Source organism: Colossoma macropomum, unplaced genomic scaffold (genome assembly GCF_904425465.1).
Source record: "Colossoma macropomum unplaced genomic scaffold, Colossoma_macropomum, whole genome shotgun sequence".
Lineage (NCBI taxonomy): Eukaryota > Metazoa > Chordata > Actinopteri > Characiformes > Serrasalmidae > Colossoma > Colossoma macropomum.
In genome coordinates, this window is record NW_023494808.1 from 1,295,503 (window position 1) to 1,365,189 (window position 69,687).

The 69,687-nt window shown below is 41.6% G+C and overlaps 7 protein-coding genes across 9 annotated transcripts; 6 read left to right on the forward strand and 1 right to left on the reverse strand.

Moving 5' to 3' along the window:
* Positions 1 to 4,375: 4,375 nt before the first annotated feature.
* LOC118797690 (zinc finger protein 850-like) lies at positions 4,376 to 22,779 on the reverse strand. Its single transcript, XM_036556965.1, has 8 exons — positions 22,327 to 22,779; positions 20,364 to 20,934; positions 18,294 to 19,183; positions 14,416 to 14,557; positions 12,299 to 12,531; positions 10,782 to 11,172; positions 9,269 to 9,658; positions 4,376 to 5,749 (listed from the first exon to the last, which is right to left on the reverse strand). Exons 1-8 carry the CDS (start codon positions 22,561 to 22,563, stop codon positions 4,857 to 4,859), a joined length of 3,747 nt encoding a protein of 1,248 aa, XP_036412858.1. The 5' UTR covers positions 22,564 to 22,779; the 3' UTR covers positions 4,376 to 4,856.
* Positions 22,780 to 24,614: 1,835 nt separating this feature from the next.
* On the forward strand, positions 24,615 to 28,946 carry LOC118798410 (gastrula zinc finger protein XlCGF57.1-like). Its single transcript, XM_036557849.1, has 3 exons — positions 24,615 to 24,902; positions 26,494 to 26,620; positions 27,556 to 28,946. The coding sequence occupies exons 2-3, from the start codon at positions 26,536 to 26,538 to the stop codon at positions 28,926 to 28,928; spliced, it is 1,458 nt and encodes a 485-aa protein (XP_036413742.1). The 5' UTR covers positions 24,615 to 24,902; positions 26,494 to 26,535; the 3' UTR covers positions 28,929 to 28,946.
* A 2,208-nt stretch (positions 28,947 to 31,154) lies between these two features.
* On the forward strand, positions 31,155 to 35,333 carry LOC118798411 (gastrula zinc finger protein XlCGF57.1-like). 2 transcript variants are annotated; one of them, XM_036557850.1, is made up of 3 exons: positions 31,155 to 31,228; positions 32,397 to 32,495; positions 33,691 to 35,333. In XM_036557850.1, exons 2-3 carry the CDS (start codon positions 32,411 to 32,413, stop codon positions 34,929 to 34,931), a joined length of 1,326 nt encoding a protein of 441 aa, XP_036413743.1. In that variant the 5' UTR covers positions 31,155 to 31,228; positions 32,397 to 32,410; the 3' UTR covers positions 34,932 to 35,333. The 2 variants fall into 2 exon arrangements, with proteins under 2 accessions (XP_036413743.1, XP_036413744.1); XM_036557851.1 differs by having other exon boundaries at positions 31,179 to 31,228; positions 32,376 to 32,495.
* Positions 35,334 to 38,409: 3,076 nt separating this feature from the next.
* LOC118798293 (gastrula zinc finger protein XlCGF57.1-like) lies at positions 38,410 to 46,293 on the forward strand. Its single transcript, XM_036557711.1, has 3 exons — positions 38,410 to 39,512; positions 40,551 to 40,650; positions 41,961 to 46,293. The coding sequence occupies exons 2-3, from the start codon at positions 40,566 to 40,568 to the stop codon at positions 43,124 to 43,126; spliced, it is 1,251 nt and encodes a 416-aa protein (XP_036413604.1). The 5' UTR covers positions 38,410 to 39,512; positions 40,551 to 40,565; the 3' UTR covers positions 43,127 to 46,293.
* Positions 46,294 to 47,618: 1,325 nt separating this feature from the next.
* LOC118798194 (zinc finger protein 239-like) lies at positions 47,619 to 53,227 on the forward strand. The gene is made up of 2 exons (XM_036557564.1): positions 47,619 to 47,788; positions 50,414 to 53,227. The coding sequence occupies exons 1-2, from the start codon at positions 47,704 to 47,706 to the stop codon at positions 51,334 to 51,336; spliced, it is 1,008 nt and encodes a 335-aa protein (XP_036413457.1). The 5' UTR covers positions 47,619 to 47,703; the 3' UTR covers positions 51,337 to 53,227.
* Positions 53,228 to 54,648: 1,421 nt separating this feature from the next.
* Positions 54,649 to 58,638, forward strand: LOC118798195 (gastrula zinc finger protein XlCGF57.1-like). The gene is made up of 2 exons (XM_036557565.1): positions 54,649 to 54,904; positions 55,661 to 58,638. Exons 1-2 carry the CDS (start codon positions 54,820 to 54,822, stop codon positions 57,001 to 57,003), a joined length of 1,428 nt encoding a protein of 475 aa, XP_036413458.1. The 5' UTR covers positions 54,649 to 54,819; the 3' UTR covers positions 57,004 to 58,638.
* Positions 58,639 to 59,303: 665 nt separating this feature from the next.
* LOC118798196 (gastrula zinc finger protein XlCGF8.2DB-like) lies at positions 59,304 to 64,306 on the forward strand. 2 transcript variants are annotated; one of them, XM_036557567.1, is made up of 3 exons: positions 59,304 to 60,486; positions 60,528 to 61,962; positions 63,060 to 64,306. In XM_036557567.1, the coding sequence occupies exons 2-3, from the start codon at positions 61,878 to 61,880 to the stop codon at positions 64,061 to 64,063; spliced, it is 1,089 nt and encodes a 362-aa protein (XP_036413460.1). In that variant the 5' UTR covers positions 59,304 to 60,486; positions 60,528 to 61,877; the 3' UTR covers positions 64,064 to 64,306. The 2 variants fall into 2 exon arrangements, with proteins under 2 accessions (XP_036413460.1, XP_036413459.1); XM_036557566.1 differs by having other exon boundaries at positions 59,304 to 61,962.
* The last annotated feature ends 5,381 nt before the right edge of the window (positions 64,307 to 69,687 follow it).

Genomic DNA, 69,687 nt, shown 5'->3' on the forward strand with positions numbered 1-69,687 from the left:
GCCTTGCATTTGGCACCAGGAGCAGATAGCTTCCATACCTGCAGCGGACCCCACCAGAGTTCTCTGGAAGCAAACCCCGGACCACCAATTTCAGGAGGACCGAAGATGGGTTCTCTGGACCCCCAAGCTCGAAAACAGCTTTCAAACTTGACCGGACCAACTGAACTCACAGAGCAAGCAGTCCTGGCTCTGGAAAAAATTCCAATGTGAAACGAAAATGCCCATAGAGTGTAGCAACCACCACCCCCCTCTCCCCTTTGAAAAAACCCAGAGAGTAGTTGACTTGACTGTAGAGCATATTGAGAAAAAAGACCATCTGCATTGTCATCAGATGCAACTGGAATGAGAATTCTGAGAGTGACTCATGACCAGCAGCCAGTTGCACCAACTGAAGTTAAGTTCAATTGTAGCCTAGTTTGGACTTAAACTTCCACTGTGTTCAAGTTTACGAGCTACTAGAATTTAACTGGTTGCACCAAGTGACATAGTTTTAACATGGCTTTAAGTTATAACTTAAAATTTACACATACCCTATAAAAGGTGTACGTTCTGCCGTAAACCATAACCAACAAAAAACCGAAGTATGTCTCAGTTTGCGTCGGCAACCAGTTCTGCAGGATAGATTACAACGATTTGATCAATTTGACGACTCTGATTTGTATTCGCGCCTCCGTTTTCATCGATTGGAGATAAATAAGATCACAGATCTCCTAGTTGCACATTTGCAGCGTAGCACAGACAGGAAGCCCTCTGCCTTACTTTAGAACTGTGTCTGGCACGAAGATATTCTGCTACAGGGTTCTTCCAAAACCTGGTGTGCAACTCTGTTCAAGTACAAAAGTCAATGGAGAGCAATAAGAGCAGCTCCATCACTGCTCAGATTTAACTGACATTACTTTTCTGTCATTCAGTAGATTCAAAGACTGATTAGCCACAGCTTTGCTAACGTTACCGACCATTCATTGATAAAGTGCCGTTAAAATATTGTGCATGAGAAGCCCAGCTTGAACAGAATATACAGAAGGCGGAAGCTTTGAGGACACCACTTAAATTTTAGCTAATATGACTGACACATCAGCGTAATGCATGTAATGTTTCCTTTTTATGTTAGGTAGCGTTACTGATTGGCTGCTGAGTGTAAACGTCATTCTGTGCGACAGTGTTTTGATCTATGATCACTTCATGCTCTACTAGTTAAGATGTACCGTAAGTGTTTGCGGTGCTACAGAAATTCTCTGTGTTGCTAGTTTTAAACTTACTCTCAACGTGAGGTTTAGGACAGATTTACACACCAACTTACGATCGAACTTATGTTCAGCTGGTGCAACTGGCTGAACATTAAGCGAAGTCTTCTCTCCAAAATCTGACATTCCATTATGACATACTGGTTTTCAAGCTAGAGACAGTTTTCAGCTTATTTAGTTGATGAGAAGCACCTCCAAATCAAACTCCTGGTAGAGGACTGCACCAAGGACTGCGCCCAAGAAGGTCTCACTGCAAAAAAGGTAGCTCCCTTGTGATTTTGGCCAGTTTCTTGATTTCCTCCTATGTGGTTAATGGAAGTAAATGGAAGTAAAGGGAACAACATAAGCATTGATGGCACTTTATACATCTGTTTACATCTGGTACACGAGATGCACTGTACTGAAAAATGGTAAAAGAATCCTGCCAAAGTGTACTCAGATATGATCAGGCAACACATCTTGACGTGAAATGTAAACAGCCTCCACAAGAACACATGACACTGGGTCAAGTTCGTTAACATCTGCTGAATGGGTACCCAATTGTTAGCAAGGGGTCACAAAGTCTTTACAGTCTTTAACTTGCAAATAAGCGTTGTAAAGACACCCAGGTTATTTTTCATTCAAATGTTGCCTGTATGTTTGGTGGCAATTGAGCAAAAGAAATGGAACAGGGTAACATGGGACAGGAAGGTCTCTCTAGTTTTGGGGACCCACAGCCCTACAGAGTTTCAAGCATTTCCTGCCCCAACACACCTAATCTAACTAGAGAAGGAGTTGATAATTTGCTAAGTAGTTTGGAACCTGGTCAAGGAGGATGGGTTCCCCTTTTGAGTCTTGGTTCCTCTCAAGGTTTCTTCCTGTTGCTCTTAGGGAGTTTTTCCTTGCCACTGTTGCCACGCTCATGGGGGCTCGGACCCCGATTGCCAAACTGTGGGTTGTAGAGACATGAAATACTGTCAATAGGTAGTAGTCCCTCCCACTACTCAGTCGCATGACATGAGCCCAATTGGCCTTAAGGGGGTGCTGTTCCACAGCCTAACGGGTTTGGCAATGTAACTCTTAAAGCAAAATTTTAAGAGATAAAATTCTTTTTTTTCCCCCAAGTGAAGCCAAACTAATCTGCAACTTTTTGCTCCACCTCTTAGATTTTAAAAAATTTGCATAACATGTGAAACCTACTTTTACAAACTAGCCCCCGATCCTCATGTAATTGGTATCAAAAAATTCACAAGAGCCTGAACCTCAATAATTATTTGTAAAAAATATGGCTGCTATATACTAGTTAACCTTTCTGGAATAATTCATAATTGTTTAAAAATTCTATAACTCGAGAATCCCTCATCCAAAAATTTTGAAACTTGATAAGCTTATTCAGTAGAAGATTCTGAGGTAGCCTCTCAATTTAGGGGAGGATACATCATTAGGATGTGCTGTAACTGCCAAATAACTGTTTCTCAGCAACCGTACATCCAATCAAGATGAAATTTTGCAGGGCGCAAGAACAATTTGATACAGTGCGTACTTTCAGCACACATTTGACAGGCTTAACGTTGACCAATCATCATGAAACTTAAATGATGTCTCTATGTAGACAAGTAATTATTATATATTACATGTATGCATTTTTATTTATGATCGCATACAAATTTGCCATTACATGTGTTAAAAAATAAGCTTTTTAGAACCACACTTTTCAAACTAGTTGTTGAGTTTTGATCCTACCTTTAAAAAATTGGTCTAGAAATACACTCTGGCCTCTCTAGGTAAATAATTATCAAAAAATTGGCTTTTTTTTACTCAAGATGGTCTTGCTCAATCAATTAATCATTATGGCCATGGCATTTCCAGCTTAAATTGCTATAACTCAGTCTTTCGTCCGATCATCACAAAATTATAAACATTTATATATACATTGAGACTTTGATAAGGTCTGCAAAAAATCTGGTCCGCAAAAAATTTGGTCCAGATTAGCCTTTAGGGGGCGCTTCAGAATTCAAAAACACTTAAAATCATTAAAATGTTATTACAAAGTCTACAGATAAACTAATGGTGCCATTTGATTTAGTTCACTGACCTGAATGACTCTGTAATCACATGCCGTTTTATAAATTGGACTCCTTGTCTGGTATTTTGACTCATTCAAAGACTAAATACAAAGGTCAAAAAAGTCAATCTGAGCAACCTCGGTGAGCATCTTTGTTGAAGGTCCCTGATCAATTATCATATTGAGACCTTTTGACAAATATGGCCCACTTTCACTCAGCTCCTCTATGCCTGAAGGGCCCCTTATGGGTGCATTGGGCCTCATTATGGCATTAATATTAAAGGGTTAAACATGGAGAACCAAACCACTTGGCAAATACAACAACTATGACAGAATGTTTACCTTTAGTCATATTGTTTTGACAAATCCCAATAGCTTACTACATATGAAATGAAGCATGTACCATGTTTGAAGACCCACTGCTCAACAGTTACGGCAAATGAAGGCTTTTTGATAAACGTCTGACTTCCTTGTATTTTTCACCCTTTTTTGTTAGGCCTAGTTGGCTAAATCTGCATAAGGGCTCACTGTGCTGATGTGTTCTTGAGCCTGCTAATTGCCACTTGCGGCTATTTTCATTGTTATTATAACAATGTTTACCCCACTGACAGATTAGAGAAAAAAGACCCTGGTTGAACTTCAATAGAATAAACATTTGCAGACCGTCATGTTTGAAAATGTAAATGTGTTTTTTAATCTTTTCTTTGCTACTAGATTTGTGCCATTTTCCACTTGGAAACAGCTTATTTCTTGGACTAAACCACTCAGCATGACCCCCGTGATCCCTCTGTTTAGTGAGTTGGCAGCCTCAGAAGTGGCATCTTGAAAGAGCAAAGTGAACTGTGGCGATGATGTTCAATAACTAAACATCTGGTTTGAAAACGTTGACTAAGATCTCAAACTCTAGAGATCTTAAACATCACAATTTTCTGTTGTTTCTGGCGTAATGCTTCATACACAAACCTCTCCACTCATTCATAACGTTGACAAAAAAGCAGAATTTTAACCAGAATTTCTACAGGTTTCCATTTCAAATCTCTCCAAAACAAACAGGTCAATGATTAAAAATGTCAAAAAAGCCCTTTGAGTCCTTTGTTTCTGTCACAATTTATTGCAGACGGAGTTCAGATTACCATACAATTTGTAAACAGCGGATTTGACCATTTGGGGATCCAAATGACCAAGTGTAGTTGATCAGCCATGTCTGGTGTCTAAAGTTTGCTTTGTTAGTAGCAGCACTCAACCTATGGACATAATATAGCCAGCAAATACAGGTCTAGAATGTCTGCCACTGTTTTTAGCTATTTGACATACTTTGTCCAATTTCAGACTTTAGCAGGTCTATCTGAGCTTATGTAACAACCCAGCATGATGAGGCACCATGCTAATCTGTAAGGCTAATTCCATTCATAGCTACATTCGCCTCGTATCAACAGCGTTAAAACTAAAGAAGCAAACTTGAGACACCAAACAAATCTCGATCTATTAACTACATCTAGGGTAAAGTGTAAAACGGGCACAACTGATTGCCGAACTACTCTTTGTCTCCTGTAAAAGAGCTCATACTGCTATGAACTCAGTGTCACTTCCTCTTTGGCGTGCTTCTCCTGATGCATCCTCAAGCTCCCTAAATAAGCAAAACACTCTCCGCAGAAGGGACAGTGATAAGGCTTCTCTCCTGTGTGCACCCTGAGGTGAGTCTTAAGGACGTCCGGACGCGCAAATGCTTTATTGCACTGGACACACTCGTACGGCCTTTCGTTCGTGTGCGTCCGCTCGTGCTGCTTGAGGTCGATCCGTTGGCGGAAGCTCCTCCCACAGAAGGAGCACTGGTAGGGCTTCTCACCCGAGTGCACCCTTTTATGGGTGGAGAAGTGCCTGGGATCTGAAAAGGCTTTCCCACAGTGGTCGCACAGGTAAGGCTTCTCGCCGGTGTGCGTCCTCTCGTGGCGCTGGAGGTGGTTCTTGTGGCTGAAGCTCATGTCGCAGTGCGAGCAGTGGTATGGCTTCTCTCCGGTATGAACTCTCCGGTGGTCTTTGAGTGTACTCGAGGAACTGAAGCCTTTTCCACAGTCTGGACACTGATGAGGTCTCTCATCGGTATGACTATGTTCGTGCCGTCTACAGTGCGTCTGATGATTGAAGCGCTTGTCGCAGAAGGAGCACTGGTACGGTCGAGCTCCGGTATGAATGTTCTGATGGACCTTGAGGTTTCCTTTGGTCGTGAATGAGTTCCCACACACGTCGCAGTGGAAAGGTTTCTCTCCACTATGCGTTTTCATGTGCACTTTCAGAACCGACCGCGTAGGGAACCCTTTATCGCACACGGTGCAGGCGTGAGGCCTCGGCGGCTTCTCTCCGGTATGAATTCTCATGTGTCTTTTCAAAGTTTCCGAGCAACTCAGCTGTTTTCCACAAGTAGGACAAGGGAAAGGTGGTTTTTGTTGGCTTGTACTGCCACCTGAAAGAGTCGGAGAGTCATATTAACACAATATTACTACACAACAACAACACCATGTCTTTATTAAACGTCAGAGAAGGAAACGAATTAGAAATACTCCAAAAATGGGTGCGTAAAACTAAAAAGTCGTACTGTGGAAGAAAAAAACTGAAAATATTGTGTTTTAACCTAAATGTTTGTAATGTTTTGAGCTACCTGAACTCCGAAGAACGTAAGACATTATTGCCGACATGCTATCAGAGCTTAAAACATAAAAACATGACTGTTTTCAAAGTTAAAACAACAAATTCTTTTTTACAGCATATAGATTTTTATCGATAGAAAAATTAATGAATTCATGTCCACTCTCAACCATTTTAGATGTGCAAAAGTATGAGGACAAATAAAACTAACTCTATAACTCTAACTTCATTTACTCCCATTCATTGAGGACTCGCTCGTGGGCGCCATCTGCTGTTTTGCAGTCCGGTTTTTGATATAACGGGAAATAGTAAGTGGCCAGGCTCCTCATAAACTGGCTCTGGTGAAAGCAATCTGCTTTGCTTTGTTTCAAGCAAAACTATTAAAAACTACCGTAAATCAGCCAAGCTCTGATATGAAACCATTGTAGCGAGCACTGGCTGAAACTCTACCTCAAGCAGAGTGTTTACCCAAAAGTTAAGGGGCTTTTGGCTCCATCAAGTCTGGGATTGTGGCATAAAGCTGTTGGCTTAATACCCCAACCCCAGACTCAGTCAGATTTACAGCTGAATCAAGAGGCTGCACCCCTCTCCTTTGACCTGGAGAAAAACAGGACCCTTCACTGGAATGCAGCTGCACGGCTCTCCAAAATCCTGTGGACAACTTTTTATCTTAAGTAGCAGAAAGTACATTTCTAAGGTGTTTGTCCCCTCCAAGCTACAACCATTTGTTAGAACTCTTTTTAACTAAACTAGACATACCAAAATGGAATTTGTACGACTTTGGACGGCAACATTACAACTTTCTAAATTCCCTAGGGATCTCAAGCATGGACCCACAGCACCCCCAAGGGGTGAAACCGCAAATTACCGCATCACCACCGTAAGGACTTGTGCTTATAAAAAGCAAGAAAACTTCGTGTTTTGTCTGCTTGATTCTGCTTGATGATTCGTGCTTTGTCTCCTTGATTATCAAAGTTTCCATGATCTGTAAGTAATACTACTTGTGGTATTAATCTTGTTGTTGGGTAGTACCTAAATATTACCTGTATCTTTTTCTATCGTTAAGTGCTAGAAATACGTAGAGTATAACTTTGATAACAGTCAGACCCAAGCAGTTAATTGCTATGAGTTTAGACCATTGACCAAGATGTATCCTGAATGTGGTTTTCTTTTCTTTTCTTCCTTTGTTCCTTTCCTTTTATTGTTGATTTTATTTTTTTCATGCATTGGGTCATGTTCAGAGTTGATAGCCAAGTAGTACCTGTGTTCTTTGACATGTATTGTGTATCAGGTAACAAGGGTTAAACTCTCTCTTAGAAACATGCCTGAATATCCTAATTGTTCATTCCTTGATTTTGAAAGTTAAACCAATTGGATGATATAGAAATGTTCTTTTTCTTTGTTTAAACTAGCTGAAACAAAGGAGGCAGTGATTTTGGGGAAGGCATTCCTCAAACTATGCACAACCAATCAGAGTGGGAAACAAGCTAGTCAACCTATCAGCACTCTGGCACCACCTCCAAAGGGTAGGGCCTCCAGCCGAGCAAAACCAGAGTGCACCGCAAAATTTAGAGAGTTCCTGCGTTCGCAACAAATTTCTAAGTTTGTGCCGGCCTAGGTCAGAAAGACAGGTATTAGGACGCAAAATTTTCAGATCTGAAACCTTTGTTTGTTTGTAACTTGCCTGTTCGCCTACACACCTTAAGTTTGAACCACCCTCAGAGAAGGAAGGTGGATATTTCTTGTCGGGCCAGGGAGGATATATCCATAAGAGAGGTAGTTAGTTAAATTGGTACCACCAGCCTCAGAACCCTGATTGCAACCTGAACCTCGCCAGCGGAGTGGGAGCAGTTCGGACGCCACAGAGACCCAGCATCACACCCAGAGCCACACACTGATCTGTGAACAGATCGACCCACGAAAGGCCGCTCAAGCTCCACCATCAGACGGCCACGAGACGCCTCCGCCCAATCACTGACGGAAAGGCGCGGAGATGCATGGAGATGCAGCATCCACGGCCAGCGAGGAGAGGAACCACCGCGTGAGCTCCAGCCTTCGATCGAGTCTGTCCTGAGACGACCCCTCCTAAAGTCAGCCCCCGACTCCCACGTAAGCTGGAACCATCAATTTGCAGTCAGGGCCCTGACGCCAATTTATTTAATAAGAGAACTTTTACAGGTACATCCAGCCATATAGTTCTTCCCGTCCAGGCTTAGGTTGATTCTCTAGAGGCTCTCCCAAGCGACTCCCCAAACCACACTGCCTCATACCATTTAGCCGTGAATCACTCTTAGCTTACTCGAGCTATTTTGTCTTTCATTACTATCACTTTGTTTCGTTTTGTTTTGTTTTCTTGTTTTATTTTCTATTATTTATCATTGAATGCAGTCCAAAAGTAGTTTGATATTTAGCCAATAAATTCCCTTTTCTGAAGCATCCTTGGTGCGAACGTTTCTCTCTCTTGCCCTGGTCTGTAGACTTCAAATAAATCCGGGTTACCTCACACCCTCACATAAGGTTCCAGCAATAATAATATTAAAAATTGCAAAACCCGTTACACCATGTTATAAATATTTAGTGAAAACTAAATTGTGATTGGCTGTTGGTGGGTGATTTACTTGGAGTGATTTACCAATGTGCTCTAAATTGGCAATCATAACCAAACGCTAATCTTATTGCAATCTTATTACTGCTAATTATAAAGGCAACAAAAGCTGAAGCGTGATCTGATAACACTGACTTTGATTTGTGAACAAATCAGACAACCATAAACTTCGCTAGGGCTTGTGTTCTTCAGTTGGCTTTCTAACTCATGCTAGCCCATGGCTAGTGTGCTACTGAACCAACAGGTGTTAGATTCCTGGCACAGTTCTGAGAGATGATAGTAATGTAAGTGAGAAGCAAAGTCCACCATTTTTTCCAAAACATTCTGCATAATAAAAGGATTGAGATGTAATCAGAGTGGTTCAGAGTGGTTTGGTGTGAAACGCATCTGTTTAAACTCCATTCATGGTGCCTGTGAGGCAAAATAGTCCCCAATTTCCACTATTTTCCATCATCAACATTCCATATAAACTCAGAAGACTCGTGTAGGTTCACTGGCAGTTCTGGATAGTAAATAAAATGTCTATATTTGTGTTGTCGTCATGGCGACCCCTGGTTCCACCACTGTAAAGACATCTGAATGTGAAGTTTCTCTACAACGGACCATTTCACGTCAAATCAATCTGAACGACTGTGTCTACGTCTCAAAGACTGAGTTATGTAGAAATGTTGAAAAATTGGTGGAATTATAAAAGGACACCAGCGTCCAGGTCTGCTGTGGCTCCATTCTTACCGGTATGTATTGCCTCGTGGCGCTGAAGATGGCCTTTCTGCCTGAAGCTCATGCCGCAGTGTGAGCAGCTGTGAGGTTTTTCTCCAGTGTGAATCCTCTGGTGGTATTTGATCATACTTGGAAAAGGGAACGCTTTCCCACAGTCGGGGCATTTGTGACGCCTCTCTTTGGATTGAGCGCCCTGACGGACCTCCGGGTTCCCCTTGGCGGTGAGAGCGCCCCCACGCTTCTCTCCGTTATGAACTCTCATGTGTCTTTTCAAAGACTCTGAGGAGCTCAGCTGTTTTCCACAGGCAGGACACAGAAAACCTGGTTTCTGTTTATTGGTTTTGTTTGGAGTTTGTTCTCTGGAGGTTTGATTTCCTTCATCAGGAGACTCACTGCTTCCACCTGGAAGACACAGACAGCATGTTAATGATATCTTTAATTAACGACCATGTAGGAAGCGTCGTGATTTATCAGACATCTATGCGGTAAATTCATTAGAAACACTCCAAAATAGTGACATTAAAAAAACAACACAATGTGTGTTCAGTCTCCACCATTTTGGAAGAGCAAAAGTATTAGGACAAATCGACTCAAAACAGATTAAAATAATATGAAAGTCAGTACAAAAGTTGGTTAAGTTAGTAAAGTAGTGTAAATGTTAGAGAACAAAGAGTAATACAGATAATAAAACAGCCTCAACTGTCATTGAAATCATCCGAATATACAAGGCCGAATTCTGTTCTTTGAACTTTTAATCTTTCATTTAGAAGTTACTATTCCAATAGTGATAATATTAATAACAATAAAAATAATATTAATAATAATAACAGCAATAAACTTAATAAACCACAGCGCATTACAAACAAGTCATATCAATAATAAACAAGAAAATCAAATAAAAATAAAACACTTCAGGTCAAAACTAGACGGTTCACTAGAGTGTCTTTTGTAAAGGGAACTGCAGACTCACTCTTACTGAGTCTTAACTTTGACTTGCAGTTGAAATACATTTAACGTGCCCCCTTGTGGTTGGTAAATAGAACTACAAGTCACATAAGGTTCTAGTCTTCTTTTCTCCATGAAGAAAAATGAATGGGGTCTTCAGAAAATCACCATTGCGCTCTGTAGGTGACCGACGACTTCCAAAGCTGATACGTTTTGTCTTGCACACAATTTCCAATCAATATCACTGTTTGATTTTAATTATGGGGATACTGAGTAGCTAAAATGCCAATTTTTCGACGTACACAGTAAATGCAAGTAGGCCTGCCTGATGTGCTAAAAAGTTGGGGCACTCTGGAGTTCAGCTACAGATGCCTCTGTATAATATTTTAAAAGAAAGAAAACATTATGTGTGTATATATACACAATATGTCCAAATGCTTCTTATTAATGAATTCAGCTGCATTAAGGTCACTCACTGCTGACACAGGAGTTCAAACAAATAATGAACGAATACCCGGTTACTCAGATTACTGGGGTCAGCTCCACTGCAGGGAAGAACAACGTAATGCTCTTGATCTACCTGAAGGGCAAGAACTGTCATCATCAGGTTCTTCCGGTTCTTCTTCTGCTGAGATGAGTCCATTCAGCTCCACTATGGTCCTGCAGTCCTCCAGCCTCACTGAACACGTCTTTAAGGGCGTCTGAGCTGCAGCGGTACAGCTGGAGTCCACACTCTCTGTAGGGTTTGGGTCAGTGTAGCACTGCAGAGGGAGGCTGCCTCCGTCCTGCTCCACGTCCTGCACCGAGTCCTGCTGCTCACTCTCACTCAGAGAGTCCGGCATGAATACTGACGACCCTTCAGGTTTACACTCAGGATTCACACTGGAGACGTCCTCCTCGTCCTGCACCTGGGGACCACAGTCTAAAGGGCTCAGTTCAGGCCTGTGAACACTGGGTCCTCCTTCTGAGTCCTGCAGCACAAGAACCAAGAAAATATAACAATGTAAGCCATAAGAAGTCCTGCAGTGATGCAGTGGAACAGTGTTCACCACTTCATAACAGACACACAAGCTAAAAGCCACAGTTTGAGTTACAACATCTCATTGAGTTTTCCCCAAACTCTGTACAAACAGCAGATCTCAAGATAAAAAACTGTAAGTCATGGCGAGGTTGTATTTTTTAGTATTTTGATCTTGATAGACCATTACAGTGATCAACGCTGCTAGAAATAAAGGCGTGGATGAGTAATAAAGTGGCCAGTCAGTGGAAGCACAAGGTGGGTGTTTCTAATAAAGTGGCCAGTTAGTGGAAGCACAAGGTGGGTGTTTCTAATAAAGTGGCCAGTTAGTGGAAGCACAAGGTAGGTGTTTCTAATAAAGTGGCCAGTTAGTGGAAGCACAAGGTGGGTGTTTCTAATATAGTGGCCAGTCAGTGGAAGCACAAGGTGGGTGTTTCTAATAAAGTGGCCAGTCAGTGGAAGCACAAGATGGGTGTTTCGAATAAAGTGGCCAGTTAGTGGAAGCACAAGGTGGGTGTTTCTAATAAAGTGGCCAGTGAGTGGAAGCACAAGGTAGGTGTTTCTAATATAGTGGCAAGTTAGTGGAAGCACAAGGTGGGTGTTTCTAATAAAGTGGCCAGCTAGTGGTCACTATTATAATAACTATTATTATTGTTATTTACAGTATGTGGTTCTATGTAGCACCAAAAAGGTTCTTCTACTGTTACAATGTCAGGCTTGTTACAATAGCAGAACCCTTTTTGGTGCTATATGGAATCCTTTTCAAAAAGGTTCCACCATATACAGCACATTCTCCTTCAATCTGAAGAACAATTTCACCATGCAAAGTGTTATGTGAGTGTTTCTGGTTCTATGTAGAATCATTTTGTTTACTAAAGAACCCTTGAAGACCCATCATTTTAAAAGTGTGTACTTCCTGTATCGGTTGTAAAAAATGCTACATCAATAAATCTGACTTTGGTTTTTCACCGTTTTATTTTCACTGATTTTACCAGATTTATTTGAATACAGTAAAGATCTGTGGTTTGGTCCAGGTCACAGCGATGCTACATAAGGAAAACGAAGTAAACAGAACCCACCTGCCCGCGGCGTACGTCCTCCTGTCGTCTCAGCCTCTCCTCCAGTGAAGCGATCACCTCTCTCAGTCTCCACACCTCAGCCTGCAGGTTTCTGATGTCGTCCATGGAGAGATCAGTTCCTACTGACTTGGTGCAGGACGTTTCAGAGTCGTACAGCAGGTGGAGCTCCAGGAAAACCTCTCCCTCCTCCATCTCCTCGGCTCTGCTCTCCATTCTGCTGGTTCTTACTCCACCTATGAGGAGAACAGGAGGCCGACTGGTCAGCTGGTGAAAAAAAACACATTTTATGGAAAATTTCAATTGAAAATAGAAAACTTCAGGCAATAGTGGTGGAACATGACCTCATATCTCTGAAACGTTAGTCATTTTATTCCAAGTACAGCTGGGCAGTATGGCGGTATTCAACATAGTTGCTCGAGTGTTCTATTGCTTTAATACAACAGTTAAATAAATACAGTAATAAATTAATAAACTGGGCCGTGAACGCGGCGTTTAATATGTTTTAATGTTCGCAGTTCCTTCACCAAATTGTAGTTCCTTAACGAGCAGCTTGTTGCTACGTCAGAGTAACGAGCTCCACCCACTCGCTGCACAGCCGGCAGTTCGTCCTCCAGCTCCTTACACTAAATTCCCAAACTGTCATCACCACTGAGCAGCTTTTCAGTCGGCAGCTGTGACAGAAGAACAGCTAAACAACCTGGAATCAGCCAGAAATGAACCCAACACCATTCGCCAAACGTGTAGTCTGATCTTCAGAGTCTGACCAAATCAGACTGAGCCATAAAACTGCCGCAATATCAAGTTCAGCTCAGTTTTGTCAGTTTTTGCCAGATCAGTATTAATGTTGTTTTGTTCCAGCCAGTCTGTAAAGCATCTTACAGCCCATTTAGTTTGGCGAATGGTGTTGGGTTCATTTCTGGCTGATTCCAGGTTGTTTAGCTGTTCTTCTGTCACAGCTGCCGACTGAAAAGCTGCTCAGTGGTGATGACAGTTTGGGAATTTAGTGTGGTCTCATCTTCAGAGTCTGACCAAATCGGCTGTCGGTCAAATGTGATCTTAAAAGTGTCCGTTTTCTGTTTGTGGCAAAGTAAGAAGTAAAATCGCTCAAATGTCTTGAGCGTCTCCTACAGCTGTCACAGTCGTTGCTCAGCGGAGTGATACGGTGCTTAAGGTGAAATAACAGCACGGTTAGAACGATTCTCAACCAATCAGCTTGCGTGGCCGGCACTGCCTGTTGTATAATCAGTACTTCCAGAGCACTGACCCACTTCAGGTTTCATTATGAATAGAGTATAATTGGTAGGGAAGCATAATATCCAATAATATAATAACCCAAAGGGCTCATCAAGGTCTACACAGTATTACACAGCACTTCACAGGCAGCTCTAATGTGAAATCTGTCCATATCTACATGACGATATTTAATGTTATTGAGGTAAATTATATCACAGTATGCTTTTCTGGGCATATCGTGGACATCGCCTGTGCAGGTCTGAAGAGAGGTCAAGCCTGTAACAGTAGAAGAACCCTTTTCAAAAAGGCTCCACATTCACCATCAGTCTGGAGAACCAGTTAAGCACGAAATGGCTGCATGTGGAACATATAGCTCTAAACAGAACCATCGCCTTGACTAAAGAACCTTTGAAGAACCATCTTTTTAAGTGTGTAGGTTACTAAACAACTCATCAGTTTGTGGCTGCAGTGAAATGATAACTGCAGTAAAAGAACTAGCTAGAACCGCAGTGGAACTAGCTAGAACACTTAGAACACCCCGCAGCTATAAGCACAGGAACCACGAGGCTGAAACCGGCGTCTCATCTGAATTTTTCCGTTCCACCTTAAATGGTACAGCACACGTTCCGGCGCCTGGGGAGCTGTAATGCTACCTGCTCCGCCGTTTAAGGTGGAACGGAACAATTCGAATGAAAGTTGTTGAACAAACAAGCGACCTTCAGTCTGTTCCGGGCTGATATGCGAGTCGCTACAGGCTCGGGTTGCCTGTTTCTGTCTTTATTCCCCACCGTGTAACACAAACGGAATAAATACTACATTAATTTCTTATAAATGAGTAATAAACCCCCCACTTTCTTTATAACGATCAGGGTCTGTTTACTAACCGTCGCTGTCTTCTCCCTCCGCGGCTGCTGATCTGTTATGCGAGCAGCAACGCGCTCCACAGCGCCACCTACAGGACCGGCGCCTGGTCACCTCCACAGGGGAATTCCCACCGAATTTTTTCCCCCCACGAATTTCAGCATGAATGTTGGTAAGGTGTTATCAAAAACACGCGTAGGCACAGCAGTGGTAGTAGCAGATACAAACAGTAAAGGACATGGCTGTGTATGCGAGTAGGAACAGGAGAAATAGCTATGTAACGGATATAAAAACATAACTATTATTAAAATAATGGAGTATAATTCATTCATTCATTCATTCATTCATTCATTCATCATCTTTAACCGCTTAGTCCAGACAGGGTCGCAGCAGCAGTTGGGAGAGCAGAGAATCCCAGATGAACCTGCCCCCCACAACTTCCTCCAGCTCATTCCGGGGGACCCCAAGCCGCTCCCAGGCCAACCTGGAGATATAATCCCTCCAGCGGGTCCTAGGGTCACCCCGGGTTCTCGCCCCAGTAGGCCGTGCCTGGTAAACCCCCACTGGGAGGTGTCCAGGGGGCATCCTGATTTGCCTTATGGCTCAGCTCCCTCTTCACCACTACAGTCCAGTACAGTGACCACATTGCTGCTGCTGCCTGTCCCAGCCTGAGGCCGATCTCACCATCCCTCTTCCCATCACTCGTCAACAAGACCCCCCAGATACATAAACTCCTCCACCTGGGGCAGCTCCTCTCTCCTCACCTGGAGTGGTCATGCCATGGAGTATAATACAAGAGTTAATACAAAAACATGAAATATAGATGAAAGACTTGAAAAATAAATATAAATAAATAAATAAACAACAACCAAATACACTATAATAGTGGACGTTCATGTCACTCAGGTACAATCCACGCATGGTGAAGTAGGTGTTTCCAAAAAAGCGGCCAGTAAGTGGACACACAGGGTGGGTGTTTCTAATAAAGTGGCCAGTTAGTGGAAGCACAAGGTGGGTGTTTCTAATAAAGCGGCCAGTGAGTGGAAGCGCAAGGTGGGTGTTTCTAATAAAGTGGCCAGCGAGTGGAAGCGCAAGGTGGGTGTTTCTAATAAAGCGGCCAGCGAGTGAAAGCGCAAGGTGGGTGTTTCTAGTAAAGCGGCCAGTGAGTGGAAGCACAAGGTGGGTGTTTCTAATAAAGTGGTCAGTGAGTGGAAGCGCAAGGTGGGTGTTTCTAATAAAGTGGCCAGTGAGTGAAAGCGCAAGGTGGGTGTTTCTAATAAAGTGGCCAGTGAGTGGAAGCACAAGGTGGGTGTTTCTAGTAAAGTGGCCAGTGAGTGGAAGCCCAAGGTGGGTGTTTCTGATAAAGTGGCCAGTTAGTGGAAGCGCAAGGTGGGTGTTTCTGATAAAGTGGCCACTGCCCTAGTGAAGAGAAAACACCGAGGAGAATGAAGGTGGATTTATTTATTTATTTTAATCCGTATTGAACATAATGAGTGGACTGGGGTTCTCAGTTCCAGCTCTACCGCTTGCAGCATGTTTTTATATTTGGTTCTTCACTAAAACTCACAGCTCATCATCATGGAGCTCCTCCTGAGCTGAGGAAGGTGAGGATCTGATACTGTAGCTACAGGTTTGAGGTTCTCAGGTAAAAACAACACAGAATTGTTGATAGAAGAATAAAAACTGGTTCTAAACTCACACAGAAGGACGTAACTATTGTAGTTAAACCCGACACTGAGAGGATCCTGCTAGAGGTGAACATTTTCAACAACGTTCCCTTAAATCCACAAACCTGTTCAGCAGAAACAGCTCAGTTCATTGACTGTAAGTCACACAGAGGCCAACACTGGGCCGGTATTGCTGGTTGTACTGACATCGTATTCACTGTAAACCAGTTCAGTCCATCACTCAGCCCTATTTCATCTACTTTCATACTTTAAGCTCAGCATTTTCTATCAACACAACTAGACTGAGTTTACTTATCCAAGTGTTTTTTGGGATCTACTTATTCTACTCATTTCACCGCAGCAACAACACTTTCACTACTTCAGCGCAGCTTTAAGGTTCCTCCACGAATTTCTGACTCCCTTAAGGACAATTCCACCAATTTTCCACAACTTCCCCCATAATTCAGTGTGTGAGATGTAAACAGAGAGATTCAGAGTGGTTTGGTGTGAAATGGTTCAGATGTCTTTACAGTGATGGTGATAGGAACCAGGGGTCGCCATGACTACAACACAGATATAGACATTTTATTTACTATCCAGAACCACCAGTGAACCTACACGAGTCTTCTGAGTTTATATGGAATGTTGATGATGGAAAATAGTGGAGAATCTGAAATAATAAGTTTTCTTTGGGGACTATTTTGCCTCACAGCGACCTGCATGAATCCCTCCACCATGAATGGAGTTTAAGTTCTCTAAACTATCATAAAACAGTGTCTCAGTCATCAGGCAGTGAATTCATAACCATTTCATGTAGGAACTTTCTGTGAGGGAGCTTTTAGAGGTGGATGTCTGGTTCCTATCACCACCACTGTGAACAGTTCTGACTCGGTAAGTTTCTCTAGAACCAAATCAGACCAGTCTGAATGACTCTGTTTACATCTGCTGCATTTAAAAATGTGGGCCATTCTCACGAAACGACCTCAGACGACAGTTGTGTGCAAAAGTTTTAGCACCCCCAGTCAAACTCTGTGTATGTGTTGATATTCTGAGTGTGAATAAACACATTTCTGCACATTTTAATGCACGATTACTGCTTATTTGCTGAGTTTGATATATTTGGGGGAAGAAATAAAACATAAAATGTCCCTTGTTCAAACAATTTTTTTTCAATATCATAATAATTATAATAATAATAATAATAATAATTTTATTTCTATAGCACTTTTCATGCCGGTGGCAGCTCAAAGTGCTTTCACAGACAGGTGATAAAACGTAGTTTTAGAAGAAATCATCAGTACCTAATTAGAATCAGAAGAAAATGAAGAAGATTAAGTTACAAGATAAACAAGAGACATTCAGTTTTAGTTAAATGCTAATTTATCATGTTAGAGTTGGGTGATAACATAACATATATATATATATATATATATATATATATAAATATATGGCAAAAATATAATATAGCGTATTTACCACGATGCGTCACAATACTCTTTTTTTCAGACATCTGATCAGATGGAACACAGAAAAACGAACCTACAATGTGATTTTTATTCAATATTGGTCACTAAATCCAGTTAAACTGGACAAATTTTGCTCTCTTTATAATAAAGCACGCGGTTGGTCAGTTACAAGTACCGCCAATACACACAATATGATCAGAAAAGCAGATTGTATTGTACTGAGACATAATGTATCACAACAATGATATATATTGTCATGCTGCCCAGCCCTATTTCATGTTTTATTTTTGCCCCCAGTCTGTTAAACTCAGCAAATAAACAGAAACTGTGCATTAAAATTGTTCTCTGTAGAGAATGCGTTCACATATCACAATACCATGTCATTCGATCAGGAGGTGTTAAAATATGTATACTGGTTGCATAAACCATAAAAGCCACAGGCTCTGTTGAGCAGAAAGACCCTTCCAGTTATAATCGACCACATTTAAGTCTTAAAAATCCGTCCAATCAGTTGTGGTTTCTTTTTAAAGACTCTTGGTTTGATAAATACGTCAGTGTGGACGCTAAGCGACCAGAAACAAAAAAACTGGATTTGGTGGGAAAATCAGATTTGGGCCACTTTTACCTGCTGTTTGAACGCAGCCTTAATCTCTTCAGATGAGCCAGAGCATTTGTCACGTTTCATGAGAATAACCCACACAGACAGAAAAACAGAAATAAATAAATAAATAAATAGATAAATAATTTCTCTTTCACATCAGCTCAGACTGAGAACACCAGCGGGGCCTGTTCATGGGTTTTGCGGTGAGCCCTGAGGTTGGACGCCTGAGCGAAACTCTTCCCACACTGTAGACAGCGGTATGGCTTCTCTCCGGTGTGCTGCCTCTCGTGGGTTCTGAGCCCCGTTAAGTCCGAGAACTGCTTCCCACAGCCGGAGCAGCGGTACGGCTTCTCTCCGGTGTGGATCCTCTGGTGAGTCCTGAGCGACGCCGCCTGCGAGAACTGCTTCCCACAGGAGCCGCAGCGGAACGGCTTCTCTCCGGTGTGAATCCGTTCGTGTTCCCTCAGCCGGTCTGACCGGGTGAAGGCCTGGTCGCAGAAGCAGCACTGGTAGGGTCGCTCTCCGGTGTGGACTCTGCTGTGGATTATGAGCGTGGCCTTTGTCGCGAACTGCTTGTTGCAGTACGAGCACTGGTAAGGCTTCAGGGCAGCACTCGGTTCTCCACTATGTTCCTTCTGGTGGTTCTGAAAGCTGTGGAGGAACGTGAAGGAGACCCCGCACTGAGGGCAGCGGTAAGGCCCTTCTCCGGCGTGCGTCTTCTCATGGCTTTTGCAGTGCGATAAGTCGGCGAACGTTTTTCCGCAGTGAATGCACGGGTACAGCTTGTCTTTGCTCTGGGACGCTGGAGCTGGAAAACATTCCGAACTTTCTTCCGCGTGCGTGCTCAAGTGCATTCTCAGAGCGGACGCTGAGAGGAATTCCTTCCCGCACCAAAAGCAGGAATAGGACGTTCCTGTTTCTGCGTATCCGTTAAAGTGCTGGTCTGTAGTGAAGTGCGAGGTCGCCAGTGTCCTCATACACGGTCCTGTGATGTAGATGTTCCGCTCAGACACGGGAGGTCCGGTACCTTCCTCTACGCAGGACTGCATGGCCACATCTACAAATCCAAATCAACAAAGGAAGGAGTTTAAAACAGACAGCTCTCATGAAATGATTTATTTCTACTTATTTTACAATTTAAACAGACATCACAGATATGAAACCTAGACACTACTGTTCAAAAGTTGCTGCTGTGAAAACTCTGAATAAGGACTTGAATACTCTGTTCCCAAAATAATCCTTAAAATAATATTTATGTGTCATAATTAATAATCATTTAAAGCATGTTTGTTACTGCAGCCAGGTGACAGCAGTGTATTAACTGTCTAGCTCCGTAGCCGGGTTAAGATGGGCCATAGCTGATGGTTTAGCTCGGCCGTAGCTGACGGTCTAGCTCGGCTGTAGCTGACGGTCTAGCTCGGCTGTAGCCGGGTTTAGATGGGCCACAGCTGATGGTTCAGCTCGGCCGTAGCTGATGGTTTAGCTCGGCCGTAGCTGCCGGTTTAGCTCGGCCGTAGCTGATGGTTTAGCTCGGCCGTAGCTGATGGTTTAGCTCGGCCGTAGCTGCCGGTTTAGCTCGGCCGTAGCTGATGGTTTAGCTTGGCCGTAGCTGCCGGTTTAGCTCGGCTGTAGCTGAAGGTTTAGCTCGGCCGTAGCTGACGGTCTAGCTTGGCCGTGGTCAACGGTCTAGCTTGGCCAAAGCTGATGGTTTACTCTAGCATGGCCGTAGTTGACGGTCTAGCTCGGCCGTGGTCGGCGGTCTAGCTCGGCCAAAGCTGATGGTTTACTCTAGCATAGCCGTAGCTGATGGTTTAGCTCGGCTGTAGCTGATGGTCTAGCTCGGCCAAAGCTGATGGTTTACTCTAGCATAGCCGTAGCTGATGGTTTACTTTGATGTAAAGATTTATCCTTAAATGCTTTCATTTTGTCTCTAAGGTAAGTATAAATGTGAGGGTGATGTTTATGTATGAATGTATTTCTAAAACCAAGATATTTCTTCTGATTTAATATTCCTAAAACAGAAAATCGTTTGGATTTGCTTATCATTTTTGGTCACTGTATGATTCCATAGTGGTTAGTTTTGAGGTATTCCCAGTTATTATAGAATGTGGAAAATATTCTCAATAAATAAAAACTCTTCTATGAGTAGGAGTGTCCAAACGTTTTGACTGATTCTGAACTTAAAAAATCTCTTTATTTAATCAGCCCCATGTAAAATGTAAGTCCTCTACGCTTACCTGAAGATATAAAATCCACCTCATGATATCCATCCCGTTCCTCCTCGTCTTTGATGTTTCCATCTATCTCCAGAATGTTCTTACAGTCCATCAGCTTCACCTTTGGTGCGTTCTGGTCTCCATCATCACCGTCAGTGGAGATCAGCTCAGTTTTAACCAGACTAGCCTCAGCTTCCGAGTCCTGGAGCGTGTGTTGGTCACCATCACTGCACTCGGACTCCAGTGCTGGATCACTGTAGCAGTGCAGAGACAGACTGGGTTCATCCTCCACCTCCTGAGGAGTGTCTTCATCTCCCTGTTCACAGTCCTGAGCTTCTACAGTGCCTGGATCAGTGTAACACTGCAGAGACAGGGTAGGAAGGTCCTCACATGTCTGCTTCAGTGCTCTGCTGTAGACACAGTACGATGTTTCCACTGGTTCGTTTTTAAAAACACGAGGTCCATCTCGCAGCGCCTGGACAGCTCTGCTGTTACAGCTCTTTGGTGGTCTGGGTTTTGTTTCGGCCCTAAAAAGTGGAGGTAGGTTGGGGATGAGCTCCAGCTCCTGGTGTCCACCTCTGGTCTTCTGATGCTGCGTTTGAATCAGGTTTGATTCAGAGAGAAAACAGAGAGAACAGGTTAGTTTCATGCAAGCGAATGGCTCCATTAGGTGTACGTGGTTGTAGTTGGGGCTGAACGATTTGGGGAAAATATCGAACTGCCAATTTTTGGACTGACGTTGATCGAGGCCTGTTTTTTTGGCCAAGAAGACCAGACTATTCACTTTCTTCTGACCTGAGACCCCAGATTTGGTGTTCCAGACAGCCACTAACTTGTGGTTAGATGACATGGAGGCTGGCTGCCTCTGACTGGTCTAACTGTGGGGTCAGCAGCATGCAGCTCTTTTACTGCCCTGTTGTGTCTCCACAGCAGAATCAGATTAGTAGGTAAAAATAAAATAATCCTCCTTTACAGTAAAATAAAGCTCTGCTGATCGTTCAACACAGTTTAACAATAAATGGTCTTAAACTCTGGAGTTAATGTAGAACTGCTGATTCACCCTTTAACCCTGAAGATCAGCGCAGACTGCTGGTCACCATAGCAACACAGACAACAGTCTCGCCTAGCTAGTAGCTAATGAAACGGCAAAGAGAGAGATTTAAGACGAACATCGATAATTTGGAGACGAATGGACTTATTTGTGTTTATAGTCACTCCAGCTGGTTTCCTGAAACTGTCAAACACTAAAAAGTCATGAGCCTGAAGTCAGTTTCTCATTCATCAGCTACTTGTTCGAATTTTCCCGTTCCACCTTAAATGGTGCAGCAGTTACACTCTGGCTCCTCAGGCACCATTTAAGGTGGAACGGGAAAATTAGAATCAGAAGCTGGCGAATGAGAAGCGACTTCAGCCTCATAAAAAGTCAAACGTTGAGAGACATTTTAAAAGAAACTGATGTACTTTCGAGGAAAGGTTTCCTGCCAGAGATGTGAGAAAAGCTGAGCTAAAGCTTAAGGCAGAGCAAAGTAAGTCTGAGTTTTAGTTTGTACTATATTTTTTAGTCTATACTTGTACATCAGCACAGACTGAGACGGTAAAACGGACATAAAATGTTGTGGCTCCTGAATTGGTTTGATTTTTGTTGAAAGGTCAAAATGGCTCTTCTTAAAATTTGGGTTACAAGCTCTGTGTTAGTGAGTTAAATTTCCCCACTTAAATATTTTTCATAACGTGGGCCGTAACTTAAAACTGCACTCTTTTGAACTGCGATTTTGAAATAAAAAGAGGTTTTTTTTAGTTCTAGTGCTGATAAACTACATCACCACAACATCTACTTAACACATATCACAGTTAATACAGACGATATTTACATCCACAGCTACAGACGGTAAAACTTCATACTTGCACCCTTCAGCAGCGCCACACCGCGTTGGCTGGTTAACGCAGAACACGTGCTCCTGGAGAACAGTGGAACATGACTGACCTGTGGCTCCTGAGGTTCTCCACAGTCCTTCAGCCTCAGCTTGGCCTCCAGTAAGGCCACCTCCTCCCTCAGCTGCCTGATCTCCCTCTGCAGCTCCTCCAGACGGCCGATGTCCTCCATGGACAGGTCTGTTCCGGTGGACTTGCTGCTGGTGCCCTCAGGACCCTCAGGACCCCCAGAATGGAGCCGGAGGTCCGGTTCTGAGTGCAGGTCAGTGCCGGACATGCTGCTCATCATCTGGAGGAGCTCAGCGGCACTGACAACAACATCAACCCTTCAGGCGCTGAAAACCAGCCAAAACTGGACTAAACCGGCCTGGTCCGGACGGCGGCCACGCGTAAGGCCCCCGCAGACGCTCCTCTTCAGCGCGCGCGCGGTTCTTTATGAATCGGCGCAGTTTTAGCGGAGATTTTCGGCTCTTCCGACCCAAAACATCACCACCAGACCTCAGTCGGCGACACCGCGCATGCGCTAAAGCGGGGACGTCGCCGGTGACATGGACTCTCACGGATGTCGACACAGGCGGAAGCCGTATTCGCACATTTTTTCCCCTTTGAATGTTTTCATAAATTATTTTAAACACATTTTCAAAAATATACATGTTTATAATAATAATAATAATAATAACAAGAATAATAATAATAATAATAATAATAAAGTAATCTGATCTGATTCTTCTTTGTTAACCTTCTCATCCATTATGATAAATAATATACATAAATGCAGATGTTTGAATGTGAATAATTAAATATAAGAGCAATAATAAGCATGGTTTACACTGATTGTTTATTATTATTATTATTATTATTATTATTATTATTATTATTCAGTATATATACACTGTGTGCATGGATTGTATCAATAAACGTGAAGACAACTGTGATTGTCAGAAACTCAACAAAAGGCAGAAAAAGTAAAAAATGTACATTTTACCTTCAGATTTTTTCTGTTTATTTTAGTTTTCAGCAGTTTGTCTTGTAGGTGTGTGTAGCTCTGTATTGTGACTAGAGTCTCTACTCCGTCATTATGGCTGTTTGTTTGCATCTCAGTGTTTTATTTGTGTGACACATGAATCCTATTAATATTAATAACAATAACAATAACTTTGGAAAAATCTAGGAAAAAAATATTATTATTGGCGGAAAAACAAGATCCTAATGGTTTAACAGGTCTGTGTAAAGAATTCTAATGGTTTAACAGGTCTATGTAAAGGATCCTAATGGTTTATCAGGTCTAAGTAAAGGATCCTAATGGTTTATCAGGTCGAAGTGAAGGATCCTTATGGTATAACAGGTCTATGTAAAGGATGCTAATGGTTTAACAGGTCTGTGTAAAGGATCCTAATGGTTTAATAAGTCTATGTAAAGGATGCTAATGGTTTAACAGGTCTGTGTAAAGGGTTCTAATGGTTTAACAGGTCTGTGTAAAGGATCCTAATGGTTTAACAGGTCTGTGTAAAGGATTCTAATGGTTTAACAGGTCTGTGTAAGGGATCCTAATGGTTTAACAGGTCTGTGTAAAGGATTCTTATGGTGTAACAGGTCTGTGTAAAGGATCCTAATGGTTGAACAGGTCTAAGTAAAGGATTCTAATGGTTTAACAGGTCTATGTAAAGGATTATAATGGTTTAACAGGTCTGTGTAAAGGATCCTAATGGTTTAACAGGTCTAAGTAAAGGATCCTAATGGTTTATCAGGTCTGTGTAAAGGATCCTAATGGTTTAACAGGTCTAAGTAAAGGATCCTAATGGTTTAACAGGTCTAAGTAAAGGATTATAATGGTTTAACAGGTCTGTGTAAAGGATCCTAATGGTATAACAGGTCTAAGTAAAGGATCCTAATGGTTTATCAGGTCTGTGTAAAGGATCCTAATGGTGTAACAGGTCTGTGTAAAGGATCCTAATGGTATAACAGGTCTAAGTAAAGGATTCTAATGGTTTAACAGGTCTGTGTAAAGGATCCTAATGGTTTAACAGGTGACCAGTGGCTGATTCTAAACGCTTCTGATGGTTTCATCATCCCAAATGATTGTAGTCACAGAAAATAGGCCAGTGCTGAGGAAGCAGAAACATCTTGATCCAGGTGAAATGAGCTCGATGTGTCATACATTCCGCTCATTACGTGAAAGTAAACTCACTCGGCCTTCATCAAGCCACAAAACAAACAGCAGGGGCGCTATGATGATAGACAGACGGCTGGACCAATCAGAATCTCGGTCTGAGCTGAAGGGGCGGGGCTTTATTTCCAAACAGTGGGCGCTGCTGAGGCGCTCCTGTGCTCAGACTGCAGCTCAGCACTAACCCGGTAGATCTTCACACGGGGGGCGAATATTAATGCACTCGGACGCTGTCCGTGTTCCCGCGCCGTCTGATGGTCAGTCTCCGTGTTTCTGACTGCCTCCGTGCTGAGCTGGACCTTCTGTTCCTCACAGCCGAGCCTGACCAGCCCAAACTGGTTGAACTGGGAGCCCAGTGGAGCTGACTGACCAACACAGGGGATGTTTTGGAGACACTTTGATGGTGTAACTGGACGACTAGCACCACCAGCGCGACCAGACTGGCCCACCAGCTTCACCAGGTATGTTTTCACCTGCACTCTTTACCAAAGATGGTTCCTCAAAGGTTCTTCAGTAAAGAGAATGGTTCTGTTTAGGTCAATGAGTGGCATATAGAACCATTTCATGCTTTAATGGTTCTTTGAGTGGTGAAATGGTTTTTCAGATTGATGGAGAATATGCTGCATATGGTTCTGTAGAGAACCTTTGTGAAAATGGTTCTAGATAGGAAAAGGGTTCTGCTATTGTCTACAATGGTAGAACCCTTATATACAACACATTCTCCATCAATCTGAAGAACGATTTAAGTGCAAAGCGTTCTTTGAGTGTTCATGGTTCTATAGAGAACTCTTGCCTTTACAAAAGAACCCTTGAAGAACCTTCTTTTTAAGAGCGTATGACTGAATCTCTCCGCGTCTGGCACTTTCTGTGAGTAGAGATCATTTTACAACTCAAGATTCTTTAAAAATGTACGTTTTTGGTGTTTTTGACAAAGTATTGATCAAACTAAGAGCTCAACTTTCAGTAATTATGATTTCTGCACCTCAAGCTGTCAAATCAGAGACTCTACGAGCAGTTTTTTTCTGAAATATGTAGCATTTTTGCAGCCCTGTTACTGATTATTAAAATGTCATTTAAGAACTTGTGTTAATTGAATTAATTATTTTCTAGCAAGAAATGCAGATATTTCTGAAATACTTTTAGAAGTTTTTCAGGTAAATAATAAAAACCCAAAGTCTTATTGTGTTTTCTGTATTTCTTATATACATTACATCAGAGCTTTTAGAGGTTTTTCTTTTCAAACAAAAAAGTGCAATTTTTCTTGTTTTTAGTAATTTTAGTATTTTTAATGACTATTTTTTACCAAATTGACACTTTTATAACCTACAAAATTAAGTGTTTTAAGGCTATTTTCACCACAAATGACAGAATAACAGGTCTGAATCCTCGGTAACAGGGTTGAAATCTGGGTAACAGGGTTGAAATCTGGGTAACAGGGTTGAAATCTGGGTAACAGGTTTGAAATGTGGGTAACAGGGTGGAATCCCGAATAACAGGATTGAATCCTGATGAACAGGGTTGATTCCCGAGTAACAGCTTTGAAATCTGGGTAACAGGATTGAAATCTGGGTAACAGGATTGAAATCTGGGTAACAGGGTTGAAATCTGGGTAACAGGGTTGAATCCTGATGAACAGGTTTGAAATCTGGGTAACAGGTTTGAAATCTGGGTAACAGGGAGGAATCCCGAATAACAGGGTTGAAATTTGGGTAACAGGATTGAAATCTGGGTAACAGGTTTGAAATCTGAGTAACAGGTTTGAAATCTGGGTAACAGGGTTGAAATCTGGGTAACAGGGTTGAATCCTGAGTAACAGGTTTGAAATCTGGGTAACAGGGTTGATTAATAAATAAATATAAATATAGTGTTTACATTTTTTCCCTTATTGGATTCTAGTTTTATTTACATTTTGCACGGCGTCCCAACTTTTTTGGAAATGGGGTTGTGTCCTATTCTTGTAAACATCATGATTAATTCCAGTTTCTTAGACTAACTAAAAGCTTTGTGTGTTCCTATAAACACCGAAATACTTTCTCTTTCGTTTGCTTTCAGCCACAGACGGGACTGTGTGTTCTGCAAGGCAAGGAGAGCAAAATGTCCAGCGTTAAAGAGGAGTGTGAGGATATCAGTGTGATGGAGGTGACTGGACTGAAGACTGAAGACCAGCAGATGGACGAAGGTCAGTTTGGCCTTTGTGTTTGAGGTAGATAACTCCTACAGACGAGATGCTTATTATTATACTGCACTTAAACACAGCTTTATTAATTCCGAGGGTAATCCCATAGTTCTACACCACCCAGACCTAAACGTGGCTTTATTAATCTCCAAAATAATCCCATAGTTCTACACCACCCAGACCTAAACGCGGCTTTATTAATCTCCAAAATAATCCCATAGTTCTACACCACCCAGACCTAAACGCGGCTTTATTAATCTCCAAAATAATCCCATAGTTCTACACCACCCTGACCTAAACGCGGCTTTATTAATCTCCAAAATAATCCCATAGTTCTACACTGACCAGACCTAAAGCAGCTTTATTGATCTCCAAAATAATCCCATAGTTCTACACCACCCAGACCTAAACGTGGCTTTATTAATCTCCAAAATAATCCCATAGTTCTACACTGACAAGACCTAAAGCAGCTTTATTAATCTCAAAAATAATCCCATAGTTCTACAGCGACCAGACCTAAACACAGCTTTATTAACCTCCAAAATAAATGTATAAATATATATATATTTTGCATAATTCGAAAATTTCGTGATGCATGGACCAAAAGAGATGGTCCAGAATTACTGTGGGGGGTGGTGTCTTATATTAATTTCCCTTCAGAGCTGAAAACGTTTTTTCCTTCTGTTACTGTTTTGAATATGTGAGGTTTTGACGACAGTAGTGATTTTCACTATATTGTGTTTTTCTTCATCAAATAATTGGAGAAATGGTCATAATCTGCAATAGAATTGTTCTTTTTACTCAATTGGAAGTCCTTGTCAGCCTGCGACTCTCTGAAGTCTGTGACGTTTGTCTTTGAGTTAATTTGAGTTATTGTTCTGAGTGCTCGGTGTCTGTTTATTCATTAAGTGAACTGTTTATTTTTCATTTTATTTCAGAAAGAATTTTATATGAAGACGTTAAAGAGGAGCACAAACCAGATGTAAAGGAGTTTCAGAAAGAATCTAACTCACAGAAACCTCACCGGGGTGGAAAAAGCTACAGTGAAGCCTCCCACCTGAAAGATCACCTGAGAATTCATACTGGAGAGGAACCATTTACCTGTTCACAGTGTGGGAAGAGCTTCACCTCTGAGAAATCTCTGAAACGCCACATGGACGTCCATGACGGAAAGAGACCTCATCAGTGCTCTCAGTGTGAGTGGAGCTTCAAACGCTTAATAGATTTAAGACAACACGAGACAATTCATACCGGAGAAAGGCCATTCGCCTGCTCCGAGTGCGAATGGAGCTTCAAACGGTTCAAAGAGTTAAAGCAGCATGAAAAGATTCATACCGGAGAAAAGCCTTTCAGCTGCTCTCAGTGCGGGAAGAGTTTTTCGAGATCGTCCGACTATAAAACCCACATGATGATTCATACCGGAGAGAAGCCGTTCTCCTGCTCCGAGTGCGGAAAGGGTTTCTCGGTGCCGAGACGACTTAAATCCCACATGGTGATTCATACTGGAGAGAAGCCTTTCAGCTGCTCTCACTGCGGGAAGAGGTTTTCCAGACCGTTCGACTATAAAATCCACATGATGATTCATACCGGGAAAAGACCTTTTCCCTGCTCCGTGTGCGGAAAAAGTTTCGTAAACTCAAGTCAGCTCAAAATCCACGTGATGACTCATACCGGGGAGAAGCCGTTCGTCTGCTCCGAGTGCGAAAAGTGTTTTTCAACATCAGGACAACTTAAGTCCCACATGATAACTCATACCGGAGATAAGCCGTTCGCCTGCGCTCAGTGCAGGGCGAGTTTCAGGAGCGCCAGCGGTTTGAAGAGGCACAGGTACGTACACACTGGAAACAAGCCTCACCAGTGCTCCCAGTGCGGGAAGAGCTTCGTTCGGCTCTCCGAGTTAAAAGACCACCAGAGAATTCATACTGGAGAAAAGCCTTTTAGCTGCTCGCAGTGCGGCAAGAGTTTCGCGACCACCAGTGGTCTCGCATATCACACGTACGTACATACAGGAAACAAACCCCACCAGTGCTCCCAGTGCGAGAAGAGCTTCACCTGTGTCTCGAAGCTGCAGCTACACCAGATGTCGCATACTCAGGAAAAGCCTTTCAGCTGCTTCCAGTGTGGAAAGAAATCGGGAACGTTGTCGAACCTGAAGGTGCACATGAGGGTTCACTCGGAGGAAAGACCTTTTGTCTGCTACTGGTGTGGAAAAGGATTTAAGCTGCTGGACCAGCTGAAGTCACACCAGAGAACACACCAGAGAAGAGAGACAAAGAGTGGATTATTCAGACTCCAAAATACAAATGAGTAGGAAGAAAAGCTGATAAACCAGTCATAGGATTATTATTATAGTTATTATTATTGTTATTGTTGTTTCTTTTTACAGTATGATTCCGTTACAAGTACTGGAAACAAAAAAAACACACTCTGAATATATTCTGAACATATAAACAATGCTGACCTTTTCATTTTATTAAAATCTTTTGTGAATTACATATGAAGAGTCTTTCTAGACCGGATTTGATTCCCCATATTGCCTGTATTTAACGTCTGACTGTGATTACATTGTATGTGCAGGGTAGAAGCTACTCATTCACTTATTTCATTTCCAGTCAAAATGTTTTTAATCATTTTTCAGCCTCAAGGAAAAAAGCAGAAAACACTAAGTCAGCTGTTTGAGTCAGTGAGACCCTCTTTCCCTTTATTCCAGCTTCCATTCTTTCCAGGAGACTCAGTTTCAGCTCCTCAAAAATCTGCAGACACACCTCCAAAGTTCAGTCTTAGAAGCTGGTTGATCATTTCCTGCTTCTTACCACAGTCACCTAGTAGTGAGGTTGCATATTGCAGCCAGCTGAATCGATTCCCTCACCCCTCCCTTTCCAAGCGTGTAGTAGAACCTACGGTGATCGTCAGGTTTTCTGCCGTTGCCTGTCCCAATTTCATTTTTCCTTCTCCCTGTTTTCTCTTCTTTGGCGGTGAGGATTCACCCTCCCTCACTTTTTCTTGTGCTAGATAATAAGTCTGATCCTTCATTTGCCAAAATTTGTCAATTTCTCAAACTTCTCGCAGCACAAAATGCTCAGCCAGCTCCAGCAGCGACCACTGATTCTTCTTCTTTCTACATCTTCCCAACTGGAGCTACAGCAACGCCAAATTCAAGCTGCCGCTTCAGCATAAAAACACTAAAGGTGCTATCTAGAGCTGGGGTTCTCAATCTTTTCCACCTCAAGACCCAGTTATTTATCACTAGTAAGCATGAAGGCTCAGAGAAAAACAAAACTCAGCTAAAATGTCTGAACACAGTGTGTCCATCCTGCTGAATGTGACGTCTGTCAGTGAACATGAAATGCCAAAGGAATGTTAGAAAATCACGTGGAATGTTTCTACAGCAGTTTCTGTGTGTAGAGCTGTGAGGAGGCACTGAAACATCAGGAATTTTTAGCGAAACTGTGTGACATTTTTGTGCGTGTTTTGAAGGCCTCGTATTAATGTTGCTGACAGCTTGAAAACATTTTATATTCCTTTTTCACTGTTTTTCATGAGAGACTGTGACCACAGGCCCATTACAGACCACTGGCACCCCATCAGTATTCCCCTGAGACCACCAAAGGGTGTTTCAAGGCCCACCTGTGGGCCACAGCCCAGTGGTTGAGAAACCCAGCTCTAAAGCCAGTGTTTTGTTTGTCCGTTCTGGAATAGAGTGGTAGGGCGAAGTGTGAGGGCTACATTGCCCTCCAAACAGACTCCAAACAGAGAGTTATGAGAAAAAAAGAAACCGGCAAGATGGAGAACAAGAGACCAAAGAAACACACAAACGTGAGAATTTTCTCTGTTAAAAAATTACAAAAATCACTGTATTATCTTAGTTTAATGTCGTTTCAGTGTATTTTGGTCGTTTTCTTCATAACAAGCATAAAACATTGCTAGTAGCATGCTAATGGAGGCTAGCTAGCTAACTTTCCCGTTCCACCTTAAATAGTCCGGCAGTTCTGATGCCTGAAACTCCAGAATGTGACTGCTGCTTCATTTAAGGTGGAACAGGAAAGTTTGAACAAGAAGCTGATGAATATCTGACTTCAGCTTCATATCACTGAAGAATTAGGGGTGGGTGATAATAAATAATTGCCCCCCTCTTTGAAGGCATATGATGCCCTAAATGTAACTAAAGCCCAGCAGTGAGGAGCTGAACTTTACCCTCCTCTGCTGTCACTGCAGACTGGCAGGGTCGCCTACAGAGCAGCACTGGTAGCTGTTAATGAAGTGATGCTCTTTTTATTTGAGGGTCCCATTTCAGAGGGAAGATTTCAACCACTGCCCTGTAACTCAGTTCCAAGGGGCAACACTCAAAAACAAGGGGTAGGGGTAAAAATCAGAAAGGGACTGGGTCTGAGTGTAAAACATGGGCCTTCAGTTCGGTTCAGACTGTTTTCAGAGTCGGTTCAGTTCAGAGTCGATTCAGTTCAGTTCGTGGCTGCCGGAACTAGGGGGGCGGGCCTTCATGAGCGGACCAATCGGAATTTCGGTTTCAGCTGAGGGGGCGGGGCTTTCAGTCCCAAACAGTGGGAGCTGGTGAGGTGTTCGGTGTGGGGGCTGCAGCTCAGCACTGACCCGGTAAGTCTTCATAAAGGGGCTAAAATCATATATCATATTAATATAGTAATGCAGCGAGGAGACGAGGATAAAGCTGGCTTACTGTTCGAATTATCCGTTCCACCTTAAACGGTGCAGCTGGCGCCACAGTGTAACTGCTGCACTATTTAAGGTGGAACGGGAGAATTCCTATAGAAAGCTGACTCCAGCTCAAACTGGTTACACTGGAGGACCAGTTTAGCTGACTGACCAACACGTGGGGTGTTTTGGTTTAACTTTGGTGGTTAGAAGAACATCACAGAGACCAGTAGAAGTTCCTGGTGGTGTCCAGTAGTTTCTAATGGTGTTTAGTGTTTGTCCTGATGGGCTGATATCACAGTGTAAAGGACTGTAATGGTTTAACAGGGGTTCTGGGACTGAGTCCAGATGGTTTCCTAATGGGATATAAAGGTAACTGGTGGTCTCTTGTGGTAACCCCATTACAAAGCGAAAAAACAATAGGTTTTAAAGTGGATCTCCATGTATTTCTCAGAATTTCTGCATAATTAAGTGGTTAAGATGTAAACAGAGTCGTTCAGACTGGTCTGATGTGGTTCTAGAGCAACTTACCGAGTCAGAACCAGGACAGGAACCAGACGTCCACCTCTAAAAGCTCCCTCACAGAAAGTTCCTACATGAAATGGTTATGAATTCACTGCCTGATGACTGAGACACTGTTTTATGATAGTTTAGAGAACTTAAACTCCATTCATGGTGGAGGGATACATGCAGGGCGCTGTGAGGCAAAATAGTCCCCAAAGAAAACTTATTATTCCAGATTTTCCACTATTTTCCATCATCAACATTCCATATAAACTCAGAAGACTCGTGTAGGTTCACTGGTGGTTCTGGATAGTAAATAAAATGTCTATATTTGTGTTGTAGTCATGGCGACCCCTGGTTCCTATCACCACCACTGTAAAGACATCTGAACCATTTCACACCAAACCACTCTGAATTCAGTTTAATGTCACCCATGAGTCGGTCAGAGTCAGACTCAACACTATGTTTCATACTGAACTGTACTATGTTCACATGCACACCAGTGGTCTAATATTGACCAACATAAGGGCTGTGATTGACACCTTTACTGCTATATTATACATACTATACTATACTGATAGGACAGTGTTGGACTGTGTGTTTCAAGGCAAGGAGAGCAAAATGTCCAGCGTTAAAGAGGAGTGTGAGGATATCAGTGTGATGGAGGTGACTGGACTGAAGACTGAAGACCAGCAGATGGACGAAGGTCAGTGTGGACTCTGTTGGGATGGTTATATAGATGACCTCTCAGTAGATGTTTTCAGGAGATGTTTATATCACAGAGCAGAAGATCAGCTAGGTGCTAATAACAGATTGTTTTTTTGGTCCTTCTGAACAGTTTTGATCTGTTCTTTAGTACTGAAGAACCATCATCTTTAAGAGTGTAGCTTAAGGAAATGTTTTCACGGTTGAATCCTCAAAGTCAAAGTCGGCATCAATTATATCATTAATAAATATTCTCTAATGTGTGGTTGGACATTTGGAGACTTTTGGAAGCAAAACTAAAAGAAATTTTACATGAATGCCCCAAAAATGGTTTCACAACAGAGGTACTGTTGAATAATCTGAGGTACGTCTTACATTTATTGAATTAGTTTTTGGGAAAATAATGGACTTGGACACAAAACAGGACCCCCATGGACCCTCACAGAGCAGGTACTATTTGGGCGGTGGATCATTCTCAGCACTTCAGTAACACTGACGTGGTGGTGGTGTGTTAGTGTGTGTTGTGCTGGTACGAGTGGATCAGACACAGCAGAATGAGAATAGTCTGAGAATAGTCCACCAACCAAAAATATCCAGCCAACAGCGTCCTCTGGGCAGCGTCCTGTGACCACTGATGAAGGACTAGAGGATGACCATCACAAACTGTGCAGCAGCAGATGAGCTATCGTCTCTGACTTTACATCTACAAGGTGGACTGACAAGGTAGGAGTGTCTAATAGAGTGGACAGTGAGTGACACAGTGTTTAAAAACTCCAGCAGCACTGCTGTGTCTGATCCACTCGTACCAGCACCACACACACTAACACACCACCACCACGTCAGTGTTACTGAAGTGCTGAGAATGATCCACCGCCCAAATAGTACCTGCTCTGTGAGGGTCCATGGGGGTCCTGACCACTGAAGAACAGGGTAAAAGGGGGCTAACAAAGTATGCAGAGAAACAGATGGACTACAGTCTGTAACTGTAGAACTACAAAGTGCACCTATATAGTAAGTGGAGCTGATAAAATGGACAGTGAGTGTAGAAACAAGGAGGCGGTCATTATGAAGCAAAAAAAAACGAAACAAAAAATATATATATTAAATAATATACATATATATTGTGAAATTAGTTGTTTTTCTGACATTGTTATTTTTTTTCCCCAAAACATGCACCATTTATGCATCATATGAAGACATCATAGAGGAGCACAAGCCAGACGTGAAGCTGTTTCAGGAAGAATATGATGCACAGAAACCTCCCCAAAGCAGTGAGCCTGGAAACAGCACCGCCTCCCACCCTAAAGACCCCCTGAGAATTCATACTGGAGAAGACGCTTTGCAGTGTGAGAAGAGCTTCAGCTCTGAGAGAGCTCTGAGACGCCACATGGAGACGCATGAAGGAACGAGACCTCATCAGTGCTCTCAGTGTGAGTGGAGCTTCAAACGCTTCACGGATTTGAGACGGCATGAAAAGATTCATACCGGAAAAAAGCCGTTCAGCTGCTCCGAGTGCGGAAAAGACTTCACAACCACAAAACGCCTTAAAACCCACACCATGATTCACACCGGAGAGAAGCCGTTCACCTGCTCCGAGTGCGGGACAAGTTTCAGAACATCGAGCCACCTTAAAGCTCACATGATGATTCATACCGGAGAAAAGCCTTTCAGCTGCTCTCAGTGCGGGAAGAGGTTTTCGAGATCGTTTGACTTTAAAACCCACATGATGATTCATACCGGAGAGAAGCCGTTTTCCTGCTCCGAGTGCGGAAAGGGGTTTTCGGAATCAAGGCGACTGAAGTCCCACATGCTGATTCACACTGGAGAGAAGCCTTTCAGCTGCTCTCAGTGTGGGAAGAGGTTCTCCAGACAGTTCGAGTATAAAATCCACATAATGATTCATACCGGGATAACACCGTTTCCCTGCTCCGTGTGCGGAAAAGGCTGTTTGAACTCAAGCCACCTCAAAACCCACATGATGACTCATACCGGGGAGAAGCCGTTCATCTGCTCCGAGTGCGGAAGATGTTTTTCAACGTTGAAACAGCTGAAGTCTCACCTGATAACTCATACCGGAGAAAAGCCGTTTGCCTGCGCTCAGTGCGGGGCGAGGTTCACCACCGCGAGCGCCCTAACGAGGCACAGGTACGTGCACACTGGAAACAAGCCTCACCAGTGCTCCCAGTGCGGGAAGAGCTTCATACGACTCTCAGAGTTAAAAGACCACCAGAGAATTCATACCGGAGAAAAGCCTTTTAGCTGCTCGCAGTGCGGCAAGAGGTTTGCTACCACTAACGGTCTTATAAATCACATGTACGAACATACTGGAAACAAACCTCACCAGTGCTCCCAGTGCGAGAAGAGCTTCATATGTGTCTCGAAGCTGCAGCTACACCAGAAGACACATCTGAAGTCTCACCAAAGAAGAAAAAACTGATTATTAAGACTCATGATGCAAATGAGTAGCAACAAAAGTTGATCAATCACAAGCTTGTTATTGTTGTTTTCATGATGATTATTATTGATATTAATACGTATGTAATGTAGTATTGATGGTGAGAAGAACACACTCTGAATATGTTCTGAAGGCGCAAGGAATTTGACTAAAATCCAGTATGAATTTTTAAATTCAGATTCCGATCAATTTTTATTTGGATGGTCCCCTATAGATGATCTACAAATACTGATATGATTAACAAACTTTCTGGTGATCCTTAGTTGATTATCAACAACATTAACCTCTTCAACCACCCGTGGTTCCAACACACACTTCGTCATATTCTTCATAACTTTCATATTTCATAAACTACATTTGAAAGGTGGGGGTCATATGAGAGCTGTAACTGTCTAAAATAAATAAAAAAAAATTTACATTTATTTCATGCAGTTACTGAATAATTTGCCTCACGATTTGGTCATGTAAATTCAGACCGCCAACCTGAAATATACCCTGGAGAATATTAAGGTTAGGGTTAGGTCTAGGCGTCAGTGTAGGTTTTGCCTTGAGGTCAGGTTTAGGTTTAGGGACAGACTTAATAGAATCTTTCACATGCAAATTCAAAGTCAGTTGCATTTAATAGCTGTTTGGTTGAAAGTTAGTTAAGAATAGATGGAGCAGCTACAGTGGACCATCCAAATAAAGCGTTACCAGATTTCTTCTACATACTGTGAATCAGGCGTGTCAAACTGGGGACCTTCTGGATCAAAGTGCTGTGGAGATCAGTGTTTACCCTCATCTAACACTCTGAGTTCAGTTCATGAAGGCCTTATTAGCTGAAGAGCTGAATCAGTGCTTTAAAACATCAACAACCATCAAATCAAGAGCAAATATAATTTATGAAACTATCCTCCAAATCATCCACTGTTATGGTTCACAGAAAAATTTAGTTGGAAGATTCTATATGTAATAAAAAATCAGTGTACAAATTAGTTAATTATTTTAAACCTCTCAGATTATGAAGTAATCGTGCTATTTGTTGACTCGTGTTAATGCTGTGTAAAAGAAATGTCCAGTTTGTACTGCATATTGTCTTTTGGAGAGATAAAGAATAAGAGTTGGACCTCTGTTTAACGAGGTGTGCTCAGATTTTATTGTGTAATTTTTTTAATTCTTTCCTGATGCTTTCTGCTTCCTTATCTGATCTACTCAGAATCATCTTCTGAAAAATTAACTGCACATCACTGTTTCCAACACAGCCACTTAAAGCTGCAGTGTGTAAGATATAGCGACATCTAGTGGTGAGGTTGCAGACTGCATCCAGCTGAGTCCTCACCCCTCCCTCCCTCGCACCTCCCTTTCCAAGTGTGTAGTAGAACCTACAGAGGCCATCATTTTTTCTGCTGTTGCCTGTTTTGTCTTCATTTCACTTCTTCCTGTTTTCTCTTCTTTGATGGTGAGGATTCTCCCTCTCTCACTGTTTTCTTGTGCTAAATAATAAGTCTGATCCTCCATTTGTCAACGTTTGGGTTCTCAAACTTCTCACAACACGAAATGTTCAGCCAGCACCGGGAGCGACCACTGATTCTTCTTCTTTCTTTTTTTGATGTCTCGGTGCCAGAACGTAACTGCTGGACTATTTAAGGTGGAACAGGAAATTAACTTTAAATACCAAGACATTAGCCACCTTAAACAGTCCAACAGTTACATTCTGGCACCTCAGATGTCAGAACTGCTGCAGCATTTAAGGTGGAATGGGAACATTTGAACAAGAAGCTGGAGTTTGGTTAAAATAAAACTTGTAAACACCCAGTGGTGTTATTAAAGTGAGTTTCTGAAATTATATAATTTTATATATATATATATATAAAATCTAAGGTTAAGGTTATAAAAGGTTATTTTAGTTCTGATCAATGCATACTTAAAAAAGATGGCTCTTTAGTGAAGAAAATTGTTCTTTACAGAAACATGAACACGGAAAGAACCCTTTGCATGGTGAAACCGTTCTTCAGACTAATGGAGAATATGTTATATATGAATCTATATAGAAGCTTTTTTGAAAAGGGTTCTAAATAGCACCACAACTGGTTCTTTTATTTTGACAAGCTTGACATCGTAATGATAGAAGAACCCATTTTGGTGCTATATAGAACCATATACACCACATTCTCCATCAATCTGAAGAACAGTTTCACCATGGAAAAAGCCCTTTAAGCATGCAGATGGTCCAGTTACAAAAGAATCATTGAAGAATCATCTTTTTAAGTTGTGTATATCTGTTATTCCTTTGTTTTACTTGTTCTGTGCTTTCAAATGTATCTGTCATCATTAATGATTAACATCATTAATTTAACTATATATCTATCTATCTCTCTCTCTCTCTCTCTCTCTCTATATATATATATATAATAAATAAATGAGGCAGCTGTGGGCTGGAGGTTAGGGAACCAGCCCTGTGACCGAAAGGTCGCCGGCTTGATCCCCTGAGCCGACAGTATGTGACTGAGGTGCCCTTGAGTAAGGCACCCAACCCCCAACTGCTCCCTGGGCGCTGTGGATAGGGCTGCCCACCACTCCAGGCAAGTGTGCTCACTGCCCCCTAGTGTGTATGAGGTGTTTCACTGCACGGATGGGTTAACTAATATGTAGTTATCGTCCAGTTTCTTATCAGTACTTAATTAAATTAATGCTGATGGAGACTAAATTCTAAATCTAAATCTAGAAAACAAGATATCAACCACTTTTTTCAAAGTAATACATTTTTGTTAATTCTTGCTGCATTAATGTTTACTTATATTTATTTTAATGATGTGTGGTGCATATATATACATTTATATATATATATATATATATATATATATATATATATATATATATATATATATATATAATACTGTATCTTAGGCTGATACTTTCACATAGTGCTGTATATTTCACTCTTCTGGCAAATTTAGAAACATTTAATACTCTAAGTTAAAATAAAGTAGTAGTTTTTGGTCTAAAACGCATTTTAATCTATTTATTTTAACCCATTCATGGTGGACGGATACAAGAAGGGTTCTCTGGTGGTTCTGGATAGTAAATAAAATGTCTATATCTGTGTTGTAGTCATGGCGACACCTGGTTCCTATCACCACCACTGTAAAGACATCTGAACCATTTCACACCAAACAACTCTGAACCACCCTGTTTACACCTCACACACTGAGTTATGGGGGAATTTTAAAAACTCGGTGGCCTCCCCCTTTAACCACACTGAGATGTGGGGTGGATTTTAAACGCTTCTCTGAGGTTAAACTAAATGAAAACAGCGGTTAATCCACATTGAAAACGTCATAAGAACCTTCGTACTTTTCTTCTTAAGAAAGCTTTCGTGAATCCGGCCCGTAGAATAACCACTCCGCCTAATGAGGAGCGTTCCACGCGTAGCGCGGTGACGTAGGCACGCAGGCAACGTAACCAGCGTAAACAGCCCTCCGGCAGGGGCAGCAGCGGCAGGCTGGTGTTTTCGCTTTTGAAGCTGAGATTTCGGGTCAGATCTCAGACTCGGAGTCGCTGTGGGAGCCCGGAGTATGGAGGGGAGGGTGAGTTAAACCGGGACAGACTGCAGCAGACATGGGGTGGAGTTCAGAGGCCGGTGGAAGTGAGAAAAACGCTGTTAGCCTTCGCTGAAGTGCAGTACTGTGGCTACTGTGGCGTTAGCTGAGTGGCTAATGGTTAAAGCAGTGTTGGTGTTGGAGTCTCTCTGAGCTCCATCTGCTCTCCAAAGCCCAGCTTCACCTGTGTGGAAGAGAGAGGAACATCTCACCGAGTCCCTCTGCGCTCCATCTGCTCTCCAAAGCCCAGCTTCACCTGTGTGGAGGAGAGGAACATCTCACTGAGTCTCTCTGAGCTCCATCTGCTCTCCAAAGCCCAGCTTCACCTGCTTCACCTGTGTGGAAGAGAGAGGAGCGTCTCACTGAGTCCTTCTAGCTCCATCTGCTCTCCAAAGCCCAGCTTCACCTGCTTCACCTGTGTGGAAGAGAGAGGAACATCTCACCGAGTCCCTCTGCGCTCCATCTGCTCTCCAAAGCCCAGCTTCACCTGTGTGGAGGAGAGGAACATCTCACTGAGTCTCTCTGAGCTCCATCTGCTCTCCAAAGCCCAGCTTCACCTGCTTCACCTGTGTGGAAGAGAGAGGAGCGTCTCACTGAGTCCTTCTAGCTCCATCTGCTCTCCAAAGCCCAGCTTCACCTGTGTGGAAGAGAGAGGAGCGTCTCACTGAGTCCTTCTAGCTCCATCTGCTCTCCAAAGCCCAGCTTCACCTGCTTCACCTGTGTGGAAGAGAGAGGAACATCTCACTGAGTCCTTCTGAGCTCCATCTGCTCTCCAAAGCCCAGCTTCACCTGCTTCACCTGTGTGGAAGAGAGAGGAGCATCTCACCGAGTCCTTCTGAGCTCCATCTGCTCTCCAAAGCCCAGCTTCACCTGTGTGGAAGAGAGAGGAACATCTCACTGAGTCTCTCTGAGCTCCATCTGCTCTCCAAAGCCCAGCTTCACCTGCTTTACCTGCTTCGCCTGTGTGGAACTGATCTCCTGTAACGTAGGCACTGCAGACTTCATTCATTCATGCATTCCTTCATTCTTCTTTTCTTTCTGTCTCTGTTTTTCCTCCCTTCATTCTTCCTCTTTATTCACTTCTTTCTTTCTTTCTTTCTTTCTTTCTTTTTGATTTGTTCATTTATTTCCTTCTTTTTCTTCCCTTTTTTTTACAGATTTTTTCCTTCTTTCTTTTTCTTACATTTAATTTTTTTTTTATTCATTTCTTCTTTTCACTTTTTTCTCGCTTCCTTCATTTGTTCATTCCTTTCTTACTTCATTCATACAATCCATCATTAGCTGATTCATAACTTCTTTCACTCCTTCCTACATTTATTTACTCCATTCATTCATTCACTCATTCATTCGTTCATTTGGTTTGTCATTAATTTATTCATAACTTCTTTCACTCCTTCCTGCATTCATTCACTGATTCTTTCATTCATTCATATAGTTTAATACATTATTAATCAATTCATAACTTCTTTCACTCTTTCATTCATTCGTCAATTCAGATTTTACCATCGTTAATCCATTCATAACATTTTTCACTCCTCTCTATATTCATTCATTCATTCATTCATTCATTCAGTTTATTGTCATTAATTCATTCATAACTTCTATCATGCCTTCCTTTGTTCGTTCATTCATTCATTCAGTTTATTCTGTCAATAATTCATTCATAACTTCTGTCGTGCCATCCTTTGTTCATTGATTCATTCCTTCATTCATTGTCATCAAGCCTCTATATCATTCCTTTTTTCTGTCATTCCTTCACTCATTCATTCATTCTTTCCTTCCTTACTCCATTCCTTCATTCATTCATCCATTCCTTCAGTTTATTGTCATTTTTTTCATAACTCCTTCCTTCCTCCATTGATTCGTTCCTTCATTTATTTTCCTCAATCTCACATCCATTCATTAACTCCTTCATTTCTTCATTCTTTCATTCCTTCATTCCTTGACTAACCTTATGAAAATGTGTGTATGATGTTGATATGTTTTGTGTGTCGCTCACTGACGTTCTCACTGTGTTTTTCAGGGCAGAGAGAGGAAGATGAGCAGCCTTAAAGAGGAGTGTGAGGATATCAGTGTGATGGAGGCGACTGGACTGAAGACTGAAGACCAGCAGATGGACGAAGGTCAGTGTGGACTGTATCAGTGTGAGATTAATGACTCGTACAGATGATCTCGTACAGAAGACCCTTTAGGAGGTGTTTACAGTAGACACTGTACCACAGAGTGCGCTGGGCTCAATACTGTGTACGTTAACATGGACATGTGAAGCATTTGGATCCTGTAGGATGTTTGAGTGGATGTTCTTTATTTTGTGTGTTGTGGTTTTAAATGAATATTTCAGTAAAACTTTACTGGATATTAAAACATTAGCATGTTTTGCCTTGACAAGGGGTCGGCAATGTGGCTCCGGAGCCACAGGCACCTCTTTTACTGCCCCCTGCTGGCTCCACAGCTGAATCAGATTTGTAGGTAAAAATAAAATAATCCTCCTTTACAGTAAAATAAAGCTCTGCTGATCGTTCAACACAGTTTAACAATAAATGGTCTTAAACTCTGGAGTTAATGTAGAACTGCTGATTCACCCTTTAACCCTGAAGATCAGCACAGACTGCTGGTCACAATAGCAACGCAGACAACAGTCTCGCCTAGCTAGTGGCTAACAAAACGAAAAGGAAAGATTTAAGACATACATTGATAATTTGGAGACGAATGGACTTATTTGCATTTATAATCACTCCAGCTGGTTTCCTGATTTGTTTAATCTGCAACGAGAAACTGAAACACTAAAAAGTCAAATGTTGAGAGACATTTTATAAGAAACTGTTCTATTTCATTTAGTCGAATGATCTGAAATGTGACAAATTTATCAAAAATAGAAGAAATTGAAGGGGGCAAACACTTTTTCACAGCACTGTAGCTCAGTACTGTTTTTCAGCTGTTTGAAATCGTCAGTGTTAAATGCATCGATACTGAGTTACACATAAAATTTCAACATTTAAAGAAATCAAAGAGAAAAATATCCCAATTTAATTTGCCACAATTGTTTCATTCTTGCTCATTTACAGACTAAGCATTTTTTAAAAGCTAATGTTTTGTGACTTTGCATTTTTTGCACAGTAATACATTGTTCTAAGTGTATATATATATATATGTGTGTGTATTTATGTATAACAATCAGTTTGTTGACCATTAGGTGACCATAGACAATTGGAGATATGGTTATAATCCTAAAAAGAATCATGTTTAGTATTTGAAAGTCTTTCAGTCGATGATTTGCAGATGAGTTATTCTTAAAATAGCTAAACGTTGTTTTTTAATCTGCCTCATTTTTTTTTTATTTGTTTATCACTTGCGCTTCTTTATTGATTACTTGACTGCTGGGCATCTGTAGGTTTATGAATACCATTGTCTATTTTTCTTTATTGTGTTGTAGATACAACATCGTTTGAAGACTTTAAAGAGGAGAACAAGCCGGACGTGACGACGATTCAGGAAGAACCCGGTGCGCAGCCACTTCACCATGACGCTCAGCATGGAAGCAGCCTCAGTGATGCTTTCCTCCTAAAAGATCACCTGAGAATCCATACCGGAGACGGACCGTTCGCCTGTTTGCTGTGCGGGCGCCGATTCGCCGCCGAGAAAGCTCTGAAACGCCACATAGACATGCATGAAGGAAAGAGACCTCATCAGTGCTCCAAGTGCGAATGGTGTTTCGCACGTCTGCCGGATTTAAAACAGCACGAAAAGATTCATACCGGAGAGAAACCGTTCACCTGCTCCGAGTGTGGGAAGAGCTTCTTCAAGCTGAATCGCCTCCGAACCCACATGATGATGCACACCGGAGAGAAACCCTTCACCTGCACCGTGTGCGGGAAACAGTTTGCGCAGGCCAACAACATCAAAGCCCACATGGTGATTCATACCGGAGAAAGGCCCTTCAGCTGCTCCCAGTGCGGGAAGAGCTTCTTGCGAGTGTTCGACTACAAGATCCACATGATGACTCACTCTGAAAAGAAGCCGTTCACCTGCTCCGAGTGCGGAAAAGGGTTTTCACAAGCAGGTCGCCTTAAAACCCACATGATGATTCATACCGGAGAAAAGCCGTTCGTCTGCTCCGAGTGCGGAAAGGGTTTCTCGGCGTCCAAACATCTGAAGACTCACATGGTGGTTCATACCACCGAAAAACCACATCCCTGCGCTCAGTGCGGGAAGAGCTTCTCCACGGCGAGAGTTTTAAAGATGCACATGTACAAACACACAGGAAACAAACCCCACCAGTGCCCTCAGTGCGAGAAGAGCTTCGTCAACCTGTCAGACCTGAAAGACCACCAAAGGACCCACACTGGGGAAAAGCCCTTTATCTGCTCGCAGTGTGGGAAGGGGTTTGCCAGCGCAAGTGGTCTTACGTATCACACGTACGTGCATACAGGAAATAAGCCTCACCAGTGCTCCCAGTGTGAGAAGAGCTTCATCAATCTCTCGAAGCTTAAAGCCCACCTGTGGACGCACACTGGAGAAAAGCCTTTCAGCTGCACGCAGTGTGGAAAGAAATCGACAACGTTGTACAACCTTAAGATCCACATGAGGGTTCACACATGAGACATTTGATCTGCTCTTAATGTGGGCTGATCATCTGAAAGCAAGTCAGAGTTGAGAAAACCATTGATACTATTGGCTAAATATGATTGGAGGATGAAGCCCCCGGGGATAAGATGTGCCTCCACCTTATTTACCCTTCTCTCCTGACCAGACGATGTTGCCAAATCTGATCTTGACACACTTACTGAACGGCTGTGGTGTAATTTATTTCCGAAATTTCATCGGGGTGATGGCCTATCTGGGATTTATTCCTGTTTGGGGTTAGTTGGTGTAATTTGTCCTTGGATAATAGAGATGTGTATGTTTATGAAAAGTTGTTAATAAAGCAATAAGCCACAAGAGGTCATGCGTTACTGCAATTTTATCACAGGGAAAGGTGTTATTAGAAATGACGCGAAGCGAAGTATAACTCCCGCGTGGTAAAATCACTGCAGCGCACCGCCTCAAGTGGCTTATTGCTTTTATAAAATGGCAGCCAACATAAAATATGCTAAAATACACAACTTATTGTTAATAATCAACATAAACAAGTATTCTGCCAAGAAATGTAGTTCCTTTAGAGTATGGTATTGTTGCCAAGCAACCATGGCCCCCTGAATGAGGAGAATGGTCGGTTCCGACAGGAGCGATATGATAACTCAGCACTGATCAATCACAAACCTTCACTTTATAAATACTTTTTGGTCACCAAATTACCACCGCGAGTCTTATTTAGCACCAATCCAGCGGTGCCCTCTTCTCACACTGGGGCTGAATCTCAAACGCCTCCCTGCTCCCTACATAGTGCACTACGTAGGAATTTAAATACTGGATCCTGCAGCCCAACAGAGCAAAATGCAGCTAGGAAACAGTCACTTGGAGTACGGAGTCATTTGGGACTCAGACTCAGACACATCCACACTTGACAAATGGTGCACTGTTGGCTAGCTGACCAGCCTGGTTTTACTTAAGAACATAAGTTTCCAGCCCTTCAGTTTAAACAGAACCGGGTTCTTACTTCATCAATACACTCAGTGCTCCATGCGATCAACATTAGAGTCAAAGATTATTCATTAACAGCAGAACGGTTTTTCATGCCGTGGCGCAGTGATACAGAGTTCAGTGGTCATAGGTGTGCATATATCTTGGAGTTTACCACAGATTTGCTCAGCCAATCAGATTTTAGGGCCAGAACTATCCATCTTATAAATATATATAAATATGGGGCAGTTATCCGGAGAGCAGCGCATTTGTTTGTTTTATTTATTTATATATTTATTTTCAAGGAAAACTGTAAAACTGGAGGAATGTTCCTAAAGCAGCATTATGCAAGAATTAGTATTATTGCTCTTGGGCTCCCCCCCACAATTGTGGAGCGCATTTCACTTTCACACCACTAAAAACATAGCACTGTGAGCGCCCCCCCCGGGCAGCTTTACAGGTGCATTTGTTGTCGAGCTGAAGGATACAGAGTCCAACTCACCTTTGTGGCTACGTTGTCATGCAGGAATATGGAAGCTACAGATTACACTTGTGATTTCGATTGTTTTTATGTGTAGCGTCCAAATGCCCGATTCACGTGTATGTGAAGGGGAGTCGAAATCCGGCACAACACCGGCAAAGACAACATCAGAAGGAGAAAGAATTATGTTGACTTACAAGGTAGAGCAACTTTACAGGATGTTATTGCAAACTTTTAATGTGTATCTGATGTGAGATTAAAGCCGGGTTTACACTACACAACTTTTACCCCGATTCTAGTCCTGAGTCTCAGTCTGAGCTGGTCGGCTGTAGTCTGCAGATTTTTGAGTCAGTTGGAGAGAGAGTCGAGTCACGTTTGAGGGACACTGACTCAGATTTACTGCCTCCCAATCGTGTTTCAGACCAGTCAGAGTTTATCAGACATGTTTGATTTTTTGACCCGGCTCTTGAGTGTAATCAGTGTAAACTGATCAATGCCTCAGTCTGAACGGATTCCTGCAACAGCCAATGAAAACTGAGAGAGCGAAAGAAAAAAATACAGCAAGTAATCAAAGAAAAATGGTGAAAAGTCTCTCAGGTGTGGAGCGAAGCTTTTTAATGACCTGAATGAATCGAGTTTATGTACATTTACAACTCTAAAAATACCAAACTGATCACATTTTTAAATCCATGATTTAAAAATGTTTACCTGCTGCTTCTTTACTGTTTCAGCGCAGACGGCAGAGAAAACAGCAGCAGCCGCTACACATTTGTTTATCTGCGTCTCCCAGTAACGAGAGTTCACGCAAGTTCGCAGCAGCAGCTTAAAAGTTGAGTAGTCCCTAAATGTTTAGTGTGGATCCCCAATATTTCAGTCACCCTAAAAAAATCCAGAAACCGGTCTGATAGTGTGACCCGCCCAGTCTTTATAATCTTAACAGACTGACTTTTTGGCACAAGATTAATTCATTTCTTTGCATGCCAGCCTGAAACAGGGCTGAGGTTAGACGACTTTTGTCTCTGGAAAATCTACAAAACTCAAAAGACAGATAATGTTCCGGTCTTTCATCAACACTGGTAGGGATGAACACTCTGCTGTTGGAGTTTTGCTGTTTTCCCGTTAGCAGTCAGACTGTCCTACCTCCTTTTGTCTGTTATGAGTAAAAACCGGTCTGAGATTTACTGTCCGGTCTCTTGCTTGGTCACTCTCTCTATTCCACTTCCTCTGACAGTGTCTTCTTCAGTCTCTTCACAGCCTTGGCCATGATATCCAGGCTGGGAATACCGAGCTGCTTCTTCTTGTAGCTGCTGAGTTGATGGTGAGTGACGTGGTGCCGTAAAACACTACGTAGTTCTGGCAAGAGGTTCTTTTGCTGCTCCTCCAAGGTTACATAGCGCTATAGCGCCATTCTCACTGTTATAAATCAGTGTAGCATCAAAATGACTCTGAAGCTGTTATTTTAAGGTAAAATTGTTACATAATGCTGCTTTAAAGCTTCATCATGACGATGCAGTGTTGTTCACTGGCTAGCTAGCATTACTGAACAACTATAAGGATTGTTAGCTTGAATTAGGAGACTTTTATAGCCGTCTTGCTGACAGTGAGTTTGTATGTCATTATGATTATGTATAATTCAAGTATTATATGTAATATTGTATCTAATATTGTATGTAATAATACGCAATTAATATGATCATAACTATTAAATTCAGGAACAAAGATTCAAGTGTTGCTATGGTAATTTGTCTTTTGTAATGACTTATTAAAATGATGTGGAATCATTTGGATAAATTAATACAATATATACTGTTTGTAGTTTTTAAAACAAAGATGAATTGATGTAAGATTCATCAGGGGAGCTTCCTACCCAAGATAGAGGGCCATATTGCCCTAAAATCCACTTTATCAGCTCCACTGACCATATAGTTTAACTTTGTAGTTCTACAGTTACAGACTGTAGTCCATCTGTTTCTCTGCATACTTTGTTAGCCCCCTTTTACCCTGTTCTTCAGTGGTCAGGACCCCCATGGACCCTCACAGAGCAGGTACTATTTGGGTGGTGGATCATTCTCAGCACTGCGGTAACACTGACGTGGTGGTGGTGTGTTAGTGTGTGTTGTGCTGGTACGAGTGGATCAGACACAGCAGTGCTGCTGGAGTTTTTAAACACTGTGTCCACTCACTGTCCACTCTATTAGACACTCCTACCTTGTCGGTCCACCTTGTCGATGTAAAGTCAGCGACGATAGCTCATCTGCTGCTGCACGGTTTGTGTTGGTCATCCTGTAGTCCTTCATCAGTGGTCACAGGACGCTGCCCACAGGACGCTGTCGGCGGGATGTTTTTGTTTCTCAGTCCAGCAGCGACACTGAGGTGTTTAAAAATACATCCATTGTTTTAAGTTGGTTTTAAAAACTTAAAGATGGTTGTTCAAGGGTTCTTTAGTAAAGACAGTTGTTCTATATAGAACCATAAACACTTGAAGAACCATGGGCGTGCTTAAATGGTTCTCTGCATGGTGAATTGGTTCTTCTGATTGATGGAGAATGTGTTGTTTTCAGCATATACTTGAGCCATGACACCACTCTGTTGCACTGAAACATCAATATATTTATACCCATACACAACAGAGTATATTAATCATAATTAACTATATAAAAAAAGAATATTCAAATGATTATATGTGCGTATTTGTGTATGTGTGTGCATATATATATATATATTTTTTTTATTAATTTTTTATACATACAGTTATTTAGATGGTGGGCTTGTACTCTGTTGAGGCTAAATCTTACAGACATGCAAACATACTAACTGTACTTCAGCAAAAACCTTTATTACTGCAGTTATTAATGTGAATCTGTAATATGAATGACATTGGCTGTTTGATATTAAACTCACTCCATCAGTATAGGATCATATCTTGGCTTTCACTCAGCTCTGTCCACATACTCCAGCCTCAGTGCTCCTCAGTGCTCCCCACTCCAGCCCAGCAGGTGGCAGCAGTGCACCAAACATCTGGGTCGTCTAGCTCCATTAGCAGAAGAAGGAGAGGAGCTGCAGAGGCACTGATCGGTCAGTAGATCCTCACCTGGAGAGTCCAGCACTGAGAGACCTACAGAGGACAGACCAGAAGATGAGCAGCGTTAAGGAGGAGTTTGAGGATATCAGTGTGATGGAGGCGACTGGACTGAAGACCGAAGACCAGCAGATGGACAAAGGTCAGTGTGGACTGTTTGAGGATGATGAGGTAGATGGAGCAGATAGATGATGATGACAAAGACAAGATCTAGAAGGAGATCCTACAGAGTAAACATCAAACAGAAATGAGGCTCTCTTTGATACTTAATGAGTTTAAATATGAGTGGATGCTGCATGTTTTTATTTTTTCATTGTTTTTCAAATGTTGATCAAAGACACCATCACACAGAGGGTCTCCAGATCAGTCCCATAGTTCTAGAAGAACCCAGCGCTCTTTCAGCACATTCACCATCCTTCCTTTTTCCACCACTTTCTTCCTTCATGTCTTATCAGAATTTGCAGGATGTCTCAGTTTTCATTCTTTCCCTGCTGAAAAAGGACCATTAGGTTTCCAGTAGAGACCTCTAGTTTGCTGTAGAAGACCTTTAGATCCCATTAGGAAACCATCAGACGCATTTAGAATCAGCCATCAGTCACCTGTTAAACTATTAGGATCCTTTACACTGTGATATCAGCCCAAGCCAAAGCCAAAATCATTAGAAACAAACAGAAACACCCAATGGTGTCTATGGGTTTTCAGCAGGGTTAAGCCCAAAGCTGAGGACTGTCCAATAGGAACGTCCCTCAGCTGTTTTCCTATAGGACAGGCTTGAATTTGGGCTTAAGTTATCTGGCCAAACTGAGAAATCCTGCTTTGTGAAACACCCTCTTCCCTTTCATTTAAACACTTCTCATACATTAAAGGGGAATCCCACTGATTTTTCAAAAAGTTAAATCATGTTTATTGTCACATCATATTTACACAGGTGTGAAGGTGAGTGAAAAGTGCATAGCCCCCTTGTAGTCCTTAAATATTCAAATATATATATAAAGTATATAAAAATATACATATTAGACTCTAATGTACACATTGATATACACCAGAATTGCACCATGTCCAGTACACAGATTTGTACAGTTACATAACTTATGGAATAGATGCTATAATATATCCAGTTGTACACATTTCCATATGTGCAATATGTGAGTGTGAGGTATATAAATGAGATGCAGGGTACACAAGGGACTGTTGTTGGAAGAAAACCTCATATCTCCAAAATTATGACTTTAAAGGAGAAGGAAAAAAACATACATGACTTTTAATATAAGTCAAGGGAACCAGACTTTTTACAAAGAGGCAAATTATGTCAAAAACTGATGAAAAATGGAGACAGCAGCAATATAGACATACATACATACATACATACATGCCAAGCTTATCCCCACAAATTAATCTTTATTACAACATGTGTTAATTTTATATTCTGAACATTAAATAAATATACCACTGACCATTCCACCTTATATTAACTATGGACAAAGAAAATCATATTAAACATAACTTTATTTACCCGTTGGCTTCTTATCGTACATGCATCATGAACTTCCAAAGTAATGGAAAGTCATATTGTAATATTTATGGTAATGGAAATAATTATTTGAGTGTAAGTGTTTGGTCACATATCGTCCGTCTCACTTTATTTTGGCTGGCTAAATGAAAGTGATCCCATACTTGAGGCCTGGGTCTCTTTCTTGAGCCAGATCTGTTTAATTAAAAGGACAATCTCTGTGATGATTTCTGTCTGTGTACGTGTCACTCCGTCTTTCTTGAGTAAAACCTCAAGTTTGTTTGTTTTTTTTTTTTCTTTTCACACACTTTTGAACTTCCTCTGGGTAAGTGGGAGTGAAGGGGTTCAGACACAAAAATAGGCCAATTATAGATGTCTTTTTATTTATGGATCAGTGTACAAACAATGCAGGAACAAAGTATTAAATATTTGAAATATGATGACTGAAAACAACAGAAACCGTTTGGAGTCGGCCACATTTCACATCAGTCAATCACGTTGACCTGCCCGCCGCCAGAGGCAGTAACAAAGTGTTGAAATGTGATAGCCTGTTTGAATGAGGCGTGATCTACCAACATGCACTGTGCAATCGACGTATTGGGTGCCCCTGATTTGGAGCTTCAGCCTCAAAGTGACTCGCAGAAGTAAAAAAACGAGCTAAAATGACAAAGTTACTGTAGAGCAGCTAAGTTAACTCTAACCTGGAGAGAAAGTTCCTCTGATCCTCGTCTACAGACGTTGTTCTCAGAAACAGGTAACAAATAATATTCATTAAAGGTGCACATGTGTTTTATTCAATTTCACTCACTGTTTAACACTGTTAAAGTAAGTCTCTCAACAACACGACTTTTGGGGCTCTTGCGCAAATTTGCGACTTGTTTCAAAAGGCGGAGAAAAACGTTGGCTGCTTAAATGTGAGTAAACCCAGCTGAATATGTAATATACCACAATTCTGATATCTCCACCAATTTTTGTGCAAGACACCCATGTTTTTTGCTCCCCTCCCTCAATTGCACAAGCTTATTTTTTTGTTTTTTTCCATGCACAGTGCGCATAAACTTCATGTTTAGTCTCTTGCATCCAGATAGAATGCATCTGACTTACACTTGTAACTCAAGCAACTATATCTAACTTACACAGTGTGTGTAAATTTCTATTATTATTTAAATTTCGTTCGTCTCTTAACTCATCTATATTTATTTCTGACTGCTTTGCGTCTGTATATTAATGAACGCAACCACTTACTTTTTATTGTAGGAATGCTGTCATGTGATGTCATCAAGAAGGAGCCACCACCAGATCTGAAGCCATCTCGGGAAGAATCGCACCAAAACATAGAGCAGGGAAACAGCCTCAGTGATGCCTCCCACCCGAAAGATCACCCGAGAATTCATACCGGAGGAGAACTGTTCACCTGTTCCCAGTGCGGGAAGAGTTTGTCCTCGGCGAGATCCCTGAAACGCCACGTGGATGTGCACGAAGGAAGGAGACCTCATCAGTGCTCTCAGTGTGAGTGGAGCTTCAAGCAGTTATCGGATTTAAAACAGCACGAAAAGACTCACACTGGGGAGAAGCCGTTCAGCTGCCCCGAGTGCGGCAAACAGTTTTCACAGGCAAACAACCTTAAAGCCCACATCCGGGTTCACACCGGAGAAAAGCCCTTCTCCTGCGCTGAGTGCGGGAGGAGCTTCAAAACCGCAGGCGCTCTCGGACTCCACAGGTACATCCACACGGGAGACAAGCCTCACCGGTGCTCGCGGTGCGAGAAGAGCTTCGTCCATCTCTCGCACCTGAAAGCCCACGAAAGGATTCACACCGGAGAAAGGCCTTTCAGCTGCGCCGAGTGCGGGAAGAGCTTCACGGCCGCCAGGAGCCTCACGTTTCACATGTACAGACATTCCGGGGACAAACCTCACCAGTGCTCCCAGTGCGAAAAGAGCTTTGTCTATCTCACAGACTTTAAGGCTCACCAGAGAATTCATACCGGAGAGAAGCCGTTCAGCTGCCCCCAGTGCGGAAAGAGATCGTCGAGACTGTCCATCATTAAAATCCACATGAGGGTTCATGCAGAAGAAAGACCTTTTATCTGCTCTCAGTGCGGAAAGAGTTTTAAGAAGGTGGAGCATCTAAAGGCACATCAGAGGAGATACCACCAAAGAGTTTGTGGGTCAACACATTGAAGGAGAGACTTATTATTATTGTTATTATTAATGTATGACGTTTCATTGACAAACACAAGGGTATTTTTTTGAAAATTCCACTTCTGAAAAAGCCAGACAGACACTGTGCGATTTTAGAAACCTTGTTCTTCGGTGACTCACACTTTACATTTGAGTTGCCCGTCTTGTTCGGACAAAGCCTGCGATTTATATACTCGTACTGTACGAAAACACTCGGTCCGACTGACATGACACGACCTGTGTGCTCACACTGCATGTGGAACGCAGCAACTACAGACGCTCTGTCTACAATAAAGCTGTTTCATTCAAAACAACACGCTGCGCCTCAGATGTCCTGATCAAGACACTGGCTGAATCTTAAATGGCTCCCTGCTCCCTACATAGTGGACCACACATTAAAATAGCTGCTCCGAATAAGTAGCCTTTTGAGATTCAGCCATGTGTGCACAGTTCCTTACTGGACAAACAGGGCACTGTTTTGGTGTAGAAGCCAGAACTTCTGCACTACATAGGAAGGAGGAGCAGTTTGAGATTCAGGTATTAACAAACTGCTACAACAGCTTTGCTAACGGTGCGCTGAAGCTGAAGAGCAGGTGGTCTACAGACATAGACTAAAAAAATCACTATTTATTTATACCTCGCAATTCAACAAACAGAGCAAAGTCATCATACACAGGGCAGCTAATCGAGCATCGTTTCACCTCTCACACTGCACGTCAAACGACAGCTGATAAAGCTGAAATTCGTCCCGATCATTGAATTCAGTCGGCTCCGACCAAATCGGGCTTAAAAACGGGCTGAAATCACACAGTGTACGCCTGGTTTAAGGCTGAGCTTTCACTACATGACTTTTACAATTTTAACAGGTTTCTAAAACAGAGCATCACAAACCTCAGTTTGTCACAGAGATTCATGTCTTTTTGTCGTGAGGCGCTCAGACTAGACGACAGAGCAAAGAGAGAGAATAACACACATGATGAGTTTGGGCTCCGAATAAGAACTCAAACTCCCAGATATCCTCAGATCACACAACACAATCAGAGCTGAACTCGCTGGACCTGTTTGGGCTTTTATGCGCAGTGAAAGCTCAAACTGGGGATGAGTATGTGGTGAGAAGCGCTGATTCAGTGAGAGCTGGAAAAATATTTCACTACAAACTGGCAGCTGAGTTGAAACTGTAAAGACAGTGACCTGACCTGGACCAACATTATAAACATTATAATCATGATATCGGCTCTAATCTGCCTTTGTTTTACTCTCAGCTCCTCTATTTCCGCTCCACTGTCCACGCTCGTCTCATCATCTGTTTCTCCGCTCTTCCAGCTCTGATTGGCTGATGTTTGAATAAGTCATTGAGTTCATCTCTGATTGTCTCACACTGCAGGACTCACAAACATTTAGAGTCGTAAATATTAAACGTGTTTGATAATATCTGAGGGTCTCAGTTCGATCAGGGGGCTAATGATTCTCTCATTTCTCCTCTGACACTACAGATCATCTGCACTGTCAGTCACTTCTGATCAAGCTCCCAACCTGGAAAATCACTTCAGATTGTGAAAATTTTTCGCAAGGGGCGAATCGGGCTTAAAATCGGGCAAAACATTGTGTAGTGTAGGCCCGGCCTAACTGTCACGCCTCAGGGCCAGATGTGCTGAGCCCAATTTGATGCACATAAACACATGGTTTATTCTGCTCAGTTTACTGAAGTTTGAGAAACTAGTGTTGTTCATTACTCTCCACCTTTTAAAACCAGGCTTAAATTTGTGTTTGAATCTGCAAAGATGTGTCATTGAGAGGTTTGGTGTGAAATGGTTCAGATGTGTTTACAGTGGTGGTGATAGGAACCAGGGGTCGCCATGACTACAACACAAATATAGACATTTTATTTACTATCCAGAACCACCAGTGAACCTACACGAGTCTTCTGAGTTTATATGGAATGTTGATGATGGAAAATAGTGGAAAATCTGAAATAATAAGTTTTCTTTGGGGACTATTTTGCCTCACAGCGCCCTGCATGTATCCCTCCACGATGAATGGAGTTTAAGTTCTCTAAACTATCATAAAACAGTGTCTCAGTCATCAGGCAGTGAATTCATAACCATTTCATGTAGTAACTTTCTGTGAGGGAACTTTTAGAGGTGGACGTCTGGTTCCTATCACCACCACTGTGAACAGTTCTGACTCGGTAAGTTTCTCTAGGACAGAGCGTTTCACACCAAACCACTCTGAACCGCTCTGTCTACATCTTAAAGACTTAATGAAACAGGAATTTTGAAACATCTGTGGAATTCTCCTTTAACAGTGACCACAGACAAAGCGGCCAGACAGAGGCACGAGCCTCTGTTTACCATCATAATAACACTATTTAAACTCTAGAGACCAGACTTTGCTGTGATGAGGCCATGATTTGTGTTGTCATTCATTTCTATCAGAAGGAACAATAACACTCCTGTTAAATGTTTGGTGAAAGAACTTCATGATTAACTTTGCCGTCTCTCCATCGCTGAGCTTGCGTTATTTCACTGCCTCTTTTAAGCCCCGAGTCTGAGTGTGCAGTTAATGGTTGGAGCTGCTCAGAGTGTGTATGATGAGCTACAGTTTTAGTCGATGAAACATTAATTTTGGATGCATTTTTAATACATCTGGCCCTCAGTTTGCTCCAAATGCTTGTGGTCTCTCACTATCTTGGTGAGTTCTGAGCCATGTTTTGGTTCTTTAAATCCTTCTACGTTGATCTGTTCCTGTTTTTTTGGTTGCTGCTCGCCATTAATTCAACTAGGATTGTTTGTTTACAAGTCTGTCTCAGTAAAGTCACCCTGTAATCGCATCCAGTCTCTGTCTTATTCATGATACTATTAAAGCAAGAACAGTTTATAATTTCAGTAATATAATCCTGCAAATCATATCAAGCTGGCTGCTTGGCGTCATTTCTGAAATTGAAAAATCAATATATTAACTTGTGGCCTCGATATAGTAATTTGTGGCATCAATATATTAAAATGTGTTATCAATATATTCATTTGTGGCCTCAATAGATCAACTTGTGGCCTCAGTGTATTAATTTGTGCCATCAATATATTAATTTGTGGCCACTCAGTAAAAGATTATCACCATGTCATTTTAGGGGCTCAGTACATCTCTAATATGATTGTTGCTCCATTTCATATTCAAGTGTCTATTCTTTCCTGTAGTCAGGAAATCTGAGACATACTCCACCACAGTCAGTGCTTATGCTCATACTGCCCAGAAGAGGGCACCGCTGCAAAACTTTGCATGTGAGGCACCTAAAACCAAAATAAAGAAGAAGAAGAGCATCACACTGTTACACAAACAATGTTCAGATTCAGCTCAGATGGAGGGAGAGCAGCTGGTCAGCTGGCCAGATGGTCAGAGAACTTTCTCCCCATTAGTTTTTAGTCTGGGACAGTCTTGGATTGAGATGTTTACTCTCTGGGAGCTCTGAGAGGGAAATCAGTGAAAATGTCCTGTGTTAAAGAGGAGTGTGAGGATATCAGTGTGATGGAGGCAACTGGACTGAAAGCTGAAAACCAGCAGATGGACAAAGGTCAGTGTGGACTCTATGAAGTACAGCAGGTTTGCTCTGAATGAACATTTGCATTGATATCTGGGTATTTTCTTAAATATAGTGAGTGTTATTTAAGCTTTAATTGCCTGTGTCAGTTATTAAACTGTGCCGGTCTGGTTGCTCCATCTGACTGACTGGTTGCGCCGACTGACTTTTCAGACTAATTTCAAATTAAACAGGCTCTACATAAACAGCCGCAGAAACCTTTGAACTTGAGTTTATACTATATTTTTTCACATAAATAAACATTATTATAATAATTCCACATTTTCATGATTCTCCTGAGGTCAGACCACCTGACATGGTAAACTGAACCGTTCTAACCATGACTCAGAAATCACATTTTTACAAAATTTGTGACCTTGGCATTGCACCATGAAGGTCAGTTGGGGTCTGGTTTATGATGCAATACTTTGTCCATTCTGTAAGAACTTGCAGACAAAAGTTTTTCAGTGAGTTAAGCACTTTTAAGGCTGCCTTATCTTGGTAACCAACACGATTTTTATTTTTGCATATGATAAATTCCATCAGCATCTCCTGATGACGTATTGATTAGATAAAGCAGGTACTGATTGATAATTATGATAACCCTAGGCTTCTTTGAGGAAAGGGTAGGAAATGGTTAAACAAACACAATGACACATAAAATCACTACTTACTGTATGAATGTTGTTTGTATTTGTGTTGTTATAGAGTTTTGTGACCATAATGACTTGTTTTTCTTTTTTACTACAGAACAAGTGCCACGAGAAGACATCAAGGAGGAACATAAACCAGAAGTGAAGCTGTTTCAGGAGGAATATATCTCACAGGAATCTCACCAAAACACTAAGCCTGGAAACAGTGTCAGTGATTCCTCCCACCAGAAAGATCACCTGAGAATTCATACTGGAGAAGAACCATTTACCTGTTCACAGTGTGGGGAGAGTTTTACCTTGGAGAGATCTCTGAAACGCCACATGGACGTCCATGACGGAAAGAGACCTCATCAGTGCTCTCAGTGTGAGTGGAGCTTCAAACGCTTCACGGATTTAAGACAACATGAAAAGACTCATACTGGAGAAAAGCCGTTCGCCTGCTCTCAGTGTGAGTGGAGTTTCAGACGTTTAACGGAGTTAAGACGGCATGAAAAAACTCACACTGGAGAAAAGGCTTTCCCTTGCTCTCGGTGTGGAACGCGCTTTTCCTTACCAAGATTCCTGAAAACCCACATGTTGATTCATAATGGAGAAGAGCCGTTCACCTGCTCGGAGTGCGGAAAATGTTTCTCGGCGCCAAGCCATCTTAAAAAACACACAAAAATTCATACAGGAGAAAAGCCGTTTACCTGCTCTGAGTGTGGAAAACACTTTACAGAATCCTGCAGCCTTAAAATTCACATGATGATTCATACTGGAGAGAAACCATTTACCTGCTCTGAGTGCGGAAAAGGCTTCTCAGTGCCAAGCCATCTCAAAAAACACACCAAAATTCATACTGGAGAGAAGCCGTTTTCATGCTGTAAGTGCGGAAAATGCTTTACAAAACCATGCAGCCTCAAAACCCACTTGCTGATTCATAATGGGGAAAAGCCATTTACCTGCTCTGAGTGCGGAAGAGGCTTTTCAATACCAAGCCATCTTAGAAAACATGCAAAAACTCATACTGGAGAAAAGCCGTTTACGTGCTCTGAGTGCGGAAAACGCTTTACAAAATTGTGCAGCCTTAAAATTCACACGATGATTCATACTGGAGAGAAGCCGTTCGCCTGCTCTGTGTGCGGAAAAGGCTTTACAATAAGAAGCCAGCTTAAAACCCACATGATGATTCATACTGGAGAAACACCATTTACCTGCTCTGTGTGCGGGAAAGGCTTTTCAACTCCAGTCGGCCTTAAAAGTCACCTAAAGATTCACACTGGAGAAAAGCCTTATGCCTGTACTGTGTGTGGGAGGAGTTTTTCAGCATTGAATATCCTTGTAAACCACATGAGGATTCACACTGGAGAAAGGCCTTTTATCTGCTCTCACTGTGGAAAAGGCTTTAAGCAGGTTAGCACTCTAAATAAACACGAGAAGAGATTTCACGAAACAGGGTAGGTCTCTATGTTGAACTTGCTTAAAAAAAATATGGATGGGTTCAAATACTATTAAATAGTAACAAATGCAGATAGAACAATAAAATAGATGGTTATTGTTTTCGTTATTGGGTCTCTTTACACCTGGCATTAATATGTGATCGGATCATGTTTGGATTTCATGTGACTGCATGAAAAAATGGGTGTAAACACTCCCAGGATGCACTGTGAGTGGATTACGATCAGTTCAAGATCAGATCACACTCAGAGATGTTTAGAGACGGATCCGATCATATTTAAAAGATGCATTTTTCATTTTCTGCATATAATTATGTGAGTGGAAATGCATGTGCTGGGTGCTGACTAGCTGGTGAAGGAATAAACAATGAAGCTAAAGATGGAGGATGCATGAGTCTGAGGTTCCTCAAACCGACAGCCTGTTCCTGACTTGCCAACCGGCCAATCCGAGGCTGTGTTCCTTACTCTTTGACCAATCAGAGGGCGCATTCCTGATTTGTTGGCCAATCAGAGGCTGTGTTCTTGTCTTGTTGACCAATCAGAGGCTGTGTTAATAACTTGTCAGCCCATCAGAGGTTGTGTTCCTGACTTGCCAACCAGCCAGTCTGATTTAAGCATGCAAATGGTTCTTTCAGTGTTTGTGGTTCTTTGTAGAACTATTGTCTGAACAACGCTTGAAGAACTTTAAATTGTTCTCAATTATGTAAATGCCTTTTTTGTTACAATTCACTCTATGTATTTTATTCATTTTGTACAGAGTTTTGGTCCTGAATTTTACTTTGCAGTTGTTTCTGAATGAATGAATGAATGAATGAATAATCACTGTGTTTCAGTTTGAGTCTACAAACAATAAACAAACAAATAAGCAAAAACATAAAATACTGTAAAGGTTCCAGCTTGCCATGTAGAAGAAATGTTTTCTGAAAAGATGAACAGTCACTGGTAATGTTGTTTTTTAAACAACAATAATAAAATAGCACCAAATAAATGCAATTCTAGTATGGACAGTACCCACTACCGGTTCTAACCTGAATAAAGATGAGGTCTAGGTTAGCTGCGTTAGAACACAAACTTTTACAGCAAAAGCTGAAGAGCAGAAGAAGAGATGGAGATTGAGCTGGTCAGATGGTCTGAGAACTTTTTCCTCATTAGTTTTCAGTCTGGGACAGAGTTGGATTGGAATGTTTACTCTCTGAGAGCTCTGAGAGGGAAATCTGTGAAAATGTCCAGTGTTAAAGAGGAATGTGAGGATATCAGTGGATGGAGGTGACTGGACTGAAGACTGCAGAGCAGCAGATGGAAGGTCAGTGTCAGACTCACAGTTTTTTCTGAGGTTTCAGAAGTTTCTGACCCAGTAGGTTAGATTACCGGATTGAAGTGGCACAGATCCGATTTTTTGCCCTAATGTGACTCGGATCTGATGTTTTCAGGGCTGTGTGGACACACAAATTTGATCTTTTCAAATCCGACCTGAGCCACTTTCATACGTGGTCCTAGATCAGATACGTACCCGATTCGTGGCCATACGACCTTCTTGTGAACGCTCAGATTGGAATTCATGTGCTTTTTCCCCACTGCAGGTGGGCCATCATTCAGTGTTACCATGGCAGCAGCGCCGAACAGAAGTTAAAGCTTGTAAACAGTGGAAAAGCAACTCATCTCACCTTTTTCTCCTTCGTCTCGCTCCAATAATGAAGCTGAGAGCTGATCAGAGTAAATTATCTTTTCAGTGAAGCTCGTTCTGCTCGTTTGTTTGTTTGCTGATGATGCACGTGACACACGTGATTCATTCACGTGACGTTACTGAGTAGGATGTGCGCATGCGGGTCATGTCAGGACGCCGGTTCATTCACATTAATGGCAGATTTGAATCATTTACCTAAACGAGTGTGAACCATCGTGTCAGAGAGATCGGATTTGAGCACTGAGGCTGTGTGAATGTAGCTTTAGAGCTGAACATTCTGGTTTTAGAATTGAACATCCCATTCATAATCGCCATAGGGAATTTGATCTTTACCCATTTATATTTTACCCAGCCCACGCAGGCTTTACCATGAGCTACGAGACTATGAGATGTTTATATGTGCTCCAGTTAAAGCCACGAGCCAGCGTGTTTCAAAACGTCGCGTTTCATTCCCTCATAAAGAAATACATTACCCATACGCCCTAGAGCGAGCTCCACCAATCAGAGGCTTCGCTGTTACCATGGAGATTCAAACTGTGTGGTTCGGCGCCAAAACGGAGCAAAGCGGCGTCTGTTAGCGAGCAGCGATAGCAGCAGCGCGGTTTGCTGTCAGATACGATGTGTTTATAAATTTTATACATAGTGATAAATATCATTATCGATGTTAAAGTTACCAGCTAATGTGGAAGATGTACACTGTCTCCCTCAGATGAGTCTATAGAGGCAGATATGCACTCTTTATCACAATGGCAGAAACAGACACATCTTTTGCTGTGTGATACACAGCAGTAACTGAGGTAAATCTGCTGTAGCTGAGTGAAAGATATGTTAGATAACTGAGGAAATACAGCATTACTGAGGTAAATCTGCTGTAGCTGAGTGAAAGATATGTTAGATAACCGAGGAAATACAGCATTACTGAGGTAAATCTGCTGTAGCTGAGTGAAAGATATGTTAGATAACCGAGGAAATACAGCATTACTGAGGTAAATCTGCTGTAGCTGAGTGAAAGATATGTTAGATAACCGAGGAAATACAGCATTACTGAGGTAAATCTGCTGTAGCTGAGTGAAAGATATGTTAGATAACTGAGGGAATACAGCATTACTGAGGTAAATATGCTGGTGGCTGAGGGAAAAATGGCATACTGTGGTAAATATGCTGGTGGCTGAGGGAAAAATGGCATACTGTGGTAAATCTGCTGGTGGCTGAGGGAAATACAGCATTACTGAGGTAAATCTGCTGATGGCTGAAAGAAATACAGCATTACTGAGGTAAATCTGTCGGTGGCTGAAAGAAATACAGCATTACTGAGGTAAATCTGTCGGTGGCTGAAAGAAATACAGCATTACTGAGGTAAATCTGCTGGTGGCTGAGTGGAATATGGCATTACTGAGATAAATCTGTCGGTGGCTGAGGGAAATACGGCATTACTGAGGTAAATCTGTCAGTGGCTGAAAGAAGTACAGCATTACTGAGGTAAATCTGCTGGTGGCTGAGTGGAATATGGCATTACTGAGATAAATCTGTCGGTGGCTGAGGGAAATACGACGTTACTGAGGTAAATCTGTCAGTGGCTGAGGGAAATACAGCATTACTGAGGTAAATCTGTCGGTGGCTGAAAGAAGTACAGCATTACTGAGGTAAATCTTTTGGTGGCTGAGGGAAAAATGGCATACTGTGGTAAATCTGGTGGCTGAGGGAGATTTGGCATTACTGAGGTAAATCTGCTGATGGCTGAGGGAAATACAGCATTACTGAGGTAAATCTGCCAGTGGCTGAGTGGAATACGGCATTACTGAGGTAAATCTGTCAGTGGCTGAAAGAAATACAGCATTACTGAGGTAAATCTGCCAGTGGCTGAGTGGAATACGGCATTACTGAGGTAAATCTGTCAGTGGCTGAGGGAAAAATGGCAGCCCATGTCACTTTCCAATCCATGGCGTTACCCCATTTGGTGCATGCTTCCTATTAGCTCATCGCCACTGTTCTGCAGATCCTTTCCTCCTCCACTGGCGCTCTCACCTTATCTTGGACTAGGTGATGCTTCCCTTTCCCTTGGGTGATGTTAATATGTGGGGTAGGAAAAGATCCAGCTCTGTCTTGATTCACCACTCCCACCAGACTGTTGTGATGGGGCTGCGTCTCTGCCTGCAGAACATCTTCCTTTCCTCTCTACTACCTCCCTGTTCTCACCTCAATTTCAGCTTTGGCCATCTTCGGATTTCTTCCAAGCATGTGATGGTCAATTGCTTGTTGCTGTGCCCTTAGAGCGTGGTGCTATTGAGGCTCCTTCGTAGCCCCAGCCGTCTTCTGAGATGACTGCTGACTGTTCTCTCTGATGGCTTTGCTGTCAATATTGGCATTTCGTAGACTAGGAGAGGCCACAAGATCCAAATGGTCCATGTAAATTCTGTATTACTGCAGAATATTGTAGTTTTAAATAAGAAAAATCAATTATTATCAATAATGTTGTCCTGATGTGATTACAACCTCATATTTAATTGCAAACAGTATAAAGACAATATAGCAAATGTTGAAACTTCGAAACGTTGTTTTTTGAAATATGTATGCCTATTTGAATTTGATGCTGGCAACAAATTGGCTGACCTATTACAAAACCTATAACTCCTAATAAAAAATCTAATAATCTACTACAAACTCTGTAAACTCTAATAAAAATCCTAATGACCTACCACAAATCCTATAAACCCTAATAAAAATCCTAATGACCCATTACAAACGCTATAAAACCCTATTAGAAACCCTATGCCTGAATTTTTTAACAGGACATCGGGGTATAAGAAATTCTCTATTCTCTAGAAATTATTAATACAGATTACAGTTCGGATTACAGGCGTCTATTCACTTCTATAGTCAGGAAATCTGAGACATACTCCACCATAGTCAGTGCTTATGCTCATACTGCCCAGAAGAGGGCACTGCTGCAACACTTTGCACGTGATGCGCCTCAAACCAAAGACAGAAGAAGAAGAAAAAGAGGAGGCGGTAGAAGAAGAAGAGGAAGAAGAAGAGAACCACACTGTTACACAAACAGTGTTCAGATTCAGCTCAGAGTGAGGGAGAGCAGCCAGTCAGCTGGTCAGAGAACTCTCTCCTCATTAGTTTTCAGTCTGGGACAGAGTTGGATTGGGATGTTTACTCTGTGAGCTCTGAGAGGGAAATCTGTGAAAATGTCCAGTGTTAAAGAGGAGTGTGAGGATATCAGTGTGATGGAGGCGACTGGACTGAAGACAGAAGACCAGCAGATGGACAAAGGTCAGTGTGGACTCTATATACTCAGTGTAAACAGGGTAAGGAGGGTTCTTCTGGTATAAATGTGAGATGGAGCTCCTACAAATGGTCCTCCCACAGATGGTCGTACAGAAGACATTTCGGGGAATTAAATGTATGCGAGATGCGAAAAAGGTCTTAGTTTGTATGTCATTTTTTATCAGTGTTTAATTTCAGTGTTTAATTATTATCCAGAATGAAGTTCTAATAAAATAAATTCCCTGCTCCCAACACACCTGATCCAACTGTTCAGCTGTTGAGTTTTTGTGGGTATATTAAAGCAGGAAAGGCACTAAAATGTGCAGATCAGTTGAGAAGCACAGGATTAGATAAACCGGATATAGGGACAGAGCACGTTTAGGCCACAGCCATGCTGTGCGGTAAAACAACTCCATGCTTTCCACTGATTTGCATTGCACGCTTCTATTTTTTGGTGTGGTAAAATTAAAAATCCACCAAAAAGCTGTTGAGTGGTGGGTTGCACGAAAAATAAGATTAAAAACCTGATTTAATGTTTTACAGGATTCCAAGATGCAAAACAGGGCCAAAAATATGTCATATCACTGTTGTCACGTTTTATGTTAAAGCTGTTTAAGCCTCGGAGTGCAACAATGTCCCATTCACTCCTTTTTAAACTATGCGGAATGTTTACCGCCACGAGGGACATGGTTTTCCCTCCAAAGACAAAAAGCTTTGGGTCTCTATTGGATGATAACCACAAATAATACTAGACTTCTCAAGGAAAGGTTAAACATATACACTGGCCTAAAATCACTACTTAATGTATATACTACTTAATGTTAATGTTAATGTTAATTGTGTTTATTGTAATAGTAATCAATAAATGCTTACCAAGCAGATAAATAGCTTAGTTGAACCACAAATGCGCTCATAAATGGGCTCTAAATGTTTTTTGTTCAATTTTACGTCAATTGACTGGAACAGACCTTATGCATTTAATGCATTTAAGACCCAGAATGTCTGTATATGATTGTCTCAGCTATTATTTCAGTTTGATTTGGCCTTTATTTTGCAAGATTCTTTATTTGATCATAATGACTTGTTTTCCTTTTTTATTACAGAGGACGTATTACAAGACATCAAAGAGGAACATAAACCAGAAGTAACTCCATTTCAGGAGGAATATATCTCACAGGAATCTCACCAAAACACTGAGCCTGGAAACAGCTTCAGTGATTCTTCCCATCAGAAGGATCACCTGAGAATTCATACTGAAGAAGAAGCTTTCAGCTGTTCACAGTGTGGGAAGAGCTTCACCTCTGAGAGAGCTCTGAAACGCCACATGGACGTCCATGACGGAACGAGACCTCATCAGTGCTCTCAGTGTGAGTGGAGCTTCAAACGATTCCCGGATTTAAAACGGCATGAAAAAACTCACACTGGAGAAAAGGCTTTCCCTTGCTCTCGGTGTGGAACCCGCTTCTCATTACCAAGATTTCTTAAAACCCACATGTTGATTCATAATGGAGAAGAGCCGTTCACCTGCTCGGAGTGCGGAAAATGTTTCTCGGCTCCAAGCCATCTTGAAAAACATGCAAAAATTCATACCGGAGAAAAGCCGTTTACCTGCTGCGAGTGCGGAAAACACTTTAGACAATCCTGCAGCCTTAAAATTCACATGATGATTCATACTGGAGAGAAACCATATACCTGCTCTGAGTGTGGAAAAGGCTTCTCAGTGCCAAGCCATCTCAAAAAACATGCAAAAGTTCATACTGGAGAGAAGCCATTTTCATGCTGTAAGTGCGGAAAACGTTTTACAAAACCATGCAGCCTCAAAACCCACTTGCTGATTCATAATGGAGAAACGCCATTCATCTGCTCAGAGTGTGGAAGAGGCTTTTCAACTCCATCTGGCCTTAAAAGCCACCTAAAGATTCACACTGGAGAAAAGCCTTATACCTGTACTGTGTGTGGGAGGAGTTTTTCAGCATTACATATCCTTGTAAACCACATGAGGATTCACACTGGAGAAAGGCCTTTTATCTGCTCTCACTGTGGAAAAGGCTTTAAGCAGGTTAGCACTCTAAATAAACACCAGAAGAGATTTCACGAAACAGGGTAGGTCACCTAGTTTGAACTCTCTTAAAAATATATAGGTTCTATATTCTATATATAGGTTAATATATTGGTTCTAAATACTATTGAATAGTAACAAATACAGATGGAACAACAACAGACAATTCCACACACACGTTTTCCAAACCGCTTATCCTTCTGGATCAAGGGGGATGCTGGAGTCTATCCCAGCAGTCAATGGTTGGAAGGCAGGAAACACCCTGGACAGGTCAGTAGTCCATCGCAGTGCAGACAGACAAACATATATATTCACACACACCGAGGGGCAATTTAGTATCTTCTGTATGTCTTTGGACTGTGGGAGGAAACTGGAGAACGCAGAGGAAACCCATGCAGACATGAGAAGAACATACCAACTCCACACAGAAAAAACTCTGGTTGCCCGGCCAGGGAATCGAACCCAGACCCTTCTTCCTGTGAGGCGACAGCGCTACCCACTGGCCAGCGCTACCCACTGTGCTGGCCCCAGATAAACAAATACAGATGGAACAATGACCATTAATTACTACTGTCATTATTATATATGATAGTATCTTACTATGTATATTATGAGCAGTGGTGTCCAAAGTCCAGCCCCAGGGCCAAACGTGGCCCACGGACAGCTTTTAATTGGCCCTTGGCTTCTGTTTAAGGGTGTGTTATAAGTGACCCGCCAGCCAGTATGTTGTAGTTTTTCCCTTCACCTGATGGTGGTAGCACTGCTCCAAATTACAGTGTAATGCTCCATGTCGTGGAAATGAAATTAGATAAAGTTAAAGAGCAGTTCTTCCCTGATTAGACCAGTTTTACTTAATGACGCTTATTCAAAAGTACAGCTATAAAGCACAGACTTAACACTGAGAACTGGTGATTTGGCAAAATGGAAATTTGAATACTTTTTCCATGAGACCCAAAGTAAGTGTGAGGGCCTCATATGTCAAAAGACTAATGAATTACAATAAATATTCACGAGAGGGCAGAGAAACTAAATTGTGAGCTCCCGAGTGTCACAGCACCAACTTCTTATCAGAGAAATTTCACGTAGATCAGTAAATATTAACTGTCTACGGTCAAACAGAAACTTAGCCATTTATCCAGTTTTTTCTACTCTTCTTGTTTCATAAAGTTTACAAATTTAAAAAATTTGCAAATTTCCAAATTGCTCTGATCAATCCAACAATAAAAGAAGACTCTTGCATCTTTTATACAGTGATAGGAAACACTATAGCTCACAGAAAGCTCAGATTGTACTAATATTTTGAAAACTTTTTTGTAAATAATATTTCAGGCCTTGGGTATTTGATATAATATGATCTGGCTCTTTCTAAAAAAAAGTTTGGACACCCCAGGTTATGAGAACAAGTACATTAAACAGGATTGAAGGTGTTGGTGATCTGCACTGATTAAGACTTCTGAACATTTCTTAATATTACAATCATTTGTAACAAAATATGAAGCAACCATCTAAGCATAAACAAATATATTTCAGAAACAACGCTCAAAAGACAGTGTGACTGTCAATCATAACCTGGGTATAACCTTTGTTTTAACTTAATATGATCATCATCAAAAAGATCTTAACTGAAACTAAGTGAATACTTCAGTTTTTAATGGAATTTTCTGTTGATTTGTTCAATTTTATGTGTTTTTGTTTCTCACTTTTATTTTGCACTTGCTGCTCGATTGTTGATTGAATGAATAAATATATAGATGCTGCCCTGTTAACAGTGCTGTGATTTAATTTTTGGAAATTCTCCTTAAATGTCACTGTTTTATTACTTTTTCATGACCCTTTATTAAACCCAGATGAGCACTTTATATTAAATTTAATCATAAAATTATCTAAATTATATATACTGTTGGATTGTGGTTAATTGTGTAACTCCTATATGTTTATTCTGTCTGATTCTGTTTATCAGAGTAGTCTTTCCGTAAGGTCATCTTAGTAGGTTCTGTACTTTTGTCTCTGTATCATGAGAGCATAACCTTGAGACTTGTACCAAGAAGATTGTTTGGGCCAGTTGAGGGAGATAACACTCACTATAATTTTTGTTTACTCCCACCCTCTGTGGGAGACAGAACCAAACTGGTGACCTGTGAATAACTGTATGAGGACGTCTTGAAGTAAACCTAACCTTCTCCTCAAAAGTGCACAACTCTGTCTGGTTTACTCTCAGTAACGTCTAATAATTTGACAACTGCAGAAAATCAGATTGTGTCAGTAACCAGTTCAGTGCGTTTACACTTAATAATCTGATAACTGCAGAACATCAGTTTGTGTCAGTAACTGGTTCAGTGCGTTCACACTTAATCTGATAACTGCAGAAAACCAGATTGTGTCAGTAACTGGTTCAGTGTGTTTACACTTAATAATCCAATAACTGCAGAAAATCAGATTGTGTCAGTTACCGGTTCAGTGCGTTTACACTTAATAATCTGATAACTGCAGAACATCAGATTTTGTCAGTAACTGGTTCAGTGCGTTCACACTTAATCTGATAACTGCAGAAAATCAGATTGTGTCAGTAACTGCTTCAGCGCGTTTACACTTAATAATCTGATAACTGCAGAAAATCAGATTGTGTCAGTAAATGGTTCAGCGCGTTTACACGTAATAATCTGATAACTGCAGAAAATCAGATTGTGTCAGTAACTGGTTCTGCGTGTTTACACTTCATAATCTGATAACTGCAGAAAATCAGATTGTGTCAGTAACTGGTTCAGTGTGTTTACACTTAAATTTTTATTTTCATTCCCTGCCAACTTCGGAGGTCATGAAGCTAGTGAAGCGTAAACTAAGCTAAGATGCGAACTTGGATGCGAACGTGCTAACAGAAACTAATCCTTAAAACTTTGACAAAAAACTGCGTTAGCAACAGCTCTGCACATTCACACAGCGAGTTCACAGTGAAACAGGAACCAAATATGCAATAATATTCTTAAGGAAAAATGTTTTAATTAGTAAAATAGATATGAAGAGGCTGAGGTCGGCTTCCTATTTGCCAGCTTCTTGATCGAATTTTCCCGTTCCACCTTAAATGGTGCAGTGGTTACATTCTGGCGCCTCAGCTGAAATATGACTCGATTGCATATTTGGGATTAAAATCGGCCAAGAAAGATACATCCTTCTTTCCCTCGCTATTTGCATAGATTTTAATGCTTTTTTTTCCATCCTTCTGGCATATATAGAATCTCTCATCAGTCAACTCCCATACCAGACACATATGGAGAAGGTCAACACACTTTCCATAACAGCTATAGAGAAAGCATATCATCGCTCTCCAAAAAAAAAACAAGTATCTCCATTTATTGTGATTTTTATTTTTCTGCATAATTTGAGCCAGGCAGTTGTCTTTGACACTGTGTGAAAATTTAATGATGAATGGACCAATAGAAATGCTCCAAATTTGCATTGAATAAAATCTATTAACATAAACCTACATTAAACGCAAATTATGTTTTTGCTCTCTCTTGTAAAGTTATCATTTTGCAGATACTTGTTTTTCTTTGGAAAGCGACGACATCATGCAGTCTCTAGTCACACCGAGTGTCTTTTGAAGAAAAGCCCCCAACAAGGCAGCAGTGTTGCTCTCCCACTTAAGAGATCAGCTGACAATTGTACCCAGGAACTTTACCCCTTAAAATCTCAGGCTTTTAACATACAACAGCTCATTATTCAGTAACTACAGAGACTTCAATGCAAACTGGCTGAGCTATTCATAGATTATAGAAGTGTGTAATAAAACTGGGCCCTGGCAATTTAAGGGTTAAAGGCGGCAACCCTCTCCTCCTTCTTGCCATTAAAATATCGTAAATACAGAATAAAGTGGTACATAATTTTCTGTCTCTGCTCACTTCAACATTAGTACAAGACAGTCTACAAATGTCTGTGTTTTTCCACATTGCTTGAATTGTAATTAAAGATTTGAACCAGTTTCTATAACTGGTTGAAACTGGTTCAAAGTGTTTTGTCATTTTGGCAAAATGACTGATCCTGAATCAGATTTAACACAGCGCAATGTTGCATTCCTCTAGAACATTCTAGGCACCCCCAGCCTCACAAAGCTAAAAGGCTAGCCTTGCACTGCTGATGATTCATGAACAGAATTATGGAGGTAAGAAAGTGATATTTGGTCCAATTTCATGGGACGTTATGTTGAGAAAATGAGATGTTAGTCCAAATATCTGAGGATAAAACCTGTAAACCAGTGAACCTTAAATTTAAAACAGCCAGCTAGTGGAAATGAGCATCATCGCAGCAGAAGCTGCTTATAAAGTGGTGTCTTCCTTAAACACTGCCATATAGTTATATGTGCAGAGGTCACATGTTTATTAGATAAAACATTTAAAACTTTATGAAATTACAGACATTTTAACCACCATTAAAAAGCTTTAAATGTGATTTAATTACTTTTTCTCTTTATTTTTTGTTTTATAGTAGGTAATACAGAGGATTCTGCACATTTAAAATTTTGCATAATATCAAATTGAATATAATTAATAATGAATATGTAGTATGAAAGCACACTGACTGGGCATTCTGTGTCTAATCTGGTTGTAATAGCAAAGTGATGCCTGCTGTTAATTACAGTGTGAACAGGTGGGGGGCATTTAAAATATTACAGAAATTGGCCAGAAATGTTACCCATGGTGACTGTATATGTGAGTCATTCTACAGAAACGTCCATTTTTGTGTCCCTTGTGTTTACAGATATATTACACTTAAAATGTTAGGGTTACAATTTATTTATATTTTAAAATAAAACAATAAGTTATTTTAACAATTACACCTTGTTGAGACTCAATTTAGCAATATTGTTTTTTAAATCAATGATATAGAATTCCAGACACCACAGAGGAGCTCGTCCTCACAGTCATGTATAAAGGCTGAGGCCATATTTTGAGGTAATAACATGTTTTTCTACCATTTTAACTGTAATAATCTATACATGACAATGAAATATATGGTTTAAATGACAAAGAAAACAAACACCAAATAAATATTATAAAATATATAATGAGAGTTGTTGTCCCCAGGAGTCGTGCCACTGGTGTTACTGTGTAACAAAAAATCTGTTTTGAAAAAATTTATTTTGAAATAAAAGTCACTCTGATGACATCACTTGACTTCCTTTTACCTGTTTTCTGAGGATCTATGAAGAAAAGCACATGGTGAGTCCACTGTGTCTTTCAGCTATCAGTTATTTTCTCATTTAGCTCATGATTTCATATGAAGCTTTTAGCTGAAGTCACTGGTGTGACCGACTTTATCCTGAGGTCATTGTGAAAAAATAGAACACAAATGGATTAAATTCCATATTTTGGTGGATATTCCATGATTGACATCATGTGGTTTGATGCTCTGTAGCAGCCATTCTGTAAAATGCATTGTTCATTAAAAATGTCTCTGGTGTCCCTTTATTATGTGTAACACCAATGAGGACCAGTAACACCAGTGACTCCTATGGAGAGATAGAAAAGTGGACGTTTCTGTAGAATGACTCATATGTGATAACCCACTTGGGGTCCAGGTTTACTCACTTGTACCCCACCTTGACCCCATTATTAGCCCATATAAGGGAACACAGTAAGAGGCCCATGTGGGGCCTGTGGATGATTGTTAACACAGCC

Bases quoted from the DNA above. Each gene is read 5' to 3' on its own strand.
- LOC118798293 (XM_036557711.1), top strand. From the start codon at position 40,566: ATGAGCAGCCTTAAAGAGGAGTGTGAGGATATCAGTGTGATGGAGGCG. The intron at 40,651-41,960 runs GTCAGTGTGGAC...ATTGTGTTGTAG, and splicing joins AGACCAGCAGATGGACGAAG to ATACAACATCGTTTGAAGAC.
- LOC118798195 (XM_036557565.1), top strand. From the start codon at position 54,820: ATGTCCTGTGTTAAAGAGGAGTGTGAGGATATCAGTGTGATGGAGGCA. The intron at 54,905-55,660 runs GTCAGTGTGGAC...TTTTTACTACAG, and splicing joins AAACCAGCAGATGGACAAAG to AACAAGTGCCACGAGAAGAC.
- LOC118798194 (XM_036557564.1), top strand. From the start codon at position 47,704: ATGAGCAGCGTTAAGGAGGAGTTTGAGGATATCAGTGTGATGGAGGCG. The intron at 47,789-50,413 runs GTCAGTGTGGAC...TTTTTATTGTAG, and splicing joins AGACCAGCAGATGGACAAAG to GAATGCTGTCATGTGATGTC.
- LOC118798410 (XM_036557849.1), top strand. From the start codon at position 26,536: ATGTCCAGCGTTAAAGAGGAGTGTGAGGATATCAGTGTGATGGAGGTG. The intron at 26,621-27,555 runs GTCAGTTTGGCC...ATTTTATTTCAG, and splicing joins AGACCAGCAGATGGACGAAG to AAAGAATTTTATATGAAGAC.
- LOC118798196 (XM_036557566.1), top strand. From the start codon at position 61,878: ATGTCCAGTGTTAAAGAGGAGTGTGAGGATATCAGTGTGATGGAGGCG. The intron at 61,963-63,059 runs GTCAGTGTGGAC...TTTTTATTACAG, and splicing joins AGACCAGCAGATGGACAAAG to AGGACGTATTACAAGACATC.
- LOC118797690 (XM_036556965.1), bottom strand. From the start codon at position 22,563: ATGATGAGCAGCATGTCCGGCACTGACCTGCACTCAGAACCGGACCTC. The intron at 20,935-22,326 runs GTCAGTCATGTT...ATTCAAACGCAG, and splicing joins GAGAACCTCAGGAGCCACAG to CATCAGAAGACCAGAGGTGG. The intron at 11,173-12,298 runs GTGGGTTCTGTT...CTTGTGCTGCAG, and splicing joins AGGACGTACGCCGCGGGCAG to GACTCAGAAGGAGGACCCAG.
- LOC118798411 (XM_036557850.1), top strand. From the start codon at position 32,411: ATGTCCAGCGTTAAAGAGGAGTGTGAGGATATCAGTGTGATGGAGGTG. The intron at 32,496-33,690 runs GTCAGTGTGGAC...CATCATATGAAG, and splicing joins AGACCAGCAGATGGACGAAG to ACATCATAGAGGAGCACAAG.